The sequence below is a fragment of the Etheostoma cragini genome, chromosome 5 (genome assembly GCF_013103735.1).
Source record: "Etheostoma cragini isolate CJK2018 chromosome 5, CSU_Ecrag_1.0, whole genome shotgun sequence".
NCBI lineage: Eukaryota > Metazoa > Chordata > Actinopteri > Perciformes > Percidae > Etheostoma > Etheostoma cragini.
In genome coordinates, this window is record NC_048411.1 from 20,948,171 (window position 1) to 21,018,444 (window position 70,274).

The following is a 70,274-nucleotide window of genomic DNA, read 5'->3' on the forward strand; positions in this document are numbered from 1 at the left end:
TGCTCCTCCTCCTCTCACTGCTCCTGCTCTTGCTCCTCTCACTGCTCCTCCTCCTCTCACTGCTCCTGCTCTTCTCACTGCTCCTGCTCCTCTCACTGCTCCTCCTCCTCTCACTGCTCCTGCTCTTCTCACTGCTCCTGCTCTTGCTCCTCTCACTGCTCCTCTCACTGCTCCTCCTCCTCTCACTGCTCCTGCTCCTCTCACTGCTCCTCTCCCTGGGCCTGCTCTTCTCCCTGGGCCCCTTGCTCTTATTCTTTCATGTCCAGACATTATAGTGTTTGCCTTTTTCTGTTTCTGTTTCCAAAAACATAACTCCTCAAAGTCCTCCTTATGTATAAGTGTCAATGTAATAGAAAAAAATAACCCTTGCCACTTAGTCTAAGCCAGACTGGAATCAGCTGTGGTTTGCCCAATTTACCCAACATAAATCAGCTGTTTGTGAATTATTCAATTGTTTTTTTTCATTATCAGCTGATATGCATTTTTTTAAACTGTTATCATTGCAGAAGCAGAGGTTTTTATACTGTGTCTAAGGTTTGGATTATTGTTTTTGCTGTTGTGGGATGGTGTGTGTTAACATTTGTAAATACTAGAAAAACAATCCACAATTTTGTTGGGAGGTATAGCTTGTCTGTTAAGAAAATGTAAGCATTGTGGAAATGTGTTCAATAACTGCATATTGTGTGAAAATGACTTGAAATGTGTCAATGGTATGGCCACAAAAGACCGATGCTGTGATAATTGTGTTTAGAGTTTTGAAAATTTGACAACTGGTTCGACAAACGCTTGTTAGCGACTGAAAAAAACTGTAAGCAACAAACACCAGCTATTCTTTCCAAAATGCACTCATTGAAACTGAAATGTACTTCAACTCTTTTTCCATCCTTCCCATTTCCTTTACACTCTTTTTGAGCACATATGAAAGGTCTTACATCATTGTTTTCCAGTGAAGGAAAAAGGGTTTGGTCATTCCAGCATCTCTTATAATAGACTTTCTATTCTTTAAAGGTTCTTAATATTCAAATGTATCATTGTTCTTGTGTCAACCATAAGTCTCTGCTCTATAATGGGTTGTAAATACAGAACATAGTCTATAAGGTTCAGGATGATTACAGATGAGACATCTAGTCTCGAATTGTTGAGTGTTTCTTGAGGATGTGTATTTTTTAATTGCTATCTGTTGATTCAAGTGTTGTTTGTCCACTCCTGATGTGGCTTTGAAATGACGATTAAAATAGATTGAAATTCAATTCAATTAAGCCTGATGGGTGTGGACTTCCTATTTTTTGCTTAAATTTAAATTTAGAGTAGAGTCAAAGGATTTGGATTTTAAACTTTTTCAAACTTCTCCATCCATCCCAACTGGATTTCAAGCTACAGGATGTGTCCCAATTGCCTTTACCGCTAAGACTTTATTACAGACTTCATCTCACACCCTATGACAATACTTGGGTCAATATTGGATCGGCGTAAGAGGCAGAGCCAGTCCTCATTTAGAACGCGTGTCCGCTGCGTCACCGCTGAGTCTCCACGCTGCGCAGCCACATCTTTAACAAGTGCGGCGGCTTCATTTAACCACCTCATATAAATGGAATAAAGACAACGATGGAGTTCTTCTGGGTGCATTTCTTCTTCACTATAATAGTCATTAGTAAGTATTGAACACGTTATTTGGACTTTGAACTTGTTAGTTTGTTACCATTGTCTTACGCAGAGAGTAACGATATATCTTTTCGCTACAAACAGCGAGAGTTTTATATTGTTTTCATGAAAGTGCAGTCGGTAAGGTTTATAAGTCGTTCGTTATAGCTTTTATTGTTATTGTTAAATGTTTTCTTACACTTAAAACACGCCCGAAGAGCAGCAGAGAGAGTGTGCAGATTCATTAATTAAATGTAGCCTACTTAATGCCAGGAAGAGCTTTTGTTTTGAAATAGATGTCTCTTCACCTTGCAGCGTTTTTCCCCCCCGTCAACGATGCATGAGCCAAAGTCAGCTCACATGGATTAAATAGGATCAGCTTGTTTTACTGTGCATCACAGGTTTCTGTGGAAGTTTTTAAACAGCTACCAGCCAGACACTTTTTTAAGTATTCTCCTACAGCAGGACATGTATGCACATTGATCCCATTTTATTACATGACAGGAAATGTTAATATGGTCTGAGGTTTGCCAAGCCCAAGAGGAGGAAAAGTGGCACTTTCTACTGCAGGTAAACAGGCGTGGCAGCAGGAGGCTGGGCAAGGGGATGTCTGTCGAATCAAGTACCCATCCACATTCCTCTGCCGGCTGATAGAGGGGAAGGCAGGCTGATAACTGCATGAGTTTGACCTGTATGGGCTTGTGGCTCTGATTTCGCAGGAAGATGAGCAAATTCCATGTCCTGAGGGGATTCAAAAGGAGCGTTCGAGGGTGGATTGTGGATAAACACAGTGTTTTGAGATGAGCAATGACTATTAAAAACAACACTTTGTGAATAGAACGACCTTCATGTGTTGTATAGCTTTTTAGTGAGTTGCCTTGACTTCATGAGTCAGGCTGATGTGTTTGTAAAAACGTACATGATTCAGTAACAAAAAGCACCCACATGACTCAAAGTAGGAAGTCAGTATGGCTTAAAATTGTTGCTGGAGATAAGACATTGAACCTCTCTACCATGAACAAGCAGAGTCAGGATAATAATTTTAGATACACAAATGTTAAAAAAACAAAAAACAAAGATGATATAATTGGAAGTATTTACAGAAGGTATAGTAGGTACAACTGTTTCATTATTGATTGTTATCAGTGAAGAGATTTATAGGATGTTGATCATTGTCACTGCCATGCACCCTCATCTTTCTCCTTCGCCAGCTGACAGAATCTGGATCTCGCAGGCCTTCAACGTTGGCACTGCAGGCGCCAAGATTTTCAGCGGCCCAGCTGCGGAAGAGTTTGGCTACACAGTCCAACAAGCGACAAACCATGAAGGCAAATGGTATTGATTTAAGTCTTTCATTGTCTTAGAGTCCTAGACTACATTGTTTGTATCATGTTTCCGTCACAAACTGTGTCCTGTCCATTCAGGTGCTGTAGCATTCAAGTGGTGTCAGTTATTTAGTTGATATGTCTTTGCCACCGCTTTGAAATAGCAGTAAATGTGAGGAAGATATTGACATGACATCCCCAGGGTATATATATATATGATGTAGAGAGCAGTTTACTATAAAGGAAATAAGCTGCAGACTCACATTCAGTGGGCCACTTTTAAATACACTCCTTAGATGCTCTATCTTAGTCCATACTGACTGGGTTTCAAACAGTTGTGTGCATGACTTCTGAGAAGCTGTGTAGCCTTCACCAACTGTCATATTTCTAAATTTTTGAATTGATATGTCCATTTGTGTCACGTCAGGGAGGATTTTCTAGGTAGAGGTATCCATGTTGCAAATGAAGGCCTGTTACTGTAAAGAGATGAACCTGATTATCAGTAGTGTCTAGGTATTCTGTGACATGTAAACAACTGTCCTTACTGTTACACTACCACCACTAGCAGCCTGTGCTGTTTACAACATAGAGCTCAGGTTTCATTCTCTTTCCAAATTGTGACCTAGTCACTGCCACAGACACCATGATTAAACAAACCCATCGCACTTCCGTTCAGCCGTATCATTTTGTGTTTTTACTGAAGGGAATGAAAATTTCATGGGTTTTTGCTTGATGCATTGCAAGGTTCAAGAGGCTGTGTGTCTGCTAAACACTGTTGTAAACCACCTGTTTTAGCTCTGGGGATGGCAATGTTGATCTGTCAGTTGGCTGCTCAGTCCATGTTGGTCCAGACTGGAACAGATATATTATCCATTGACTTTTCCTCTAGTACCACCACAAGGTTTACATTTGTAGTTTTCACTGAATTGCGAACATGTTAGCATACTAGCGTTAGCATTTACTTTATGTCAAAGCACCAGTGTGCCTGAGTCCAGCCTCACAGGGCCACTAGCATGGCTGTGGACTCAGTCTTGTTCTTGAACAAGTTCTTCAACAAGTTCTTCAACCCCTGTTAATTACAAGACTGTCAGGAAACAGATTTAGTCTGTTAAATCAGTAAAGTTTAGCACAACCAATACTACATTTTTTCAGGCCCTGTTTAGGACTAGGGTTAGTTAAAAAAAAAAAATCCAATTTTAAGGGTCTACCTGTACTGACAAGTTGATAATGCAATACATTGTTAAATCTCTTAACACCATACTGGGTAAATTGTAGAAACTGTGGTCTTAAAAATCCCTTGGTGCTCATTTTGAGCTGCTACAATCTGTTAAGAGCCTCTTAGCTATTTGTAACATTTAGTTTAATAGTAACTAGGCTTCTCAGTGATGTCTGGATGTTGTGTACTCTGAGTCACAGTAGCATTGAGATTGAGTTACTCATAGAGTAAGATAGAGTTACTCATAGAGTAACATACTGTCATGTCTGGAGGAGTGTCCCTATTGCGTAACAGCAGGAGGCAGCAGTAAATGATAGGGGAATCTGACTGTTTATTCCACATTTCTAGAGGAAGCAACTGTGTTTCATCCTGTGTCCTCTGCCTTAACTAATGAAGAAGAATGGTGTGTCCCACTTCTCTTGTTTGTCACTGTGGGGGAAATTACACTGTCTTGGAGTTTATTTGAAGTCTTATAACTGTATTGGTATTTATGTATTTTTATTACTGCTGGGTCTGGATTTAACAGCAGAAAATGTGTTTGAAGTTTAATTTTCCGTGTGAACTTGTAGAATCTTGTTTGCTTTTTCTTAAAATGTTAGAAGAATGACTCGTCTGTCTTGTTGGCACTTGCTCAGACGAACAAGACCACACAAATGTATACTGTTACAGACTTTATGTATATTTTATGTAGCTTTTGTATTACAATTCACCCAGAGATTGCTGAAGTAAAGTTTGGTTCATATATTATTTATACATTTACATAAAGTTGTAGAATTATTTTTTCATTACAACAAGTTAACATATAGAGAGAGCATAAAAAAAAGCTGGTCCGGCACGTCTTAAAACTCATGCACAGATTACTCTTATTGCATGTTTATGAGAGTTGGGAAGAGATGGATATTGTTGTTTTTGTAGGCTCCTCGTTAGTGCTCCATGGAGTGGTTTCAGTCAAAACAGAAAGGGGGATGTTTACAAGTGTCCAGTCTCAGGGTCCAGAAACAACTGTGACAAGCTCAATCTTCAAGGTAAGATTTGGTGTTTTATTGTTTAACCTTTGACCTATCTGCCAAACATTGGCCATGTACTTAAAATTCCTAAACAGAACTGAAAAGACTTGTCGCCTTAAAACATCCCGTAGGTCTCCAGACATTTAGTTTTGAAAATTAAGTAGTACATACAAATGATCGCAGTGTACAGCGAGGCATTTATTTGTATTCATACATTGAGCTTAGGATAATTGTATAAGTTTCAGATTCAACTAACTAATATCTGAACTTTAATGCACAGTAAGCGCTCATTTGTTTTCTTTGCCACCATCCACAGATTCTGTTAGTATTCCAGATGTTAAAAACATCAATGACAACATGTGCCTGGGTTTGACTCTTACCAGGATGCCTGCGGGTTTGATGGTATGTGTGCTTGCGTGTTGCATGGGTTTTCATACTAAGGATAGAAAGGAAATCATTTTATTTCAGAGACATGGAGATTACATTATTTTATAACCTGAAAAACTCATCTTCATTTTGGGTGATTTTTTATGTTACTTGCAATTATAGAATATTCATAATGTTATGTAATCATATGCATAAAAGTGCATGTTTAGGAACACAGCCTTAAAGTCCTGTTCTAGATATTGTAATCACAAAATGAGCACACTTTGTAGTAACTGGTGAAGCCATATTTTCCTTTGAAATTTACATACAAATCTTATATATAGGTGGAAGGAAGTGGGTCAGTGGCTTAGCTCCGGTAAATGAACTACTGCACCAGGAAGTAGTGCTAATCCACTGCACAACTATTCGTGTTGTAGGTTTCACTTTTTTTTTTTTAACACTACAGACAGTAATAAGTTAAGTCGAGTTCATAATTAGTTATTTACAACAATTTCATTCACTATTGAACTCAGACATAAAACTTTATTGGGAGCTTTTAAAGGCAGTGACAAACTATCCATTAAGTCTCCTCTCATCGGATACAGATGTGCGGTCCTCTTTGGGGACAGCTCTGTGGCGATCAGGACTTCTACCCAGGAATATGTGCAAAAATGAGCCCCCTCTTTCAACCTCAACCTGCCTTCTCTCCTGCCGTCCAGTGTAAGATAGGTCTTCTTTTAAATACAGTATGGCTATGGATATGTTGAGCATAGCAAAATAGTATAAAACCATCACAGTGACTTACAGACTGTTGCAATGTTATGTCATTATGTGTTCCTACCATCATGCCCCCATCAGTAGAGTTGGCTTACACACAGCAACATTTCTAATGCAAGACCTGGCCAAGTTTGAATTATTCTTTCCAATTTGAGTTATTATATGTCTGCTGGGTGTAGATTATTTTTTAAAATATGGTTTATTAGTGCTTTGCCTTTGATGAGCTACTTTAAATTCCTAAATGTTTTCTCTGCTTGCAGCCATTTTACCACATGATAATCTTATTTAAACAAATGAAAAAGGCAGGTAAATGCAATATACATCCTATATTAGGCAAGTTTCAAGACTGAAAAATGGTGAAAATATATTTCTGTGCAAAAGAAAAGGGAGAAAATGAACTGACATTAATTCTATTCATAACTTCTGCTTAAATGTATAATTATGTTCACTCTCATGACATTTCTAGCATGTGGAGGGCCTATGGACATCGTGATTGTTTTGGACGGCTCTAACAGCATATATCCTTGGGAGCCAATGGTCACCTTCCTCCAGAAATTAATACCTGCACTTGACATCGGACCCAAAAACACACAGGTGACATCATATTTCAAGAGCCAAAAAAAGGAAATGAAAGCAGAAATGAAGCCAGGTATGATCTTGTGGTCATTACTGACAGCTTTCTGCTTTATCACACCATTTCTTATTTCAGGTCAGCGTCATTCAGTATGCTGTTGATCCCAAGTTTCAAATCAGACTAAATGAGTATAAAACCAAAGCTGAGTTGATTGATGCAACGTCCAGAATTGAGCAAATGTATGGTCAGTCTACCAATACCTTCCATGCAATCCAATATGCCAGGTTGGTGTTACAGTAAAACTGCCTTTTATGCTTATCTGTTTATTAATTTATTTAATTTTTACTTACTTTAAGTTTTCTTTTTCTTCTTCGCTATTTTATTCTCCTTCTAAAACTCCCGCGATAGCCTAAACTGTACATGGTGGGGGGGGCTGTTTTCAGGATTGTTCCAAAACCACGCAAGGACCTCAGGAGCAACTATTGAACAACTTCCACCATTAGGGGGCCCCATAGCAGAAAAAAACCTGTGTTGGTGCTAAAACTCCCAAATTGTACACCGGACATTCCAAAACCATATATCCACGCATTCCCTGGATCCAACTGAATCTCGTGATATAGGCCACGCCCATTTCCTCCCAAATCTCAGTCAAAAACCTCCTTTGTTAAACTCCTCCTAGATTGTGCAACCAATCTGAACAAAACTTTAAACGTAGTATCTCTAGACCGACTTGACAAAAACTTTTTTTTTATTGAAAAAATCTCTTCCAAATTGACAATTTGCTTTAAAGTTGAGCTTTGAAGAGGGGTGAGAAGAGCTGAAAAGCTCCAAGATGTTATGCGACAGCCAGCTAGCACCTGCTGGGCCCGTTAGCTTGTCGTTTGGACAGTCATGCTCGGAGACCCAGCTGTAAGCTGGACGTCTCTCAGACTGGTCTCTTTACTATTTGCATTTGCATTGGCCAAGTGGCCAGATGGTAAAACCGGTTTTGGGGGGAGAATAGATCTGTTTAAAAGTGGACTATTCCTATAACTAGGCTATGTTCCTGTAACTACCTTGTCGGAAAAGCAGCTAATGTTAATGGAATATTTGCAACGCCAGAGTACCGCAGACGTTGCGGCTCACACCTCTCGATATTTACCGATATTTGCCTCCCCACCGTTATGCTTTGGGTCCCACTTTTGCGCGCTCCCCAGGTCATCGGGGTGACTTGCGCAATGAGGCTTGGACCCCGTCATAACTATTTGCATTTGTAGTTATTATTGTTAAACCCAAATGAATGAATAAACCCATTTTTGAGGGGCTAAACATGCTCTTAAACAGTTTTGAGACTTTGCACTCTTATCAGAAGTGGAGGAAATTTACATATCATGGCAGGACAAATTGGCCTGATAGCACCCCCTACAAAATTAAAATGAAGTAGCCCCTGCTGTTAGTTCGACCTAGATGTAAGAGATTTGGTAGGCATACATTACAAAAAAGTCTTACCCTTCTTCCAATAGAAAGTTAGCCTTTTTTTTTTTTTTTTTTTTTAAGTTACGTTTTTCTTTCTTTAAACTGTCTGTTACTCCGTCTGTCTTTTTCATTAATACCTAAATGAAGTTATACTGATTTAGATTTTGGACTGTCTATTAAAAATCTTTAATGAAAAGAAGTTTTATTATAAAACCACAAACAGTAATGTGTCTGCTCGCTTCAGTCAGATAGGATTCCATCAAAGTAATGGAGGTCGAGCAGGCGCTGCCAAGGTGATGGTGGTCGTCACTGATGGGGAGTCTCACGACGAGGACATCCGAGATACAGTTATTGCGGACTGTGAGAGACAAGGCATCACCCGCTTCGGTATCGCTGTAAGTAATGATCTGCCACTTACTGCCAATTACTCATAATCGTTTGTTTTTATTGAGGATGTGAATGATGCCTGCTGATTGCATACAGTAGCATCGGATGGTCTTGTTCAATTCTCACATGCTCTCAAATGTAGAGATGTGGTGGACTATAAAACAGCACAATAAATGTATAAAGAAAAAAATAAGATGCTTCCAGTATTTAGTCAGATTATTTTCCAAATTAGAATGAGTCAGTATGAAATAGGAGGATTTTACATGTTTACATTAAAAAAATATTAAAACAGATGCAAAAATAGAACATTCAGTCAAAGAGGTATAGTTTTTAAAAAATAAAATAAAATGTGTAATACAAAAATATTCAACTGAGGTATGAACACTAGTGTATAAATTAATCTTTAATTGGGACTTTTGTGGTATGTAAAATATAATATACATGTATTTTTGTGGTTTCTTTTTTGTGTATAAATCTAAAGCGAGCTGTACAAACGTATTGTAATAAAAATATAATGTAAAAAGGGTAGGGATAATAAGCTAAAGGCTGATTTATGCTTGTGCGGAGGCTCCACATAGAGCTTTTTTGCTGATCTCTTTAAGAGAAAAGCAGGGCCAGCGTGTGTGTGTGCGTGGGGAGTGTGTGGTATGCTAGAGTGAGGTGATTTGCTTTGGAGTGAAGACTCTAGGGAGGCATAGTAAGAGATAGAAAGTGTCTCCCCTGTGCTTTCTGACCACGGTGGAAAATCTTAACAGTAAAAAGTTAACCCTCTCCATGATTTCATGTTGTTTAAGGAGAAGGAGAACCCGGAAATGAGTTGGGGGAGATGCAACGCTAACAAACCATGGCAGATGATGTGTGTCACCGTAAAGTGTCGTTACATTTTTTGAGTGGTGCATTGAGTGGTCAGGCTACTACCTAGGGTTCGGCGTAGGGTCAGTATTGCCACGTACCTACATATGTACCCACGGCATTGATTTAATCCAGAAGCCTAAATCAGCCTTTAGGCTTCAGCCAACACCTTTTCGGTCAGCAAAAATATGCTTTGGTTTATCACTACTTCCAAATAAATAGTGTAAAATGACAGAAATAAATAAATAAAACTAAAATCGCCATGCCTGAAGCTTATATTGCATACATTCCTGATTAAGTTGCAGTTTGATGTGCTACTGTAATTACCTAGACCTCTTTTTCCTCTTTGCAATCCGGAATTTGTGGTGGTTTCTAGGTCCTGGGTTATTACACCAGAAACAACATCAACACAGACAACCTGATAAAAGAAATCAAATCCATTGCCAGTACGCCCACAGAGAAGTACTTCTTCAATGTGTCGGAAGAGGCAGCTCTCTCCACCATTGCTGGAGCATTGGGGAGCCGCATCTTCAACATAGAAGGTGCATATTTCTCTTTTTCTCTGCTTGTTGTTACACAGGCTGTATGTGTAATGTACTTGACACTGCATGTTCATTCATACACATACATAGAAAATTATTCAAGCTTGTCACAACTTGTCTGTCATAGCTCAAGAGACATCAAAGACAAACGTTTTTTTAATACACATCTTGTGTTTTATCTGACTCTGATTCATTGTTTTTGATCCTTGTTTTAACATGATGCTCTGTTCTCACACAGGCACTGGAAAAGGGGGGGGCAATTTCGAGATGGAGATGTCCCAGGTCGGATTTAGTGCTCACTACTCTAGCAAACGGGTACAGAGCACTGTCTTGTACTGTCTTTTCTGTCAATTGTGACACAGCAAGTTGACATGGTTTTTACTCTCAAACTTGCAAACACACCGCGGCAGAAAATGTCATGGTTGTGTGTTGCTTGTGGCAGTGTGAAATAAGATAAAGGAAGTACAGTTTGAAGGCTCATCCGATGTCGAAGCCCTGCACAGGGGTTTGTACCTCTTTGAGCGAATTTTTACAAATCTGGAAACATATTACAGCAGCAATATTCTTCTCCTTAGTGTCAATACTTGCAAGGAAAATAAAAAAATTAGCATCATTCCACAAGATACATGCTAAATGGTATTTTACAATACAGTGCCTATGTTGTGCGCTCCCATGTATTTGGCAAAAGCAGTGTGTTGATGGATGGCCACCAGTTTTAACTATCAAAGCTGTGAAAATATTTATGATAATTCAGTAAACAGCTATCAAATACCATATGTGAACACTGAACTGACAATAAAGCATGTTGCAGAATCTGACTGGTGAATCATGGGAACCCACAACCCCTTCATAACACCCTTCCAGCTGTAACGCAACATTCTCACTAAAAAGAAAGAGGAAGCTGCATTTTTCTACAACAGTCTGACTTAGCGGTTTTCTTTTTGAATATTTATAATCTGTTCTCCTAATGTTTTCCATTTTTGGTTTTTACTGTAAATGTCAATTGAGCAACCAAGACAAAATATGAATGCTGTGATCTACAGTAGTATTTGGTTGGATCTGTTGACTGGTTTTTGACCTGCGCTTTTTAAGGATGTGATGATGCTGGGAGCAGTGGGAGCCTACGCTTGGAGCGGGACTGTCGTCCATCAAACAGGGTCAAAAGTAGACATTCTCCCTTTCTCAGTCTTTGAGGGAACCCTTCAAGACAAAAACCACAGTGCATTACTAGGTATGAGTTAACAGTTGTCCTCTGTATTTATCTGACCAAGTTTTGAGTCTGTTACTTTAAATCTTTGCATGAAATAATTCATGAATAGTCAAAGATGTTGATTCTATACTGAGTATTCATTTTACTATGTAGCAGATCCTACATAGTTGTCGACCTCATAAGATTCAGTTCAGATTTAGAGTACTTTTAACATCACACCATATCTTCCTCTCCTGGTGTTTTAGTAATTATACATTTCAGATAAATGTGTGGAGTAAAATGACAATATTTCCTTCTAAAATGTAGCAAAGTAAAAGTAGCAAAAAAATGAAATACTCAACAGCAGAGTACAGTTCTTGAGTAAGTCAAGTCAAAGCGCCAAATTCAAAGCGTTTATTGTCATTTTTATGGTTAAAAACCATGTACAATGAAATTAAATATACTTAGTTCATATATATCTATGTGTACTAAAATGCATTATTTGTTGTAATTTCCAGGTTACTCTGTCACCACACTGAGTGATAGGTCAACAGAATACTTTGTGGCTGGTGCACCTCGCTCCAACCACTCCGGACAAGTTATTGTGTACACCGTCGATGCCCAGAAGCAGTCTGCTATCATAGACTCAGAAAGAGGAAAACAGGTAGTGATATTAGATGATGTGGTATTTACATTTTCCCCAGAAACACATGTAGAAACAAATTTAACTCGGCATCAGTAAACAGCTTGCAATTGTTGTCCTAGATTGGGTCATACTTTGGAAGTGTCCTGTGCCCCCTGGACGTAGACAGAGACGGGGTGACGGACCTGCTTCTGGTTGGTGCGCCCATGTACATGAATGATCTAAAGAGAGAAGAAGGCAGGGTCTACCTCTTCTCTGTCACCAAGGTAAACATGAAGAACATTTTACACACTAACTATACTGTAAAAAAAGTTAAAGACATTTACATTCATAGTTTTCTTGAATTTAAAGGAAGTATAGCATGACGTGTAGCTTCGCTAGCCACATATGTTATCTGTTGTATGATCCAAAGGGTATACTAAATGAGCAGGGATTTCTCAACGGTCCGCCCCCAACTGAGAATGCACGATTTGGGATAGCCATCTCTGCCGTTCCTGACCTGGACCTCGACGGTTACAATGATGTTGCAGTAGGAGCCCCACTAGAAGACGCAGGAAAAGGTGTCATCTACATCTACAACGGGCATCTGAAGGCACTGAACAAACAGTTCTCACAGGTATAGAGAGAAATAAATAACTGTCTGTCTCTCAATAATAAATGTATATCAGTTAGTTCATTAAACTCTGTAATAATGAGAGCGATCATCATTGTTGTTCATCTGTTTCAGAGAATCTTTGGCTCCAAACTGGATCCTAAATTGCAGTATTTTGGAAGGTCCCTGGATAGCTACATAGATCTGAATGATGATACAATCCCTGATATTTCCATTGGTGCATATGGCAAAGTAGTGCAGCTCTGGTAAGTAAGGCAATGTGTAATTAACTGTGAATGATTAAAAATGATGTAATGATTTACCACATTATATTATTTTTATCAAGTTCAATAAATGAACCCATTATTTATAGAATCTGCGAGGCTGGTGATAATTTAAAGTTCCACTTGGTTTCCAGGTCCAGAGGTCTGGCTTCTGTCTCAGCTAAAGCTTCTTTCAACCCCGACAAAATCAACATTTTCAACAAACCCTGCGACATTAATGGACGCAAGCTTTCATGTTTCAGCACTAACCTCTGTTTCAGTGCTGCATTCAGGCCCAAGAATCCCATTGGACCCATTGGTAAATTTGATTGGCTGTTAGGCTTCTCAAGAATAAGTACATTCCTTTTACTTAAAGTAATAGTTTTGGGAATTGTGCTTTCTTGCAGTGAGTTGATGAGATGACTAATACCACTCTTATGTCTGTACAGTAAATATGAAGCTACAGCCACTGGTCAGTTAGCTTACCATAAAGAATGAAAACAGGTATAACAGAAAACAGCCTTTAAAGCTCAGTGCAAAAATGACAAGTTGCAATTTACTGGTTGGGGGATTTGTTACCTTCAAACAGAGCCAGGCTGGCTGGTTCCCCGTATTGTTAGTCTTTGTGCTATGCTAAGCTAACTGGCTGCTGGCTATAGCCTTATATTTAGTGTACAGACATGAGAAGGGGATCGATTTTCCCATCTGACTCATCGACAATAAATCCTACTCTTCTTCTTTTAGATATATCCTACAATTTGACCCTGGACGCTGACTTGCAGGCTTCACGAGTGACATCAAGAGGACTGTTCACTAAAAACAATGAACGCTTCCTCACAGAAAAGGCAAAAATATCATCTTTGTCCGTGTGTCAGAACTACCAGATTTATGTTCAGGTAATAGGTGAAAATCATTTGTTTTGCACTCTTCATTGATGAGGCTTGTAGAGAAATGACTTGGAATGAATTGTCCATGTGTTGGTTTTTCAACAGGAGGCACCAGACTTTGTAAATTCCCTCAGTATGAAAGTTGAAATCGAGCAGCAGAATGCAGATGTGAACCCTGTCCTCAATGTGTTTTCTGCAAGTGCCTGGGAATTCTTTGTAAGTGACCGATACAGTACATTGTATCTCCGAATGTGGGTTTATTAGTTTATAGTCTTTTACCTTCATAGGTCTGCAAGAAACAGATTCGGTCAGAGATTCACACACTGTGTTTTTCACCCACTGCAGTAAAATATAATACATTTCCTTTATGTTTAGAGATTCTAGAAAAATAGGCATCTGTTTAAAATACAGCTTTTGAAGAATATTATGGTTTTGTACAATGTTAACATAAATATAGTATATAGAAAGTATAGTATAGTAATATAATGTTATTGTTTCAGATCCCCTTCACAAAAGACTGCGGCTCTGATGATGTGTGTGTCAGTGATCTGGTGCTGAGTGTGAAGACAGACACAAAGGCGCCCAGGTGAGAATCACTGACTTTTTTGTGTGTAGTGCAAGGCGTGTCATGTCATACCTACTGTCCGTTACATGTACAACATACAGTTTATATGTATAAAATACTCTTTAGAAGATGTGCTCTGTTTTGTGGTTTCACGTATTGTGTGCTGGTATTCTCAGGATAACAAATTTTGTTGTCCATTCAGGGTTAATGTTGAGAGTAGAAAAAATGTGCGTGAGAGAACACGCTTTGGCAGGGCTACATCCTTCTGTACTATACGTCATTTGTAAAACGAGGATAACCATGTATCTTACAGACCCTGAGAACCTATTTTCTCTATCAGCTTCCTACTACAAGCAACAAGGGCTTAAAAACAATCTTTTGATTCTTTGACATTAGATTGTCATACTTTTTTAATCAGAAGCTGACGAAAGTTGGTTGGTGCAGCTCAGAAAAAGATGAATGAAGTAACTGAGGGTGTATGTGTTAAACTCTTAATGTATAAAACTAGAGATAAAAAAGTATCCAGAGGGCCAGACATATAAATCATTAAATTAAAATTAAATAGAACATAGAGAGGAAAGACTAACGGGAGGGAGACAAAAAAAACATACGCAGAAACGGACACACACACAGCCCAGATTTCACAGCCTCAGCAATATTCCCACAAGTGTCCAGAGTCTTTCCTGGTGCTCCCTTAATGCGCACCATGGAAAGCTCCATATACACTACATCCAAGTAGGAAATGGCCCATGTGTGGATAGACAGGTTGTGAGTCGGTTTCCAACCGTTTGCAGTCATTTAGCACAATTCTGAGTTCCAGAGAGTTCAAGACGGACAGATCATTTAAAATCAAGACATTGACAGCAGAGGTACAGTAACATTAAAACTAAAATTATGGTGTCGTCCCACAATATCCTTAGGTCCTCTACAGAGCCAACATTAATTTCTGCAAATACTGTATTTGAAATTCTGCAATAAACTGAGTAACATAGGATTCATTTTTCAGTAAAGAAGTATTGAGATGCTATCTGACCGCAAGTTGAGACAACTGGCCAAGGGTGGTGGTACAAATGACCCCTTATGGTCAGACAGAGTGTATTATAGAAATTGCCATCAAAAACATGCACAGAAGCTGACACAAGTGAAATGTTTCTAGAACCAAACTCTGTTGTGGAGATCACAATCCTGCCTGTATCATCTGACCAGCAGGACAAATGAGCTGATGAACGGGGATTTCCGCGCATCTTGTAGAACCATCTACCTGATTGTCTAACAAAGCATGTTGAAAATCAACATGCCAGGAGTATTGGTATTCATCTTTGCGCTATCACTGTAAATTTGGTGGGCTCTTATAATCTCTTTCTGAACATCTGTTTGATTCGGGAGCCACTCCCAAATAGGCTTCTGTCCTCCATGTCTGCTAGCTTCACCTACATCTCCCAAAAAGCATGGCCGTGGCTGTCCAGAATACTTGACTTGCTTTCCATACTTGTTTTTAGGTTGTTCACGTTTGATCTGAGAGAGCCAAGGCTTGCATTCAGAGATGCTAGTTGAGCATGGTTAGCAGTTAGTTTCTTATCATTGTCGACACCCACCTGTTGAATCTGAGACTGGATCTGAGAAAAGCGTGGCTCAGGGTAGCTTTTCTGTTTCTCCAGTACAGCCTCTGCAATAATGTCAGTATTGCTGCGTTGTCCTTTGCCTTTACTTGCCATTCCACATTAAGTAAGTATATCAGGCATACAGTGGTAGAATACTGGCGTAGGAACCATCTAAAACAACTATTTGGCAAAGTTGGGTCGGGAGCTTCGCCTCAAGCCGACATCTTCATCCAGCCGATCACATGACTCCTTCTGAATCCTCGTGAATCCTAAGGAAGGCCATTTGATCAATTCCTATATAAAGACTGTATTGTGCCGTTTAAGGTGGAGGAAGATTCAATAGTATTTATTTAGATAACTTAACTTTTAAGTAATGTATGTCTGTCTTTTTTGTGTAACATCTACAAATACATTATAAAGATCTTTAAAACAATATAAATTAATTCCTTTTTAATCCTGTCCCTCTATTCATTAAACAACTCTCCTACTGTGAGTATGCACCTTTGCTTTGGGAAACATGCAAATGAAATCAGGTGAATGCAAATAGTAATTAGAGCTCTTGTTTTGCAGCTCAGTTCCCGTTCTGGTCAGCGCAAATAACCGAGAATTGTCATTTGAAGTCGTCGTGAAGAACAAAAAGGAGAACGCGTACAACACTCAGGTCTTGGCCACTTACTCCGGCAACCTCTACTACTCATCCATCTTTCCTCCTGTGAGTAAAAGAGTCTTCAATGAAAGCTGTTTAAATTGACATAATGCTAATGATAATAGAGTTGATAGGAAGTTTGTAACATAACAGTCACCACATCACGCTTTCACTACATAAATTATTATCATTAATCAATTTTAATTAATCCAACCCGTTATTACTTTTCTGTTATTATTTGAAAACACTAAAAGATGTTCAGCCTTATGGTAATGTATTGTCAGTGTAATAAAGCCTTATAGCAGTTATGTAGCATTGTGAACTGTAAAATTTACAGACGGATGAAGTCAAATGCACTTCAACACAAACACAAGCCGTCACCTGCCAAGTAGGTTACCCAGTATTAAAACAAGACCAAGAGGTGAGTGCAAAAATTGATCAACTATTTTAGACTGATTTGCTTATACAAAATTCTTTGTTTGACTAATTATGGTAAATAATGCAAAACGTCCTATTATTTAATTCCAGGTGAAATTTCGGATTAATTTTGATTATAATCTTGATCAGTTGCAAAACCGAGCCGAGGTGAAGTTTGAGGCCAAGAGGTACACTCATTGAATTGAATTCAACAAAAAACGATGGATCTTAATTCAAATGATCGAGATGTAATAATGTTCTGTACCTTTTTTTTTTCTTCTTTACAGCGATGGTAAAGAGGAAATACCTGCAGACAACAAAGTGGACATATCCATTCCTGTTCAATATGACGCAGGGATTGTTTTATCTAGGTGCTTTTATTATTTTGTCACCTTAACATATTTTTTTAAATTTTAATCACACTCTAAAATTGACAATTGAAGATTGCAAATGCATTCAAGTGCTGACATTTATGGTGTCTTTGTCCTAGGCTGTCAAATATCGATTTCTATGTGGCAGATGCTGCACTTCCTGTGGTAACAACAGTGGCAAGTCTAGATGACATCGGCCCCGAGTTTAACTTTACAGTGAAGGTGCAATACAAAAGAGATAACTATAATAATTAAAAAGCACAAAACTAGAAAACATCTGTATGGTCACCCAACAAACATCTGATACACACACACACACACACACACACACACACACACTATTTATGGTTGTCCCACAATAATAACACAGACCACATGTTTAAATCTGTCTTAAAAAATCATAATCTAATTTTTCATTGCTTTTTAAATGTATTAAAACAAATTGTATTTAAAGGTTTCAACGAGTAACTTACCTGTCAGCCTCGTGTATCTGACCATTGCTCTGCCAGTGACCACTAAAGGTGGAAATCAGCTCCTCTATGTTACCAGTGTGGACACACAAACTGTGAGTACTAAATTGCTTTTTACTGTATGATTTGGAGTGTGCCTAATTACCGATAGAATAAATGACCAAAGGCTTCTCCACCTGCAGGGAGGTGCTGTCAGCTGTGATTCCAGCAACTTGGTTGATCCTCTGAAGATTGGAGAGAAGAGCCACAAAGTGTCCTTCTCTGAGGAGAGTCTCAGAGGCATGGAGAAACTGGTCAGTTTTCCAACGTCAATCTTTTGCATATTTTTCTCTTGATACACGTCAACTTTCCGAGATGTTTCTTTGGAGACAGCTTCTTGTGTACCATTTTAACATGCATCTTAGAGAAGCTAGTCATGCACACTGCCTTCATTGCATTGCCAGTCCTATCTCCGCAGCGCTTTGGAGTAAGGTCTGGCTCCTCCATACATACATACATTCTGTAGTAAGAGGAGAATAAATGCTCTGGGTTGTTAGCATTTCTTAAAACCAATCACAATCGTCTTGGTTGGCACTAAACTCAGGATGCAGCAGCGGTGGCTCTGCAGGGAACTTATTTTGGTGAAACATTTGCACCACTAAAGAAAACACCACATACAAAAAGAAGGGAAGTTAACTGTTCACACAATACCATAACATCTGCTGTTTAGATTAACTGGATACATGGTTAATCGTAATTTCCAGTCTAGTGACGTGCAGAATTGCAACACATCCCTTCCAACTCTCAGAATTATCCTTCCCGTCCAGTTCCAATGCTACCGCATCTTTAAATTACTAGTAGTATTAGTCCTTTTGGTGCAATATCCCTCCTTTTTTATTATTATTATTATTATTATTTACCTTGTCAGGTAAATTTAGCTAACTTACACTGAGGTGTAACGTTACAAATGGCCGCTGTTCTCACTCGGGTGCTTGGGTCTATTTCTATTTCTATTATTATCGTATGCGTCCTTAGCACCTGAGTTAGTTAGGTGCTGACCGGGCTGGCTGCTAGCTGGCTGGGGTCTGACTGTGGATGTGTCCTCAGGCCGGGGCTGTTGTCAGCTCTCATCCCGACTGAAGCATTGCAGCGCCGGGAGAGTGAGGCGGACAGGGGTGTGTTAGCTAGCTGGCTAAATTACCATTTGATTAGATCATGATTGATCTATGCCACTTGTGTCAAACTCAAGGCCCGTGGGCCAAACCTTGCCCCTTTTGAACTTTGATTTTATTTGGTATTCGGTATTTGAGAACAGCAACACACAGAAATGGTAAAAGTGAGGGACGTTCCTGTGCCTTAAACATGCATTGGATGTTAGGCAATTATCCTGGAAATGTACTTTTGTTGATCCTAAATTATTCAGCATGTAAGATAATAATAACGTTATAAATAGTTTCATTTTTTTATGTATTTGTGATTTGATGCATAATTCATGTAGCTTTAGATTTTTTGTAAAACTACATACTGCATGAACATGTTATTCATTTTTTGTTTTGTGTTAAATAGAACATAAGAACTTGAATGTATATTGTACTGTACAATATATGTACAATGTGCAATTTTTTGGTTTGCTTTCAAATATCCAAAATGCAGAAGAAATTTAAAATAATTCAAATATAAAATACATGCAGTACATTTATTTCCTTTTGTTTATGTTTTTTTTTTGACTGACAGGACTGCAAGAGTGCAAAATGCGAGTATATAAAATGCATCCTCAAGGACACTGAAGTCAAAAGCGACTACTTTGTGAAAGTTAAAACAAGGATCTGGAGTGGCACATTTATTTCGGTAAATATGTTCACTAATAATTCATTTTGTAATACTGGTCTGGTAGTTTTGTCTGCTTTTACAACCATTAATTCTCTTAAATGTTGATGATGAATAAATTCACGCCAATGCTATTCATTTGTATAAACCTCTCATGGTAGGCCACGTATCAGACCATCGAGCTGACCTCCACTGTTGATGTCGAGACCTCCAACCCCAACCTGCTCATTATCAGCCTCAAACACTTGCCAGTAAGATTTAAATTTAATTTCTTACATAAGTTTATTTGAAGAAGGAAGAGACTTGCAATATTGAACACATTGTATCTGTAACATACACTATTGTGATATTTCAGTTTTTTCTGAACGTTATTGTCACTGCAGCTAATGTATCCCTCCAAATTCATTTGGCTTAGTCTGATGTGTAAAGTGTCTGTTTATTTTTGTTAATCATGCCATATTTGAGTGGGACAGACCATGTAATGGCCTCTCCTGTCCTGCCGCTGCTATCCAGGTGGTGGTGACAGTCAGTAAACCTGGAGAGAAAGGTGACGTTCCAGTGGGAGTGGTTGTTGGCAGCGTCATTGCCGGACTGCTGCTGTTGGCTCTGGCTGTTGGACTGCTGTGGAAGGTAACTGTCTGTTTACTATAAAGTAATATCAACATAAAGAGGAACATCAGTAGATACTGGTTTATAGTTTAGGCATGAACAGTTTACCTCGGCCAATTTGAGAAAGGAGAATACACCTGATTTGTTATCATAGAAATGTGCATCTGGATAGATTGACAGGATAACTTCATTTGCTTATCACTTACTAAGTAACATAATGTACTGTACAGTATATGCAGTTTCCATTATGGATACAAGAAAAATAAGCTACTCAATGTGCATTATAGATATATTCTTGCAAAAAAAAGGCAATATACTGGAATCTGTTGTAAAATACTTGCACATGTTTTATTGATTTTGTTTTTTTTAATAAAACAACAATGCATGTGTCTAAACTGAATCTGTTTACTTTCTAGTTTGGGTTTTTCAAAAGAAAGTACCAGCAGCTTCAAAGGGAGGCCGATGAAGACGGGCAGAGCCACGCACATGTTAACGAAGTGCTGTGATCTGAAGAGAAAATCTGCTGACTTTTCTCTTCACTGGATTGTTTCCTGTGTGGATACTGGTACTTGTTACTGGTTCTTGTAAAGTACAAATGGACTACAGTTCAATCACTGGAAATTGGACATTTAAATAAAATGGAAGCTATTCAGTTTGAAGATAACTGGGATTTGGTACTCTGTCCATTTTTAGAGAGGACTATTGTTATCAGTTTTTATTTTTAAGCTTTGTGGCCTGTACATTGACTACTTGCTGTTATGCACTGACTTTGAATAATTGTAAGAACTGTATTTGTAACATGACAGAACCATATACAATACTTCTTCTGAAATTGATTTTGAGTTTTAAACTGTAGGCGGGCAAATTCAACCATTGGTTTTTGTTTTGACAACTTCTGGACAAAATGGTTGAACAATCTTATATTGAATATAGCTCACCTGTCAAACTTTGATCTTTTTATTAGACCATCTGTAGCATAAACTGCCTTGAATTTAACTTTCACTTCTGACACTTTCTTGCATTAAGACTATTGGCATCAGTATTTTAAATGCAAACAGGAAACAAAACCTATGCTGGTTTTAAGTCATTCCTCTGTTCCATTGTGTTTGTACTGTATATACTGTAAGATAAAATTCTTTTATATTGGGTTTAATACATGAAAGGATTAGAGGTTGTTGTTATTGATGATATTTTGTTTTTTACCCACTAGTGGAACAGTTTGTCAGGTATAACTATTTTAGTAGCCTATTGTGTTGTTATAATATGCTGGATAATTTTTTGCATCATTGATTAATGGTTGCCCATTCAATTTCAGAGCATAGTCTTAAAAAAATCTGTTTCCTGGTTCCAGGTGAATTTCTTCAACTTGGTTGTTGCTTGTTGTCCAGACCCTACATTACTGCCATATAACACAAAGGAAAGCAATTTGAACCAGCAAATGTTTGGGATTTTTTTGTTGTCTAACTATTAAATTGATATTCAGTATAGTTGCAGATACATTTTCTGTTGATCAACCACTGGATTCAACTCTAATAATGTTTATTTGTAGGTCAAAAGGACACAGGGTCCCATGTGCAAGTATTGTTCACTACAGAGAAAATTAATTTACTCCCTAAAAACACCTAATCTGTCCCTTTGTTTCTTTCTTACAGTATTAAGTTTGAGAGAGTGAAGTGAACCCTGCAGGATCTAAATTGTATTGGCACAGCTTTGCCACTAGATGGTAGCATGATCTAGAGGGCATGTTGGCACTGTTGAGTATTTTCTAACTGCTCTGTTAACAACTTGAACACTCTAAACGCCTATCACTTAATGCATCCAAATGTATGACCCATTTTGGACTGTGTTGCTCCTCTTCTCTACTCTCTGTTCCCCTCTCCTAACCTGACCCAGCAAGTAACTGTACTTGGACCGCTTCCTTCCAAACATCAGAACAATTCAAGATTTCACTCAAAATCGATTAACTTCCTCTGACATTTTTGACTGTGGTGTTCTCTCTCTCTCTCAAGCTTTTTTTGTTGGAGGGGATATAGAATTTTATGATTGAAATGGTCTGTTTCACAATTACTGATGCACTACGTTGTTGTGAAATAGCCTTTTGATTCTATCTATACAGTATGTGTGCAGGGAGCTTTGTTGAAATGGTCGATAAAAATGTGATACAATGGAACTGTTTGATGTCATTTGTAGATTCCTCCCTCATGGGTTTCCGGCAGATGATTGGCAGTTCCAGCCAAACATCTGACCCATGCCACAATGGGATGATTGCTCACAAATTGCTGCAATGTTATTGTGAATCAAAAATGATTTTATAGCAAATTATTTAATATCTGTTTGCCTCATTTTGCACTTTGAAAGAACTTTATCGGTTTAATTCCAAATACTTTTAACACTTTTAACTTTTCCTTCTATTGACATTAACTTCACAGGTCCTGAATTGTACATTTATTTGATTTGATAATAAAAACTTGGAACATTTTGTCAAGCATGTTCAGAGTAGATTAGAGTAGCCACAGCATAAACCTTCTTTTTTTAGACTTTTTTAATACAACAAATCTGTATCAAAGTAAAACAAAATAATAGCCATCAGGGGTGTGTGGAACCAATCAGTGCTGTATTATAATCTGTGACAGTGATTTTACATACAGTTGCGAACAGATCCTATCAAATTCAGCTCAGAGCCTGGGACAGAGAGCACTGGTTGTCCCCATGCTGATGCCATTAATGGCTTCAGGAGAGCAGCCAGCCCTTTAAAGTTGATACAGCAGGGCAGAAATGTTCTTGCATGTCAGGGAGTGTTTTGGAAGCTTTTGCTCTTCAAAGACTCTGATATCACAAATCACACACACCACACGATGAAGGATTTGCCAAACATAACTCAACATCAAGTAAATATTTTAAGATTTGTTGAAAGAAGTAATCGTCACAAAAACAAGGGACATGAAAACTTTAAGGTTAATGCAGCTTTTGGTCCGCTCAGAAATAGTCACGTTCACTAATTTGAGAGACCTTCAATTGCTGTGACTTGTAGTGCCTTGTTGTGATTCTTTAATTCCCTATAAGGGGTTAATGGCCAACATGGAAAAAAACTCAAGTGGTTTACTCTGGTTGATAAGATGAAAAAAATAACTTAATAAAGTAGTAGATATTCTCAAGTGTGGCATTTAAGTATGAGGCTGGTGAAGATGTGCCCCTCAGACAGCTACAGTTACAGACCAGCTTTCGCATCAAAACACTGTTAAGTCTAAATCCGGAAATGTGAAACTTCTTAAATTGTATAATGTCTCATTGATTTATAATCACCAAGAGCTGAAAAATAAAATAAAGTTAATAGGCATGTTCTGCTGTCGAAAGATCACTCCAGATGCGGTAAATGTACAGTATGGCTTCAATTTACTACTAAGAAAGGAGGGAAGAAGTAGCATAGATAATATCTGTTAATAGTTTCATATTCTGGGTATTTAAGACCTTTAAAAAAGTATTGCATCCTTGATTTGAGCCAACTGGGTGCTGTTTCAGGTTATATGTGATATGATAGCTGTCCTGTAATTTGAGGATTCTTTCTCTTCTGTTTCTTCTTCTTGCGCACAGCTGTCTGTCTGAATCACTGGATCACAAAAAAACGGACACGCCATAAATAATACTGCAAATCAAACAATCTCCCTTTGGTGGGTGGTCTGAATGAACAATATGTAACAAGAGAATTTGATGGCAACTTACATTAGACTGTCTGATTATCTTTATATCTGTGAATAGTGTTTTTTTGTAGAAATGACATTTTTGTTGTAAAACCACTTTGTTTCCTGTTTCAGTTATGGTGTCTACAGTAATCCTCTGTTTGTGTTAATGATTTTTTTGTAATAACATCAGTAGGCCTAATAAAACTAAAGGTATTACCTAGGGCTGTTTTCAATGAATAAATGCACTGACAAGAACAAAAATCTCCAAAAGTAGGTAAATAGTAATAGTTTGGGATAATATTGGTGGTTGAAAAACATAAATTGATAAACACTACTGTTTTCAGTAAAGCCCTACCTCTGTTCCTCTAGCACCTATTCCCAGACCCACAATAAACATTACAGCTCTGGATGGATGGGAATATTGTACAGTTTTTATTTCCTGTATTGTCATTTTGTGGATCAACGACACCTAAGTGGTATTGAATAAAAATAAAACAAAATAAGGATTACAGTGTCTTCTTCCTGGCCGACAGATCCGACAGATATTGAACTCTCTGGTGTCTGATTCCCACAGCAGACACTTTGCTCTGGAGAGCTGTAACCAGAGTTCTGCTGAAGAGGTCGCGCAAGGACTTCTGACGGAGTCCAGCCTGTGCGTCAGTGAGTAGAGAGCTGTGTGTGTGTGTGTGTGTGTGTTTCTGTGTGTGTGTGTGTGTGTGTGTGTGTGTGTGTGTGTGTTTCAATCAATGAAATGCAACACCCTGCTCCTCTGTCTGAAGCCTCTTCGGAAACAGGTTTGATTATATTTAAAAGCTTGACCCGGGAGAAACCCAAACAACTGTCTGTTCTAATATTAGCAGTGTGGCTGCGGACTACATATATGAATGCTATTATTGTCTGGGCTCGGATATATTCCAAAAGGCAACTCTCATCATACGATTAACACGTTTGTCTGCAGTTGGTGGAAAATATATCAGTTACCAACAAGTAGTACCCTTACTTTGAAAGACTGATGGTATGCCCTGATAGGCATTTTGGCCGTTGGCCTGTTTTATTACGTTCAATAATAAAGACCTTGATTAATGAGTAGCATGACCTTCATCATTATTATTATTGCATTGTTATTATTATTATTATTGTTATTATAATTATAATTATTGTCATTATGATTGATATTCTTTGTATAGCTCTAACTATGCATAGCTCTAGCCATGCGTAAAACAGAGCTGTCGGCATCATACTTATGTAATATGATGAAAAAACTAAAATCATTCAAATCAAACAATAATAATAATATTCTTTTTCCTCATCAATACAGAAAATCATATCAGCTGACATTTTTGCCTGATTTGCTGTGTTTTGCTTTTGTTTTACCGCAAAGCGTCATCATTTCGAACTGTGGTGTTTGCACAAATTCAGACATATCTTCATATTCTTGGATTATTGTGGCAAGAGAAAGTTGCTTGTAACCATGTCACCTGATTATGACTGAAAGAACTTTGGTAAGAAAAAAAAGTCTCCCCACCCCCACAGAAGAGGAGACCGCCCACCAGAGACAGTCAACCCGAGACCCCTTATAGATTTAAAAAGAGAGGCTGCATTCTCAGACTGACACTTATTCAACACTGCCACCTTAAGCAGATTACTTTGCGCTGCCTGTGTCAAATACGTAGCTCACTTTGCCTCTCCATCATGTTTAGGATGCTGAAACATCACCTTCACCCGGGCTTTTTTCTCTTGTTCATATGGCTTTGTCACCTCATGGAACATCAAAAAGTTCAAGGTAAGCTCCCTTCATCAGTTTTCTTTTATTCTTGCCGTTTTTGAGCAACTTCAGCATGCTGTCAGCCACAACACGCGCCCGACTGTCCGATACTTGCTGCAACAGAGAAACTTTTCAAAGTGAGTTTGCTTTTTTCCCCGCTGATAAAACTCCCTCTCCATCAGACAGTGCTTGCGTAAAACGTCTATAAAACAGGTGCCATATGGGACACTTCAAAGTGCGACTGTATGGCAAGTTGTGCAGCGCTCGCCTGGCGCAAAGCCGCGACGCCGTGCTGCTGGCAGCGCCAGCTTTCCATAATACCTGCATATTCTGATACTTTTGTATGAACGTTTAGTGTCTCACGATGGTGTCAAACCCGCAACAAACTTCCGAATATCATCAGTGAGTTTGTGAGTGTGTTATTTATCCTATAAGCTATATCTTTTCCGTACACATCCACTCAGCATTGTGTCCAGAAATTGATTAATTTGTCGCGATTTCACATCTTTAGTTATGACAGATAAATATAGCTGGAGACATCTGCATTAATTTCGTTCGGGAGCTTGTGGTTCAAATCAGTTTTCAATTTAAGAAAAAACACCAGTTCATGAACACTTCATGTCATGATTGTCTGTCTCGCTTTAAATGATATTTTTGTTCCATAATAACACGACAACTATTCTGCCTTTATGTCTGGATATGTTTGGGGGGGAAAAAACTTTACACTGGTTTGTTAATAAGCAAGGCACAGTCTGGTGGGTCTGGGATATTGTTCTGAGGCGTTGGTGTGACGGTGGTTTGTTTGGCTAATGACCGTGGTTTTCTGAAGGAGATTGGCTGCTATTTAACGCTGTCTAGACGCTTCACTTCATGTTCACTGATAACTAGAAGGCTATAGGAATAAAGGACAACCCCCCCCCCCTCCCCCCTCTCTCTCTCTCCAAAGATTGTTCTTACTTTTTTGGTTTGTGGCAGGATTGTAAGGGCTGTCAGTCACAGATGGGATACGCGATGGGAAGTCTCGCAATAAATAAATAAATAAATAAGTAAATAAACAGGTCAATAAAATAAATAAGTAAATAAAAAGGTCAAAAAGACAAAATACTGCCAGGAGATCGAAAGGGAGGGAGAGAGCGTCTCGGATTATACGGGCTGCGTGTGTGTCTAGTGCGTCTGTGTCAGCGGTTTTAGACATTAAACATGCGACGTTTGAGCTTTTTTTGTTCACCTGTTTACAGCTGGGAACTGCTGGTTGCAGCAGGGGAAGAACGGGAGGTGCCAGGTGCTCTACATGCCCGGGATGACCAGGGAGGAATGCTGTCGGAGTGGAAGACTGGGGACGTCCTGGACCGAGGAGGACGTCCCCAACAGCACGCTCTTCAGGTGGATGATCTTCAATGGCGGAGCTCCCAATTGCATACCTTGCAAAGGTGGAGGTGCACTCATTTCCCTTGGTTTTCTCATAATTCACATTATCAGCCATTTCGTTTTATAAATCCTCGTGATGATCTGATTTACGCCTACAAAAGTGCGTGAACTAGTGTGTACTTTAGTACATAGTAACTATATTGTCTACTATGTATCTGAGAAAGTTTACGCACAAGGCCAAAATCCTCATCAGTATCACCTAACGCGGACTTTTTATTTTAGAAACTTGCGATGATGTTGACTGTGGTCCTGGAAAGCGATGCAAGATGAACAGAAGAAGCAAGCCGCGCTGCGTGTGCGCACCAGACTGCTCCAACATCACCTGGAAAGGACCTGTGTGCGGCTCAGATGGGAAGACCTACAAAGACGAATGCGCATTGCTGAAGGCTAAATGTAAAGGCCACCCAGACCTGGACGTGCAATACCAGGGAAAGTGCAAGAGTAAGTAAATATTTGTTTTAATATTCCGCCCACTTGCGAGATTCTGCATTTCTTAAAGTGCATGTTCCAATAATCTAGCCGTGTGTTCTTATTGTTCTTACATTTCGTGTCGTGTCTCACGAAATCTTCCAATTTCTTTGTCTTGACAGAAACGTGCCGTGACGTCTTGTGCCCAGGCAGCTCCACTTGCGTCGTGGACCAGACAAACAACGCATATTGTGTGACGTGTAATCGGATTTGCCCGGAACTGACCTCCCCTGAGCAGTACCTGTGTGGAAACGACGGGATCATGTACGCCAGTGCGTGTCACCTGAGAAGAGCTACGTGTCTTCTTGGCAGATCTATTGGAGTGGCATATGAGGGAAAATGCATCAGTAAGTCTGCAACTAGACACGTGAGAGTGCGAGACCTTACTCCCTGAAAGCGCCTCCAGCCACTGACTTGAATATTGTTTGAGTGCGTTTTCATCCAGGCCAGCTCTGCAGTTATTCACTGTTCGTTTTGCCAACATTCCATTGAGGAGGGGGTCTTAGAGAGCGAGTGTGTTTGGTAGTTGCTTGTGTTTGCTCAAGAAATGATAGACATCTTATTATTTCCTGATGTTGGCAGCACTATCCCATATGGGAGAGAGGGAAATAGAGGGGGAGGGAGGAAGAGAGCCAAACAGGAGAGTGCTGGGGGCCGTGAAGAAATGCTTCTAGTTAATATTTGAGTCAGATAAATTCTTATCCAGAAAGCAGTCAATCGGAGTCTTGAATGCAAACTGAAACATGACTTTAGGTTCCCCACCCCAATCTTATAAAAACAGGGTTTAGTTTGTATTCCTAGCTTTTTTCTCCAAAAAACTCAGCAGTCATCTTATCCTGCTTGAAAGACATTCATGATAATCCAACTAATCAAAGATTTCCCCTGTGCTAACTTCTTCTTCTCTCCTATTAGAGGCCAAGTCATGTGAGGACATCGAGTGCAGCACAGGGAAAAAGTGTCTGTGGGATGCTCGGATGAGCCGGGGACGCTGCTCGCTGTGTGATGAGACCTGTCCGGTGAGCAGGACGGATGAAGCGGTGTGTGCCAGCGACAACACCACATATTCCAGTGAATGTGCCATGAAGCAAGCTGCTTGTTCTATGGGGGTGCTGCTGGAAGTCAAGCACTCGGGATCTTGCAACTGTAAGTAAATAATAAAAGCAAAATATGAAAAAAAAAACTCTCCAAGCAAAAGACAATATTCCATGTTGCTTTCCCAACAAGAACCTCCCCTGAAAGTGTCCCCCGTCCCAACTTTCCCCAAACTCCCACCCCAGCCACACCACCAAGCACAGCTTAAGCAAGCAGAAAGGACTTGGGAATAGAAGAACTTGCATGACGTCTTTGTCGCTGGCTTTTGTTCTTGTGTTCTTGTTGGGTTTTTTCAATTTTACTTATTTTCAATTTTTCTGCAAAACAAAATAACAGAGAGGTGACTGAAAAAACATAGCTATATATCAGCAGACTCCATGTAAGAGTCTTGAAAAAGCTAACTCCATTAAACTAACACAAATACTAAAGGAGACTAATTTTGTTTGCAGTGGAACAATCCTGATATTTAAAGTCTAAGTTTATGCAGGAGCAGGTTGCCTGGAATCTCATGCAGTTTTTTTCTAATCAGTAATGGTTTATTTTTATGATAGTGTTTATATATTTACAGCTTGTAAATTCCATGGTCACATTGCTAATTTCATGGTAATGGTGTGTCTGTTTTTTGTATTTTCTTTTACTTTTGTTTCTTTTGGCTGTAATCAATCAATTCAAAATGCACTGCCTCTTGTGACATACACCACACTGCCAACATGTCAGTAAGAACAGAATACTTATGAAAATAGTCATATGATGTGCATAAGGTGATTGTAATATTGGTACCATGTTAGTGATAACGACAATGGGTTCTAACGTTGACTAACTGTAGACCAGAGTGGGCCATTCATGCGCTCACAAATCTGGAGGTAAACTATCAAATTGAACAATAGCCTCAAGGGAGTATCAAATTTACATTCCAAGTTGCTCTGTTAAGGAGTGTCTCCTTGCTACTTTCTCTTACCTGACTGAGTACCCTAATGGGATGTGCCTGAGGTATGCAATGGAATCTGGGGACCACCTTTATGATCACCTCATGAGCTAAATATAAATGCGATACTTTACATTGTGCAGGTTAAGCACCAGAAGCTTGTAGAACCACGTTCTCTACTTCTCATCTCATCTCATCCTTAGAAAAAAGTTACCATTTACCAGCTCCATTTTATTGTACATACTGTTTCCAGTGAATGTGTTGTCTACCAAAATATGTATCAGAAATGACAAATCTATTTGGAATAATGAGGGACTGTCTGTTTTTGTGTGTTTTTTGTTGTATCATCACTCTTGCTCTTGCTTGTGTGATTTTTTTTTTTTTTACATGTCCGATGTAAATCTCTTCTGTAAAAAGAAAAGAAAATACCTCAGAACTGTGTTGTTGATCTCTGACCTGCTTGCTAAGGCCAGGCTGTGACATAGAGTCCTCCCTCCCTGTATGTTTGAGCCAGAAAATAATAATCAGAAAACTCACAAATCCGAGGAACACAAGAGCACTTTTCTGTGTTATGTGTGTCTGCTTTCAGGAATCTGACCAAAAGAGACCCAAGCCACTGGAACAATCATCCCTCAGCCCCAGTGCCCCAATGCCCGCCACCCAGCCCCCCAACCCACCGTGTGCCCCCCCCAACCTCAAATGCACCCTTCTTTTCCATCGTCCCACTTCATTCTCTTGTTGCAGCCCTGACTTGCTAGATCATGTAAATGGAAGTTGCATAATTGAGGAGGATGCCACAGTGATTATTTATGCCAAGTCTCACACACAAACACACACACACGCATACAGATGCACATACACAGATGCATACACACAAACATAAACATTTACACACACAAAATAAGAAACAAAAGGGAGGCTGTGTGCCAGTGGTTTTGCTGTGAGCTTATTTTAGTGATATTCTTCGCTGTTGTGGTCCATATTCATACAACAGCTACTATATATTCTCTCATATAGCCATTACAGAAGACCAGGAGGAGGATGAGGAAGATGAGGACTCAGACTACATGGCCTATGTCCATAATTCTTCTATACTGGATGGATAGGCCCCCATCACTAGGGGAACAGTCCTAGGGCATGGAATCATGTCCATACTGTACATTATGTGTATGCTTATTTATTTTTTAAAGAAAAAGGAAGTATACATATAGTTCAGTCTGCTAGATGTTTATTTATACTTTTTTTGTGTTTTATAATTTATACATTTACAATGTCAGGCTTACTATCTACCATGATATATTGTGTTACCACTCATTTCCCCCCTTTTTGTTGTTGTCCCTTTTACTTTTTTTATCATGAAGAACTATATTTGTCCAAAGAGAAGCAGTGTTATTTATTTGTCATGTTACCGTGTAAGTATAAGTCCTCTACAAGCTGTAAATTGCATTCCCTACGCTGTAAAAATCTGCTTGTTTCTGTCAAATCTCTATCACAGATGTTTATGTCACACATACGTAAATGCATGTTTAGGCTGTGTGTTTATTTATTGGGAATATATCAATCATTTTATGTACAGAAGTGTTTCTGGTTTGTTTACAACTCATAATAACTGACCAAAGGGATTATCTCAATGGTTTTTCAAAAGAGCATTGTAAAAGTTGCAACACAGCAGTGATGAAATTGAAGAGAAAAAAAGAGCCATTTGTTTTTCTTTTCTTACTTTTTGGTTAATCATTTTAGCCCTTTAGATTTGTTTCCACACAGAGACGACAACTTTAGACATCATTCTATAGCATTTATTTTGTCTCACCACATTAGAGCAGAGATAACTTTTGGACGATACTTGATTATTTTGGAAACAATGTGCCATTAACATTCATGTCCTGTCTTCTTGCCAATGTGCTTCAAATTGCTCTCGCAGAGCTAAAATAGGACTAATGTACTGCGTTTCTCGACAATATCAGACTTCATCACTTGTTCATTTTTTTTCTCTCAGAATGCATTTTTATTTTCAAACATCACAAGAGAAATACAAAATTCTGTTATGAATATATAGTTTTGTATTTTTTATGTAAATGTCATATGTACATACAAAGTTTGATGGTATTTGTACAGATATGAAGAGTGAAACAATAAAAGTTTTTTTTCCTTATACCTTTCATGATTCTGCTGCATTATTGATTTGTAAATAACAGTTAATCATGTCAAACTGCCAATGCATGTCTTTACTTCAAAGGGAAAGTTTAACCTAAATTACACTTTAAGACTACAGTACAAACAATGTTGGGTTGAGGGATGCTATCATACACTGTATACTGTGAGATAAGCTGCATGTATCTACAATTAGAGATTTTACAAATCTTATTTATACTGTGCAGTCAATCTTTTTATATATAGGTGCATTAAGGTATTGTGGGAATATATTTACATCTCATCAATGTCATAAGTATTTAATTATTTCATGGGATGAGCCACAAATAAACATTGCTAACAATTAGGTGGTTTTAAAATATTCTCAATTGATATCCCAGAAACTCTTCATCATGAAATATAGCAATATTGTCACAGAAAGTTACATGTGCACTAATAAATGATTTTTATTTGGATCCTCCAATGAAAACACTGATTGAACAGCCTACACAATTGACCTTGCATGTTGTATAACTGAATGTTTAGTGTATTCAATAATAGACAGTGAATCATATCATAAACTGTGAATATGCATTTAAAATTTCATAAGTTAGGCCTATAGTCACAAATGCAGATGGAAAAACCCTTTCATTTAATTAACCTGGATTAAAACCAATGAAACAGATATAAGAATATGGGAAGCTCCTATGTCTTTTGAAAATCAACCATGTTTCACAGTTTGGCTAATTAATAATCTTAACCAGGCAAAACGGATGAATATAATGAAAAGAAGGGAAACGACTTTGTTGAAGTATGAAGCAAATGTTATTCCTCTGGATGTGCTGAGTTTCTTTCCATTAACACCATCCCATCGTTATTTGCAATATGAAACAAACATCCGCGGCATAAATAGACGCTAGATACGCCTGGACATGTCTTGCTGTATGTAACGCATCCATGTAAAGTAATTTTAGCCGCTGGCATAAGTCCTCCATGTCTTTCACAGCAGTCTTTGTCACCCGCTCCTCGTACTGTTTGTTCCTTCGCGGACTCCGTACGTAATTGTTGACAACAATCATGGCGTCCTCAATGTCACTTGTCGGTTTGGGGCGTTTATCTGTGATCAATGCAGCTTATAAATTGGTCTTAAATCCTATCAGGTAATTTCATATACATTGTTCTTGCTTGCAGATTTATTCTTTGAAGTGATTAGGCTGTTAGCCGATGTCAATTATATCCCGTGTCCTTACAGCACTCGGCTGGCCAGCTAACTAGCTAGCTAATGTTAATGCTAGGTCTAGTTAGAAATCTGTTTAAGAGTTAGCTAACGCAATTAAACGTTGCTCAGTGTTCCACACATGTGCTGCATACCAGAACCAATATATTAAGCGAGACAGGGATTTGTTTAGAAAAAAACAGACCTCACTGGAAAGGTCAATGTCTCTGACTGTTTAACTACAGTTAACTTCAACTCAACAGCTAGCTAGCTAACATACAGTCAAATGAAGGGTGCTCAATGGTGGTTGCAAGGAAGCTAACAATTAGCATCAAATTAACACGAAACGGTCAACGCTTGCTATGTTTAGAAACAATGCGTGTTCTTATAATACATAATACATCCATGGTTTCTTGCAGTAACAGACACGCCCCTGCATTATTTGTCACAGTTAGTTTTATATAATATAATGTATAACATTACTGGGTATATTTTGTTCCTTTCTATGTTATTCATTGCGGGATGTGCACTTAAAATGACAGTAGGCTACTGCAGAAATAATAATGCTCCAGCAAAATGCGTCTTGAAATTACATATGTTCATAGTAATATTACTTGCCTTTGTTTCCTGTACAAATGTTTCCTGTGCTGCTAAAAAACATGTAACCACAGTAATCAAAAAGTCCTATTTTATCTAAAATAGACGTCATTTAATCAAAAGTTAGGCAAACCACCCTCAAGTCAGCTGCAGTAAATGAGTTGGTGACAAGGATAAAAACTTGTCTTTACATTTTCTTTTAGGTACAACATAGGAATCTACCCTATAACATTTAATACAACTAAATGACAGGAGATACTGTATGTGACTTGGGAAAAAATTGCTTGTATACAGCAATGCTGTGTTTTCCTGGCAGTAAGGACAGTTAAATAATGTTTTTTAATCTGATTTAACTTATTTTACAAGCTAAATGAGGTAAACAGTGATTGCTTGGCTCTCATATCAAAACAGATGTATTATTTGTTAGATTAGATTTATTACAGATTTATTGTAAATATTGGAGGAAAAAAGCACCAATAGCAAGAACACTAGCCACAATATTGCCAGATTATATTCAGGTACTGATTCAAGAATATTAACAATGTTTTATTTTGTCAGTACATCTCAGCTTTACGCATGTGGCCTGGAAGATCCTTTGCTGTCAGCTGACATATACGCTACGGGTCAAAAGTTTGGGGTCACTTAGGATTTTCCATTGCACTCTATTAGACAGAATACCAGCAGAGATCAGTTGCTTTTTTTTCAACCAGGGCAGCAGTTTTCAGATTACATTATGTGCTTAAATAATTGCAATTCCAATGTTTTCTTAGTTAGTTTTTAAAAATGATATCAGATTAGTAAACAGAATGAGCATTTGGAACATTGGAGGAATGGTTGCTGATAATAGGCAATGCAGATGTTGCATTAAAGATCAGCCACCCACTCAGATTCGCTGGTATTCTGTATATAATGGAATGGAATGGAAATTTGTAAGTGACTCCAAACTTTTGACAGCTAGTGTACCTTCATAGATTATAAGCCTGTCTGCCACTGTTTAATTATTATTACTAATTGTATTATATTATAAGAAGTTATAGATATTTTTTAAACATTTCATGTACAGAGGTTCCTTAAATAGTGAACTTTTAGGCAGGGCACTTTTTCATACTCAGTTTACCAAGGTGTGATGTAGTGCATGCTGCAGAAGGACATGTATTAAGACAGTTTTTGTTACTTTTAGGGTTTGTTTTGCCTCACAGAATAAAACCTTGTGAGGCTTTTGCATTACACGATACAAGTGATGGCCTCCCCAGCTTTTATAATTAAGCATTGACGTCTTCTTGCACAAAATGAGTTAGGCTAATTGAATAATCGATGCCAGGTTTAATCGCATTGCTTAACCAAAAGATAGGTGGTGTTGTCCAATGCTTGTCATGATCTTAATGTGAGTTCAAAGATACTGATGGTAAGAAATGGATGCGTTTATTTGATAAAACAGATTGTTGGCTGAGACAGTTGGCTTTTGAAACAAAATGTATTTAGTGAAATAAGGCAAAAGGCTGATCAATAGCAAATATTTTAACAAACTGTCGCATGTGGTCTCTATTTGAAGGTTAATACAACGAAAAACTATTTTTATTATTGATTGGTCACTGATCACTTCTTCTTTGACCTTTAAACAGTTGCTTTGTAAAATATTAAGTAACCTTGTAAAATGATACACTTCATCCTATAATCAGCCAAAAGCGCCAAGCATTTCATTGGTAAAACTAGGAAATGTAAGAAGTAGACAACAGCTCTAGATTTTTTCTTCATGTTTTAATTGAAATATGAGATTATGTAGCGGTAATTGTTAATGTTAAAATCGTAAAATTGTGATTATCAAGGCATTATCTGGAATGGGATTTTCTGGAATAGCCCTTCCCTAACTGAGCTTTGACCGCACATTGCCGTTTTGTGACAGGACACGACTGCATATTCACAAAGAGCTGCACAGTCCTCGCCTGACAGTTGACCACAGCCAACATTAAGCACGTCCTGTCATTAGGATGAGAGCAAGAGTCTGCCAGAGATTCACCAGACAGAACTAATAGGTGGCGGGGGGGGGGGGGATTCCCTCCTTGTCTTGTCTCTTCCTTTTCACTGTATTTCACTCACCCCACCGCTTTCTCTAAGATAGTCAATAATTGCAGAGTGCAACTTGTTTGTGTAATTTACTTCTTTGTTTCTTGTCTGCCTTTGGCGGTATGGGCTCTGCGTGTAATGTCTATCTAATGGTTTTCAGGTCTACAAGCACATCAACATCGAGGCTGGCAGGGAAACCAGGACAAGACACGCAACTTATTACCGTTGATGAGAAATTGGTAAGGATCCCTCTGTGGTCAACGTGACACAGAGATTGATGTTTGTCTGATCTACTGTCCTCCAATTACCTTCCTGGAAAAATTGTAACAAACCCTCCGCTCCTAATCTGCTGCCAAAATGAGTTTGTATTAGACAGTAGGCTTTTGTAACAATAAGATGGTAATGGCAAACGTTATCGTTTAGTTTTTTTGTTCTCGCAGCACCAATTTATCCTCTCCTCGCACTCCTCCCAACTTTTGATGTTGATTTTGTTATAAAAAAATTAAAGTTAAAAGTCAGTTTACTAAATGTAGTTCAGGTGAAGAACTAGTTTAAAATGACATTGTTGGATGCCCTGAAATTCAGTTAAGCTTTAATTTAAATTCAAAAAGCAACCTCATTTGTGGGATGGACCAAAAATAAGTACCAAAAATTACCAGTTACATACTAAAATACACTATCAGGTTACAGTGTACAGTTTTTATGTTTTTTTTTCTTATATATATTCCCCCCATCTATGGAAATGAGGCTAGACCTAATGTTATAAAACACCCATCTGTGTGATGCAGTACTTTTTAACAATACCCCAAGCTACAGCCTACAAAATGATCATGAAGTTGAACCATCCCCAAAAACATTTTCAGCAAAAACAAAAAAAAAGGAATCTTTTGTAACATTCAGCATTTGGTTTGGGTTTTTTAATTGCTGTATTGGTCCGAATATAAGATATATAAGAACATTAATAATTCTTATAAAACATCTTTTAAGTAAAATACTAATTTCTTTTTATCTTTTTAGATGAAAGTGTCACATTTAAATCAATGATAAATATTTAAATAAGGCCTTCAACTCTGGTAGTGGGCATCATTAATAGTTTTCTGGATTTGCTGCATGTTGTGTGTATCATCTCCATGACAATGCCTCATTGCACTTTTGTTCTAACTTCCAACTTTTAGGCTTTTTTGTAGCTGGATTTATCATTTGTTGCGTCCAAATATTAATGTTTATAATGTTAATAATAGTGAGATGCCTGCTACAGTTACACTTCTAGTGATGAATCAGCAAAACAAGTTTTGTTTCTCTGATTCACTGCTTTGTTCTAACTCCGTGGGCACATTCTCTCTCTCTGTCTCTCTCTCTGTCTCTCTCTCTGTCTCTCTCTCTCTCTCTCTCTCTCTCTCTCTCTCTCTCTCTCTCTCTCTCTCTCTCTGGCTTACTCATATAATAATATCTGGCTTTCGGGTGGTCGTTGAGGCTTTATCTAAAACTCTGCCATTTCAACCAGCTTTGTAAGTTTGTAACATTAAAATGAAAGGGATTATGGATCATTTCATTTCTATAGTTTATAGTTGACTTTACCAGCTGACGTCTCAATATGCTGTTGAAACAGGTGATGTCCCTTGCTCTGTGACTTGAACAGCTGAGTCGCTGCGCGACCATCAGCTGGTCTGAGTCCAGCTGAGACTTTGTTCGAGATTGCTGTCTCTCCATGTTTCATGCCCTGGCACTAGCTAGCTGCGAGGGACGGTGACTCACCTCAGTAAAGAGGGCAACACGTGTTTAACTCGTTTCGTGTTGGCTGCGACATCTGTTGTTGTGGGTGTATAAACATAAAAAGTCTAGACCCCAATGGTAAGACGACCTCCCTTCTTCAGACGTATTTCCAGGGAAAAAAAGTTTTATATTCGAACCAACACAGTATATATTTATTTTGAGCAACAGATAGAATTTGTGTTTCCCTGCACATGTCAACCAATTATATCTATTTACTCAAGAGACAGTGACCATTAGCAAAGAATAGAGGAAAATGGAGATGAGGCTGGGAATCTCTAGGTGCCAATTTTATTTTAATTACAGAATCCTTTTCAATGTATCCTGATGGATCTAAGTATTTGATTTCCATAATGTTTTCTTACGTTTACAGCCACACAACAATAACATAATAACTTATATGCACCTATACAATAGTGAGCGCGAGGGTGTTGCTGTTGTAGTCAAGTATCGCCATCACACAAGTGTCTGTTGTATTTTAGCTCTAATGTGTACAATACTGAGCCTAAACCCAGGTTATCAGTGGGAAGTCTCTGGAACGTAAATGATTGCTGTGGTTCCGACAGGCTCAGGGCTGTACTGTGAAGTTACTGGCTTCTCCTCAAAGTGGTATCGACAGTTTTCTTGGTTGGAATACTGCAAAAATAAGGACGCGCTTTTCTGCAGCATGTGCAGACATTTCCTCAGCGGAGCTGGCCACCAGAGAGAGAGGGTTTTGTTTGATGTGTTCTTTCTTAATCAGAATCAGAAGCACTTTATTGATCCCTAAAGGGAAATTCTGTTTTGCAGTTGCACAAATAGTATAAATATCAAGTAGAAATATAAATAAAGAAATATAAGGAGTGTGGATATGTACTGTATTTACATAGTTAAAGGAATGTTATGATACAGGATACATAATTAAGGAGTTGTAATGGTGAACAGTAATAATAGTAATAATGATATGGTAATAATAATAATGGTAGCAGTAGAGTATTGCGTACGTTTCAAGCCAGTGTTATTGCACTAAACAGAAATTATTGTCCAGTTTCAACCACACTGTCTAACACTGAGAGGGGGGAGTTATAAAGTTTGATGGCCACAGGCAAGAATGACTTCCTGTGGCGCTCTGTGGTGAATTTTGGGAGAATGAGTCTTTCACTGAAAGTGCTTAATTCAAAGGAAACAAAAACTCCAGCACTCACAGGTAAGTAAGTAATCTTTCCTGTTTAGTAAGTAATTGTAAACACTGATGACGGTTTCTAGCTGAAACACCACATTAAATAAGAAGCTAACTTATCTGTGAGTGACAGTTTTTGTTTTCTTTGATCATCGTCACTGCCGTGCAGCAAATACACTGTCTAAGATTTGGAGCTGTGCGGGCTACTTTTAATGATATCTTTCTTAATTCATACAATGCTCGACTGGAAGTCTTCATCTGATTTTCTTCCACTGCTGATTTGTGTAAACAGCTGGTAGTGCATTTTCTGCTTGTGAGCTGACCATAGTACTGAAGCAACAGTGTGATTTCTGTCTGATGTATGATATATTTGCAGTATGTTAACACCTCTGCTGTTTAGGTATATGTTTAGTTGCCACTTCGTGCAGTAAAATGGTTAATTATCAACCGCGCTGTGCACTGTAAAGAGGATGCTACTGGTTCTGCCAGTATTAACATAATTTAGCCTGAATTCTGTAAGATACATGGTTAAATATTATAAATATACAATATGTTTATTATTTATAATAGACAGGTTTTTTTTCTATGCTGTATGTATGCTGTAAACTGGATACAGTTTTTATAGACTGAGCATGTTGTATAGACAGTGTTTTGCTGTTATTGCCTTTTTAATGCAAGGTTTTGTTGGTAAGTACAGTAGCAATTGTTGCTGTTTTTTGTCTTTCTCTTCTTAATTTTCTATGTCTTTTTTTAAGAGTTAAGATGTATTTGTTTCATTAGGACAATGCAAAATAATCAACATTTCTGTAAGCCAGACGGCTAATTTTCAACTTTAGTCCTAGTTACCTAGCATGCTTGTCTTTATGGTGGGAGGAAACCAACAGAGGTGGAAAGTAACAAATTACATTTACTCACGTTACTGTATTAAGTAGTTTTGTTGTGTATTTTGTATTTTAACAAATCGGTAATTTAAAATGTTCTTGATCACGTTTTGAGTGAAGTATTGTATTTGCTACATTACAAATCACATCTGTTACTAAGTAAAAAAAAAAAGAAAAAGGTTTTGACTAACAAAAACCAAAAGGAAGAAAGAAAAAAAAAATCCCTCTGGAACCACTGCAGTGACAAATCAGCATCTAGGCTGCCTACCAGGCGCCAAGTCTTTCTGTAGGAGATTGAGAACAAGATGGAGGTAGATCAGGCGACGGTTCAGAGACTGTTTTAGTAGAAATGCTAGCTAAAACATTGAATTCAATTGTTATTACATGTTAACATTGGAATAGATGTTTATACCTTTGTATAGATTTTTCTTTAATTAAAAATAAAGTTTTGGATTAATGACCCCTAACGTCCTATTTCCACTACATAGAAGAGATCCCCCCCCCCTGTTTTACAGTTTTCTTTAATGTAACTAAGTAACTTTTACTTAAAGTACATTTTAAATGAAGTGCTTATTACCTGAGTCCTTTTTCAGATAGATAATTTCACTTGTACTTGAGTAATATTTCATCATAGCATTGGCACTTTTACTTACAGTACAGTACAATATATTAGTACTTTTTCCACCTCTGGAAACCGGAGCAACCAGAGGAAACCCTCGCAAATAGGGGAAGAACATGCCAACTCCAAACAGAAAGGCTCTGCCCGAACGCGGATTGAACTCTGCCCTGATCAGAGATCGAACTCTGCAGTGCCAACTTGCTGTGAGGCAGAAGTGCTAACCACTGAGCCACCATGCTGCTTTTCTGGGAAAAGATGGCCCACTTACTTTGTTCTGGCCTACCCAAATTACAATTTCTGCCTACATCATCAGTCTGATAGCCGGTTAATGTTACTAGATTGCTCCCAGCAGGTTTACGTTTGGTTGTTTTTCTCCAAATAGAAATCAAGACTCTACTTTCTACCGCTGGCATTCAAAACAACTGGAAGTACCTGCGTTCTTGACAGCCTGTCTGACAAGTGACGGCCGACGTAGTGTGTGTAAATGAATGCTCAGCCTGCCAGTGCCTGACTATTTTGGCATTATGCACGGCCGTACTATCTTTACCTTTTACTAAATCGCCTAAAAAAGACACCAGCCTGCTACAGTATAACCATACAGACCTCTACAAACAGACTACTCATTTGAAACTCAACATTCCTCCGTTCTTGGCTAAGACGGATGACATAGTGCTGCATAAATTAGCCAGCAGCTAGCAGGCATTTGAAGCAGCTTAATACCAACAAATCACCATAACTCCGCCTACATTTATGTTGATAAAAAATAAAAAAATAATTGAATCCCAAAATTTAAAATCGAAAACCTACACATCGAAGGACGAAGGAATATTTATATCCAGCCCTAGACATAGCTTGCATATTGTACAGGTCTTATCCAGCTGGTTTTTGTCCTCTTCAGAGCTATTTCACAGGTCAATGGGTGACCGAAGCCATTGTTCTGAAATACCTTTCAAATGAATTATGTGGCACAGCTCTATTTAGCTTTATTTTTCATTTCCTTGGTACCTCTTTTCATTAAAGAGGAAGTTCTCAAGCACAGCCTAAACAGCAATAAGCATGCATTTAAAGTGGCCGTGTTTAGCAATGTACAAACTGTACAAAACAAAGAAGGATCTTTGAAGTGAATGCTTTTGTCATTAAAAGAAGAAGGCGATAGGAGATAACAGAGAAAGAGGGAGTTTGGGGAGAATGTGGGAGTCTGTTGTGGACTTGTTTGGGGGGGTTTGCTGTGTGTGGGCAGCGTCAGTGCGCTTTTGTTCCAGAGCAAAGCTGACCATACTGGCAGACAAACCTTTGGCTGGGCGGAGTGTCTGTCTCTGTCCTCTCAGTAGGGGCCACTGAGAGGAACGGCAGAGGAGAGGAAAAAGGGCCTCTAAAAAACGGGGAGGGGGTGAAAGAAAAGAAGCTTGCATGGAAAAAAAAGAAGTTTGTGAGACACCCTGAGACTCACGTCAAAGACAGTGGCCACTTCAGTGTTGTCGGCCACAGAGGTTCCTTTGTGGCATGCTGTTGCTGGCGACGGCGGGAAGTACTCTAATTCTCACCCAGACAGACCAATAAGAGAGGCCCTCAGCTGTTTACAGTACAGTGGTCTCCGTCTCACATGGAAGAGGGCAATGAGAGCACTCTCCCTTTTGGGAAATCAGCGTATGTCGACACGATAGTCATTCATCAGGCTGTCAATGAGTGTGAATTGCTTTCTGGTTAGACCAATCAAAGGTCTCGATCCACTGAGATAAGTGATTCTGAGTTTGCATTCTGTCCGCCTTAAGCACCACGAGGAGAATGTGGTTTGCCGCGTGAGGTTGCATTTGGTCCTGGGTAAATTCTGTTTGAATTCCAAAAGAAACTCTGTCTGAATGTTTGTGTCACTAATAATGTTGTCCCTAGTTCTTGTTTGTCCCAAAACATGCAGACCTTGCAGGAACTTGCGTCTCTACAGTTTGTTTGGTCCTCTCTATTCAAGGCAAATTTAGGTTATGAAGGGTAAGAATCTCCTGCAGGTCAAAATATTTGAACAAATCCAGTGAGGAGGATTTTAATGGCATTTGTGAACAACATTTCAAGAGGCTACAGACACAATGGGCAACTGTTTTGATTAGTCCTTAAAGGGTTTTTACATGTTTTTATAATGGAAATGGAGGAAATTGTGGCTCGTAGTGATAGAACTACAGAGAAGGAGTACCTGATTCAAAAAAATGTCAAAGAATCCAATTTTTTGTGTGAAACAACATAGTTCATAGATCCTAGAACATAGTTCAGCTCCTGGTAAAAAACCTTCTGAACGATGTCTACTAAGGAATTATCCCCGGGAGAGAAACTGACTGCAGTGCTGGCATTGCTCTGTCTTTAGTTATTGTTTTGATTGAGAGACCCCTAGCAGCAGAAAATTATATGTTGTATTTTTAAGTATCTTTGATTATTAAGATCGCAGACAGCAGATAAAAATATTAATGGGACAGTCGGTCATAGCAGCCCTATTGTGGTTCTCAACTGTTTTTTCTTCCCTTTTTTTTTTTAAAGCTCACATGAATGACAAACCCACCTTAAGTTTGATATTTTCCTGAGCAAAACTTTAAAGGCATTGTCTGAATTTCAGATATAATCCTCAATGAAAAGACCTGCGTGATGGAGCTCCACTGCCTAAAGCCGTTCCCTACAGTGCCCACTGCTTTTGTTTGTAATTACTGTTTGATTAAGCATGCTGGGCAGCTCCCAGGGTCTGCTAGCTGGCCACTGATACACGGCTTTACACGGAATGTCTGCGGCCTCCTTCAATTAGAGCCAGGCCTTTGCCTAACTCTCTCGCCTTTTGCAGAAACAACTGCATTTAAAACCTTAGCAGCTGCTTCAATATGCAATAATAAAACATTTCCCACTTATGCCTGAACATCTACTCCTGCTTCAGCTGTGGCCAAATGCACTCCCTCTCTTGACATAAAGACAACACTATAATCTTAAAGGGCTTGTGAAGCCTTGTTATAGAGTTCTCTAAAGGCACTAGGGTTTTACGAGACAGAGGAGGACAGTTACTAGAGTGTGGGGAATCGAGGGGGGAAAAGCAAAGTAGACGGGGAGAAGAAGAGAGTATTACATTTGTAGGACCATTTGATCCTTGGCATGTTAAGTTTGCTAATCTGAAATCTTTGTTTTTGTGCGTATTTAGAGCACAGTGCTTGCTTGGTGAGTAACATCACATCTGGACAAAAGATGTCGGATTTGATTGTGGTAGCGTTGTGGAGTTTGAAGGCAGGTTGTTGTTGTTGGTTGTTTTTGAAGACCTAAATTGAAATCAGATTAAAAGAGCCTGACTTTGTCTGTCAAGATTTATCATGCAAAGTTGTCAGAAGCTTCCCTGATACAGAAGTCACTTAAAGGAAGCTGGTTAACATAAGATCATCTCAGTTAGAGCTATTCAGTTGGACTTACAGTTTGCTTATTGACACTCAGTTTTTAGAGTGTCACTGGGGAAAGCACCCTCATCCACTTTGGCAATTGCAATAAAATAAGCATGTAGTACAACGGAGATACTGAACAACAAAAAAATCCAGCTATCTCTACTCAGAGGATATATTTAGCACAGGCAGTTTAAGTCTGCAGTACAGGGGCATATATTCTCTAAGCCTGTCTAGCCTCAGACACAAAGTGACCTACGGTGGAGCAGACCACATTCACCACCCCACCCCCTTTCCCTCTCATCCTCCTCTCCCACCCTTTCTCCCTCCTTCGCACATAGACAACTTAAGTGTCTGTTTTGTCTGGTTGCCCTCTTATACGGCGCTTGTGCAAAAAATCTCTCGGCTCAAGTTTGGAGTAGTGGGTCAGAGGATGTTGGTCTTTGAAGAGTGCCAGACAAGAGGCTTTATTATGTATCATCCACTAAATAGTATTTCATTCATTAACACTCTCTTCCATAGAGATTAAGCCTCTTAAGAGGACTCTAGCCCTGTCAGCGCTGGGTAGTTTTAGGAAGTGTCTAGCTGCTAAGTGTTGTGTTTGCAGAGCAGATAAAGAAAGCCTTGCTCCTTCAGTTTGCCTACATTTCCATTTATTTATGCTAGTTGTAAGCTAGCAGCTCTTTTTCTAATTTTAAAAACTAGTATCGGAGTCTTACACCATCGTAAGTCTAGTTTCAAATGTTTCCAAAGTAACCTTTTTATTGTAGATTATAAAAACAAAAAGCTAATTTAATAATACCTTACATGATTTTACAGATGTTTTAACAAATGTACTAAAACTAGTTAGCCAATTCATTTTAAGATTTTTTTATCTTTGACATTACACTAAATACCTTTTAGGTTTTGTACTGTTGGTCAGCCAAAAAAAGACGTCATCATGGGCTCTTGGAACTTGTTGTTTTGACATTTTGCTATTTGCAGACATTCTAAACATGCAAACGCCCAAACAATTAATTGACAATTTGGTAGAATAATTTGGTAGATTACTGTAAAAATAGATTACTTGTTATTTGCCACCTTAATGTGCACTACTAAGTGAATATTTATTTATAAATTAATGATTTTTAATTAATTATTTAGAAAAATAAAGTAAAAATAAAGTCCCAAATCTGAATATTGCTGGCTTTGTCTGACTAACAGTCCAAAACTTAAAGATATTCAGCTTACAATCACAAAAAAAACACAAAAAAGAAAGCACATAGTCAATTTCGAAAAGCTGAACCCTAAGAATGTTTGGCATTTTTGTTTGATATATTATAATAGTTTGGTGTTAATTATAAAGCATTTTAATTAATAAAAAAAGACATTACAACTGGTCATTTTGCAAGAATGTACAACACTAAAACGAGCAAGTGTGTCTGAATCCAACATGTTCATAAATGACCTTTTTTTTTTTTCGTCCTCTCCAATCCTCCTGGTATGTGTAATGTGAGATTCAAGATGACCCTCATGCCAGCTGCTTCTCGTTCTCCAGTGTTCAACCACTCCCACAAATGAGGAAGCAACATAATATTTGTTTCTATCAGAGACGCCCCCTCTGTCCAATAAGTAATTGGCACGCTTTCTCCACTTCAAAGATGCCTGAAGGTGGGAGCTGGCCGAGGCTGATGAGTGAGGCTTTTGGTCTGGTTAATGCCTGGACAGTAGGGGGGTTAGGGGTGATGTGTTTGGGCTTTCACCACATGCTGACTCAACATGATTCAGCTCGGCTGACCTTATGACCCTTCCTGGCTGCCGAGCTGCAGTTTTGGCATACGGGTGTTTGTGCTAAGATAGGCTGCACTGTCCTTGTGTCGCAGTGGCCACCATTACCCATAACAATGTGGTAGTAGTTTTCTCTGAGCCAGTCATGCAGAGACATCCTTTGTTTGTTTATTTGTAGTACTGTTAGGTTACTGGACTAACAGGGAAGGAAACTCTGTACCTCCGTTTAGATTTGTGAACCCTAACAAAGCTTAAAAATAGGACCACCAGTACCAATGAGTAGACAATTTCACCCTGTATCTGGGCTATACTGTATCCATACTATAACTAAGGATTACTTTCATTATTATATCAATTAATCTGTTGGTTATGTTTTCAATTCATTGATTATTTGGTTTGTCAAAAAAAAGTTATAGTGAAAGAAAAAGAAGAAATTGTGATAAAACGTCGCCTTAACCCATGGGGATGTCTTTTAAGTATCTTGTTCTGCCCAAAACCCAAAGATATTTGTTTCCGACAATATAAAAGCAGCAAATCCTCACATCGGAGAAGCTGTAACCAGAGAACATTTTTAATTCATTAACTTACTTAAACAATGAGTTAATAAAAGTCTATAAAGTAACTTAATGTCTGCCTCACACAGTCTCACTTCTCTGGTTTATTGGAGAGTTAATCATAGTTGAGCCATCCAGGAACATTGCAGGAACAGATGTGAATTTCTTTTTTAATGGTTTATTTTAGGTTTGAAATGAGCCTCTTTTTCTAAATAGGTACAAAGGGAATATCAGGTGATTGAGTGAAAAACACAGAGCTATTCAATCACTAAGTGAACGAACAGTAATGCATTCAGAAGACCAGGTCCTTATATCTGCCTTTTTTCAAGTCCCCGTCTACATTTTGCCGAACCCCAGGACGCTCAAGTACCCCGGTATGAACTGTTATCCTCACCTTTCCATGCAATCAATATTTTCATCAAAATTGTCTGGTTTAAGCAAATGAAAATATTCATCTGCAAGTCATCTGAATTTGACCAGATGTTTTAAAGAATATGGGTACAGTAGTGGCAAGAAGACCAGTGAAGAACACATACAGTTATAGAGGAAGAGCATTTCTATTTGCTTGGTTTTAGCCCAATTTGGTCATGTTTTGTTCTCATTGACAACTGTTTCTCTGGTTTGACAAACAAGAGAGAATGAGGTTTGTAGGCGGGGTTAAGAATAGAGATGTCACCCTCCTGTGGGCCCTATTTTTGCCCAGCATGGATGAGATTGACGCTGCTATAGAGGTGGTTGGTTAACTTACGAAAGCAACAGTGGGTTGCTTGGCAACCTCACCATGACAAACAGACTCCTTGAAGTTACTGCTCCTGCCCGAGAAATAGCCCAACACACAACTCCATGTGTAAACACGACCTGTTGATTTTATGCAAGCCGTCGTTTAGTTTTAAAGGAGAATTCCGGCCAATTTTTACGTTAATCTTGATCGCTATAAATATGCGTGCACTTTTGATTGAAAAATTAAAACCCAACCCAAATCGGCGCAGACAACAGGGAGTAGCTGCAGCTACATGTACGAGCTTCCACTGAGCTAAAACGGCAGAGGACGGGGTAAGTTTTAGAATGACTTTCTGCCTCCTAACAGACACAAAATGCAATTAAAATGTTGGTGCAAAATGAACAGGGCACATATTATTATTTTATATATATATCAAGTAAGGACCCTGTTCATGCCGCACAGAAATTGTAATTGCATTTAATTAGGATTAAAATAAAAATTGGAATTCTCCTTTAATAACTAAGATGTAACATGTTCATTTTTTAGCTTTAGAGATGTATTTTTGTAAACTTTTTAATAGAGCTGTCCATAAGATGGAAAAGTTGAAAAAGTTCTGTTTCATTCACATTATTCCAAATACAGTTCCGTCCACAAATGTTTTTATAAAGAGGCAACTCTGCACCAAGAGAAACTATTCCTTACACTTTTTTTGCTTTATGATATTTTGTTATTTCCTTCAGTTTTCACCACTTAAGCATATCAAGCTCTTTGAATCTTGTTTAAACACCGAAATCTTTGGTCCCATGTCTCTTTTGGACCATTGAGGGTACCAGCTTTCAGCATTCTGGTGGGCCCGGCGGCCCCGCAGCGACAAGCCCCTATGCTCTTTATTTGGCATGTAGCCTAGAGGTGTCAGAAATACCGACACGCTTTCACGTGACGGAGACGTTGCCAGCCTTTTCCCCCCCTTTCTTAAGCCCAGCATTCTGCCTGCCCAGCCAGGTATTGTAGGGTCCCGTGAAGGCCCTGTGAATAGTGTCAAACTTGATAGTTCTCATTTTGCTTCCTGTACATGGCAGAAGAAAAAAGTGCCCACCGAGTGGGTTTTCCTTTTGTGATGGCCCTCTCTAGTCTTCCTGGGAACACACCACATTCCAGCCCAATCATTCCCTTTGTGAATCCGGGTATTGTGGGTGAGTCTGTTATGCCGATAACCCTCCTAGCTTTCAGTGTAATGCATGCAAGTATCATAGAAGTCTAGACTCTTATTTTTGCAAACAATGCCAGATAATGAGTGGAGTGTTTTCAGTGATTTGGCAGAGCTTTTGTTTTGACACATCCTCCCTCATTCATGAAGAACCTTTTGTGCTCATCCTAAAATGTGATTTAAGGTCCGCTACATCTGGACAAATTATTGCGGCAGTTTACCATACATGGGCCTCATGTGTCAGTTATGGTTTATGTAACGTACATGCGCGTAACCATAGTCTGGCCTGCTAATCCCGAGGGTATAATTTCTAATGCGTCTCGGAGAGGGATTTTCATGCACATATCTCCCAGAACACACCAGACTGTTGAATGTTTCTGACTGCAAATTTGATTTACCTCAACTCAAACGGTCCATTTTGTACATGATCTTTTCCCCCTCCAAAAGTGTTATGGTTCACTCTGCACAAAGTCTTTTAATTCTTTAGTTCAGACTCTCAAGGGAATTTTTCTTTCCGCTCAAGTACAGATGATTTAACATTATCCATTAAAAATAAAAACTTAGATCCTGCAGAAAGCAATGTTTCAAAACATTTTTGATCACCTGCTCCAGCTCCAAGATGAGCACCCCTTTCATTTGGTTGCTCTCTCACACTGTCCTGTGTGTTATTGTGTCATGAACTGTCCAGTATTACCCCCTTTGGGTGAAGAGAACATGTTTTCCTCCTCTCTGTGACAAGAAGGAATTGTTAAGGTTAAGTAGATAGGGCAGCCGGAAATAATTACCAAGCACTTGTGAAGTCCCCCCCCCCCCCCTTTGTTCGTCTTTTCCCTTTCATTTTAACAATCTTTTCAATGTGCAGATCTTGTTTATGATTAAATTCAGTCTGGTCTTGCCTCTGAGCATGGCAAAAGAGCTTTCAGTGAAACAAGCAGTAGTTTAGCAGTTGGACCTGCAATTTACTGAGCTTAAATAGCAGTGGAAGCTCCTTTGCCAAAGGAAAGGCGGGCTTTTGTGTAGAGTTCATGCAAAACGACCCCCTTTCTACAAATCAACTGGCAGATGACAGACAATGATGAAAATTTGATTCTTTGAAGTTGTAATGGCCATTGAAATGTGTAAAATTCTTGTATTGAAAGGAGAGCGCCCTGGAAAGCCCTCAGTCTTGGGTGGCTGGTGCCTGCGTGCTGGGAGGTTGGTCTGTGTTTTGTCGCAGACTTCCCATTGCTTGTTTGCTAATTCCCTGAAGAATTGGACCAGATCCTTGATAGGAGCTTGAAGGGGCTCCGGTTGCTCAGGAATATGCATTTTGTACGCCCAAAGGCCCCTCCTCCTTCTCTTGTTGCATTGGCCTACTTTCTGTTGGTCTGGAATAAATCATCTCAAGTATTAGGCATTAATTTCATCCACCTTGATGCAAGACAGTATGAATAACAGCATAAAGATGGCTATTATGTCATATTGGTTCTCTGAGTCCAGTATCAAGCTTTTCACATATGTAATCTATGTTTCTTATCTTGGGTTTCAGTTATACTGAAATTGTAAACACATTTAAAGCCTAAAAAACAAAAAATGTGACTTATTGAACAAGCACTCAGCTCATTGAACACTGAATCACTAGCAACATTCTGACAGGTTAATAAAAGCACAGGAAAGTATTTGTACTATACTAGTATATGTATTTCTCAAAAACAATCTCAAAAAGATCTCAAAAACAAGATCTCAAAAACAATGAAAAACACATACCAAGCTCTTAGTGTATTTTAAAGTACCTATAAAAAGTGTTCACTCCTTGGAAGGTGTATTAGAACTGTTTTTACCCCGAGATTTATACTCACTTTAAAAGTGAATATAAATCTCTACAGAGTGATGAGAAGTACAAAAAATATAAAGTACTTTTTTTTTTATAGCCACTAAACATTTTCCTACCTCCATTTGTCTACACTGAGAACCCGTTGCCAGAGCTTCACGTTGTGTTTTGTAACACCTGCAAGCTAACTGTCAGATGACCTTTCTCAACAAACACACACATAGATCTTTGCGTGAACTCTTTGCAGAGGAAGAAAAAGACATCAGTCACAAAGTCAAATGAAAGTCTGAACGGTTCTGAAAGAGCGGCGGCTGCTCTGCAACCAAAAACATGTCAATTTTTTATTTTCATACACATAGTAGCAAAAACTGGATGCTTTGACTGCTTTTGGTTTTTGTTTTGACTGCGTGAGTTAGAGTTCCAATTGTATTGCTTACCAAGGCGTTAAATCAATTCCTAATGTACCTTTTTATAATAATTCATTATTCTCTGTAGTGTTAATGATCTTTGCTGGACAATAATAAACTTTATTTGCATACTACCTTCAAAAACTTTTACAAAGTGCTTTGTTAGAAAAAACAAAATCACATCACACAAATCATTACACAAATACACACATCATTACAATAGTGAAATAGAGGATGGGGTAGCTTTAAAGGACAAAAACGATAAAAGAGGAAGTTGACAGGGTAAATGAACGAATTATTAGTATTACTTAGTTTTTATTCAGTCCTTTGCCTGCATGTTTGCCAATCTGTAGCTGGCCTCCCATGGCCTCAGCATGAACGTGTTGGTAGGATTAAGTGCAGTCAGATGAGGTCACACTTGGTTCTCTGTCCTTTCTATTCCCATCAGCTCTGTTACTGACAGTCGGGTGTTCTTTGTTCCGGTCTGTCCCTCAGGACATCACCAGTCTGACAGGAGTCCCAGAGGAGCACATCAAAACACGCAAGGTTCAGATCTTTGTTCCCACCAAAACGGCCATGCAGTCAGGAGTCAACGCCACCAAGAAGTGGAAGATGGACTTTGACACCAGGGAGCGCTGGGAGAACCCGCTGATGGGCTGGGCCTCAACGTAAGAACTACCTGCACCGGCCAACTTCTACTGCACATACCAAACTCTCAAATTAACCTCAACACATTTTACAATCTGCAACATACCACAGCCTCTATCCTTAGACACTCTGTAGAAAGTTTGTGCATTTGCCTCCAAACATGTCCTCTGTGTGGTTACCAGCTCTTTCTGCCTTTCAGGGCGGATCCCTTATCCAACATGGTGCTCTCCTTCTCCTCCAAAGAAGATGCCATTGCTTTCGCTGAGAAAAATGGTGACATTTATTTAAAAATCTTCCGATATTTTAGATGGAAAAGCATGCTTTTTGTATAAAACCAAAATATAACGGGGAATGCAGTGTCTTCACTTATAATTGCTAATCGATTCAGTTTTAAAAACCACACACACACACACACACACACACACACACCCACACCCACACCCACCCTTGGAGTTCTAACACAATCAATCAGTGAAAAGATGGGACTGTTAGCCAGACTGTAAGTAAATGTTTAAATTGAAGGATATTTAAGTTTTTTTTAATTAAAATGAGTTGTACTGGTAGTACTGTAAGAAGTAGTCGTAGGAGGTACCGTTGTTAGGAGGAGGATTGGAATGCTGATAACAAGTTTTTTTTGCATTGACTGCATCAGAGAGGGATTTGGTTGGTGCAGGAGAATACATCGTACATCATTTATCATCTTTCATCCATTTTATAATTTATTTACAGTGTGTATGTATGTGTGTGTATATATATATATATATACAGTATATACGCATATACACACACATACACACTGTATATATTTCGCAGACAAGCTTACATTATTGGTTATAAAAATGATATGCATAATACAATATAGGAATGTTTACAATGTATTTGTGTATACCAATGCATACATGTACAATTAGAAATTAGAAGAAATTCGGTTTTGGAAACCAGGTATGTGATTCTGGAAATCAGTTTATCTTTTAACCCTCTAAATGCTGAAGTTCATTCTCAGGGAAGATACATCCATTATCAGATTATTGAAGAAACTCAACTCTTTTTGCCAGAGACTTGCAGAGACCATCATACTCTTAAGATATTGACAATAATATTTTTTCACAGCTTATTAAATCTTTCAAACCAGCATTGACATCAGGTGATGGCGATAAAATACCTTTATTGCAACGAAGATGTCTGAAGACAGCGTGTGGGCCTCACAAGGAATTAAGTAACAAAACATTACGAGAATAATTTGGATTATAACCAGATCATATGACCATTCCAAACAGTCTTGTGTTAGGAAAAGTTTGATCAGTTGAGGTAGTCGCAGAGAACTAAAACCATCTGGGAAAGTTTGTTGAAACTAAGCAAAGGAAACTGGCTTACTCTGTTTATTGCACCATTAAAGTGATTAGTGCAGTTCTGACTACACACAGCCTGTTGATGTCTACAAAACACCTCATTGTGTTTGGAACTGTTCCAAAGTGAACATACGTGACGTTCTCGACCCCATCACTTACTGTGATGTTTTTTTTTCAGGTTGGAGCTACGATATCACAGAGAAGAGGAGCTCAAAGCCCCGGGTGAAATCCTACGGAGCGAACTTCTCCTGGGACAAGAGGACCAGGCGGTCTGCTAAGTAAACTGAAGACACCCATCTGTTAGTTGGCTTGACCTCAGTTTGTCCCACAACAGATCTGTATCATTATTGTCAATAAATTCATAATTATATACGTGTAAACCAAACTTTTCGGTCATTATTGCTTTATTCGTCAAACATTCACCTCATTACTGACTAACGTAGTCTACCAAATTAATGAAGTGTTTGTTCCCTGAGTCGAGCAACAGCAAAACAAAGGGGAACATATTACAATTAGAACGTGTTTAAGCAGGGTTAAATATATCTGGAGGACAACACCAGGAAGTGCTTGTTTCCATCCTGTTACCTGACATTTTTGAGTGGCATAACTGGAATTTTAAATTGGAACTTGCAACATATTTTTTTCATTTGTTGTTGTTAACCTAAAATGTTATCCGTCACTACTTTTTTTTTTTTAACTGGTGACATTAACATTTTGACTTCTTTGGTATTGCTAGAACTATAATGCCTGTGACTAACAATTACTTTCACTATTGATTAATATAAAAATGTAAATAAATAGGAAAAAAGGTTTGTTCAGTTTTAATGTCACGTATGACAAAGTAAAGGAGCGATTCCTCACAAGCAAGAAGCTAAAACTAAGGAATGTTTGGCATTTTGCTTAAAAAATCTAATCGTTGCCAATTAATTTTCCGCCATTAAACTGATAGTAAAACATCTTTTCTGGATTTCTACATTGTACCATCAAATAAAATAAAAAAACAAAAAACGTTAATATGCAAAAAGTTAATGTAAGCTCTATTGGTCGGATCAGGTTCAAAGTGACTCCAACCAATCTTATCCACATACAGTATTTCAGGTTTATTGCCAAATTCCTAATGGTGAAGAAAATAGTAAGATTTGTAATGCAGGATAATGCATCTGTTTTATATATGAAGCACATACTGATTTTCATTCTCTGTTTGAAACAAAAGACACCATTCAATTTAACCTAAAAACTAAAATTTGTCACTAAAAGAATAAACGTTAACTACGGTATGTTCCCTATTGACATAAAGTCGAGATCTTTGGGAAAGCCATAAATTCTTTGAAATACCCAGCTATTCACACATGGCAGTGTACTTGCTGCCAGCGCTTGTTTATGGTCTTTGTGTTCAGTAAACATGGGTGTTACTCTGCGCCGAGTCCCAAACTGCGTGACTGAACTGATATTCACACACCAATCATGGCCGCCTAATTGGTATAGTCCTTTGTTAATTAACGCACTGCATTGCAAGGCTTTCACAGACTTGCGCTCGCTATTTATTTTGTTCTGTCACTCAGCACATCAAAAGCTCCGATTTGATATTAGTGTAATGGTCCTTTTGAATGGCAAGACATGAATGACAGCATGTGTTGCTTTTCCCTTTGAAACCCCTTCGGAGAGAAGCAGCGGGGAAAAAAACGCTCTTGGCACAACTTTGTATCATAAAAGTTGAAAGCATTCCGCTCGTCTTGGCCTATAAGCACAATCGTGTATGTGGAATGAGGATGGCGGCACAGTGGCACGCAAACATCAGAGATACAACTGCTGTGATCAGTCAGGACATAAACATTGGCTTAAAGTGTTAAGCACTACACACAGTCCTAATGGTTTTATAGCCGTAGAACACTGATCCAGTATTGGCCGGGAATTACAAAAGATTTCATGTCTAATTTATTTGTAATAAATTAAGTGTCACATACGTAAAGGGGTTGCTTCATTTGAATCGAAAATGTGAAAATTGTGCTATCACACCATCATTTCATTTGTCTAGAGTTTTAGATCTGTCTCTGAGTGTCTGCTGCCACCCCAATACAATGAAGGTGGGTGTCATCGTGGTGGTCACACTTATTTAAACACATAAACAGCATAATCTCTTTCTAGAATCAGTGTCAATGTTACTTTGGATAATCAACAGACCTCGCTGTGAGAAGTTTTCTGTTGTCTACCAAAACAAAGTCCCAACAAAAGCAGGTGTTCTGTGGACCAACCAGAGAAAGGTTTCAGACCACATGTGTAAGAGCTAATAGTTTGTGAAGGTAGAGTGCAACATGAAGAACAGCACATAATCCCACTAAGTAGAAGGAATTCAGAGTTCTGGACAGTTTAATCGTGAGTGTAACTACAGCCTACTGTCACTCACGGAATTTCATCCCAAAAGATGTCGCTGCTGCATTTCTTTATATTTTAAATGTAATTTTTCAACGCTGTGAGCACCAACAATATCTTGTAAACTTACAATAAATTGATAACGTAAAAAGTGGATTGTACGTAACCTGCCAGCTAATCAACACATATGAACAAAATTAAAGAAGACAGTTAATTCATGTTTGACATATTTGCAATTGACACATAGATTTTAAATACATGAGTGCAACTTACACTGTAGCATGCACTGTAGTGACACCTGCTCGTTATAACAGGGTTTTCAGTCACTAACTGCGCCATAAGTGCTTTATTGTTTTTTGGGTTAAGTAATAATTGGCCCCACCAGCTGGAAGATACAATAAAATAAAACTGTGCAGCGGGTGATGCTGGAGAAAACCACAATCTGTGTCACTTCATTCACTCATGCGTTCAGATTTTATAGTCCTGGCAGTGAAATGTGGCTCACAGACGCTAAATGTTTCTGCCAAAAGTCACTTAAAAACAAAAAAGTAAACACCACATTGTAAGAAAAAAGGGATTCAAGCATAACAATGGTATTTTCTATTAGGGACAAAATCCTTATCAGTCATGAATTGTTTTTATTTTCTGTCCATAAGAGAGTTCAGCCTACTGTCATTAAAAAAATACAAGCCAAAAGCATGCTGGACAGAAGACCTGATGTGAAAGTTTGAACCTGTGCCAAGAAGTTATTTGTTAATAGAGCTTCTCTAAATAACACACACACACACACACCTTCACTCACGCATACCGCTCACTGGCCCACAATGACCCAATGATCACTGCTGTCTGTGGTCGCTCACTACTGTGAACTCCCCAACCCTGACAATGAGGCACGCAACCCTCGTCTGCAGCCAAAAACCTGCTTCTGTGTGTGTGTGTGTGTGTGTGTGTGTTTGATTACAGCTCGCTGTGTGGATCGCTTGTTTTGAAGGGCACAGATCACAGATTAATGACTTCTAGTTATCTAAACAAAAGCTTGTAGAAAGCAATGCTGAAAAGAACGTGTTTACCCAAAGTGTACTGTTTACTATTGTTGCATCATTTATTATCCTCGTACAGTCAGACAACAAAAACAGCAAAGCCATTTAAACCTTTCAGATTTTAATGTAAGTTTTTTTATTTTATTTTTATTTCATAGACTGAGCTTTCTCCAAAACTAATCACAGTGAGCTTTCCGACTTTGTTGAAGGGTCAATATGATGATTTCTAATATTTGTATATTTTGAACCAGAACAGATTTTACCATAGTGTTTACTAGTACCATTTACTTTAATATCTTTGGGTGCACAAAGGACTGCTTTATGGTTCTTTTGGATGAATTTTGTCTAAGTTGATTGGTATTTAATTCAATTAGATCAAAAGAAACAGAAACTCCTTGCTGGTTATTTTATCAAACATTTTCTCAATAGATTTTCCAGAAACTTGTCATTGGATGTATTAATATAATAGTCAGTATAACCATGATATTCCCCACCCCTAAGTGGTGTCAATCCATGAGGATTTCATTCACTACATTCACTTCTTAGATTTTTCCTGACATTAAAGGTCATTAAAAAAAGTAATAAACAACTTTTATTGGACAATGTAAGCAGTTTTTTTAACCCTTATGTTGTTCTTGGGTCAAATTGACCCGTTTTCAGTTAATGTTGTTTTTGTGTCACAAATAAATGGGGCCGTCAAAATAAGCGCTGAAAATGTCAACATTAAAAATAGGAAAAAACCTTGGAAAAAAACACCCAAAACATTTTTTTTAAAAGCACCCACAACATTGATAAAGTACCAAAAAGGTGGTTAGTGGTTGATGGGAAGACAACACAAGGGTTAAGAACAGTTTCTACAGTTGGCAGTGGTCTGGATTATCCTGAAAAATTGGGATATTGTTTATGAAAGAGATTAAAGAGATATTCATGAAGAAGTTTTGTTGGTTTTGATGGTGTGGGGACAATAAAACAAAATTCCTTTCACCTCCACTATATTGGAGAAACCTCAGAGACAGATCCCTCAAATCCTGGGCTAACGAAAAAATAAAACAACATAATCTGCATGGCTAGATATGAAAGAAAGTCCGAAAATAAATAAATAACATTATCGATATTTGTTCCAAAAAAAGACCAAAGCCAACATGTTAGTTCATCTCTTAAATGAAGAAACATGTCACCTTGTGCCACAGTGTGCTCATTGACGTGTTTTTAATAGTGTTTACAGCACTGAGGGTTAAGATATGTTCGGCTACTTAAAACAGAACCAGACTTATCCTTAAAAGTGGATATAATCCAATAGATTTGGTTTCCAGCCATGTGCAAAGAGTCTCACCGTAAACTAGCAGAAAGTATTTGAGGCATGCTGCTGGATTTCAGCACTGCTCTTTTCAAAGGAACACTGTTCGATGGCGCGACTTCCCCCTTCGCTCCTCAGGTCTCGGGCAGAAGGAAGGTTGGGGTTAGGAAGGCCCTCTCCTGGGACTGAAGGCATCCACAGCATAACACACCCGTGTTCCGCTATTTATCCACTGCTGTATTCATCTTTTCTGTTTTCCCATTCACACCGCTATCAGGTTGGAAGTGACACCATACCCATCAGAAGGTCAGGATGACCCCCACCAAACACAAACACACCGTAGAGTTGTCTTCCTGAAAGAGATCAAAGATGCTTGGTCAGCAAAGAAGACAAAAGGATTAGCTGAGATGGTTGGTGTGCTGACCCCTCACTGTCTGTTTCAGCAGTCCTCTGACTTCAAGAAAAATTCCATTGCTGAATGTTGTTGAACATCTTGGTAATGGGTGAAACAGACCAAAAGTTGACAGACAAGTTAAATTTAGTATTCTCAGGCATAAATCACTTTAAAGCAGAATTTTCAGTGCGATTTCTGCCCCATATGTCTTTTTGGAGGACTTTGGGTCGATTATAAATTGAATTTATGTCGACACTAATCTCCTTGTTGCCAAATTAAAGACAAGACATTTTTTTTTTTTTTTTTTTTTTTAAATGTCTGGAAAAGTAATTCATTTTGCAAGTGTTTAAAGTTGTCTGGCACATGGCGGGTGACGATGAATTGTCCCTCAAAGAGTTAATTGATGGAGAGGAGAAATCCTTCAGGGAGGGAAAAGTTCAGTTTTGTACCGCCCTGTCCTGTTTGAAGGAGATGTGAGTTGGCAGTGCAGGAGAGGCTTGAAGATTAATGTTGCAAAAGGGGGCTCTGACAGCCTCTCCGCTGGTTGCGGTTCTCTTGGGTGGCCCGATTGGTCTTGGATGTCACTTTTGCTACTTAATCTTGTGTATGTGAACCAGGCAGATTCAGAGGGTCTGGGGGTGGGGGGGGGGCGAAGGGGAATGCAAAAATATCACTCCTTTACCTTTCAGCAGCTCATCTCTGTTTATTATGTCCAGGTTAAAGAAATAATGCCCTATACGTATTAAATTCAATTTCCAAATTTTGACTCTTCATTATGCTAGCTTCATTTATAACTAATTTTACAGTTGTGGTTTATTCATTTTTGTTAAGGACGTTGTTAATGACTGTTTCAAGTATAATTCAATTATATAAGTTTTAAAGATTTATGAAACTAAATTGCTTGTTTGCTAATTTGTGGTGGAAAAAATATTCAGATCCTCTTCATAACTAAAGGAAGCGATAACATTCTGTGACTAGAAAGTGGCTTAAAAAAAGACTCCAGTATAGTACAAATACCTCAAAATTTTACTTGAGTATAGTACTGAGTAAATATACTTAGTTGCATTCCACCACTGGTAGCGATAGTGAAGCCCTGTGTGAGTGTTTTACAGTGGCGCTACGTGTTATATTATTGTATCATTATTAGTGATGTTGGTTGAGGTTTACATTTACATTTGGTATTGTTTTTCCCCTTAAATCCCAGTATAGGTCTGAATGTAGGGGAATTGATGTATGTATCTATATATCTATATCTTATGTATCTATAAATTGATGTATAAAACATAAAGAATAGTATTTGGAATGATGCAGCCAATTGGGTTTTAATATTTCAATAAGTGAGGAATAATTTGATTTCTTTCAACCTTAAAGCTACCAGAAGGGGAAATTATAGGCCTTGAAAACTTGTTTTTGACAATTGTTTTCACATCAACGACCCCTAAACTGACCGAAATTAGACCGCCGCCCGCCATTTACAAGATGTTTGCGTTTCAGGGTATTAAAGAACATGACCAACCTATGAAACCTATGACCAAAATAGCTTGATTCTGTTATTGTTGTACATATGGATGGATATATAGTAAAAAAAAAAGTATTCCCTTTTTGCTGATGACGCCCTGGAACCCCCTGAAGGACCGCTGTACCAGAGGATGTTTAGTCTCAATCCTCATAACAACAGTAAACTGAAAGGAAGCAGTGCCAAAAACATTGAAGAACTGATGTCATGTGGAGACTTAACTATACATTTGCTTTTAGGGCGGGGGGTTATTTTGTCCTACTTCTTCTGTTATGTTAAAATAACGACTATGTTTAATAAAAATCTGTGGGCTTTATTGCTGTGGATTTTTCTTTACATTAGGTCAACATGAAATGTTTTTTGTTCAATTAATGAATTGTCCCTTAATTTTCACAACCGTTTACAAAAGGCTACACTGAGTTTTCTTCGGGAATGAATTTGTTTAAAAAAATAAAGGAGGCAGGGATTAGGTTAGTCAACATTATATGGTGAACACTCTGCATACCATGGTTACTGTGTAGGTACTTGCTATAGAAAGACACTCGAACGGCCTGTTGACCAATTGTTCAGCAATCTCCTTCCAGCTCTCTAAGCCAATCTAAACTGGTCTTACTTGACCTTTTTGACATTTAACCCCAATCCTCAACACCTTAAACCCTATTTCTGGCTTTAGCTCTCAGCTTATTCCCACTATCTAACCCGTGCTTGTGTCTTCAGCCCGCAGAGCTGAATCATCTCAGCCCCATGCTGTGCACCTTCTCCTGTTTCTGTTTTTCACTCAAATCTTATTTGTGAATGACTTTGCAGTTTCCTGCCTGAGTCAGGATGCGTTCTGTCATCGCTGTAAGGGCGACATTAAATTTGCACTCAACCAAATATGGCTCCCGGCAGTGATCAAACTGCTCCGTGCCAAAACTTTGGTAAAACACAGGTGTTCTCTCTCTGCGCAGCAACCGTGTTTACTAGATTGTTCCTGTGAAAGACTCACTTTTTCTCCTTTTTTGCTTTCACACGGAACATTTGTTTTTTGAGAGCTGCAAGCTGCCCACATAGTGTCGTCACTGGAACTGCTTTCCCCGTAAACTGTTTGGATTCAATGAGCTAATCCACCTACGGTGTTTGGCTGGTGCCATGCAGCACACCAAACAGACATTAATGTATAAAAAGCCAAATTTATAGGCAACAATTAAATATTTACTGAGTAATAGCAATTGATTAATCACCTGTGGCTTCTTATGAAACATTCCCGATGTCAGCTCGTTATGGAAGTTATCAGAGGCCAAGGCCCAAAAGAACTATGATTAAAGACAGCGAATAAAGTAAATACTACTTGTGTTCATGTAAAAATAATGTCATCCAGGGCAAAACTCTTACTTAGCATCAGCTGGTCTCATGTCAACATTTCCTTTTCAGCCAGATCATCCCTTCCTCCTGCTGGTACTTCATGTTGATATTCATTTTAAGCTAGCATCTGCATCAGTAGAGCCTCACCACCTTGTCAGAGTGCAACCAAACCACAGTTGTACTCTGCACATGTTCACCTGACTCTCCTGCTGAGAGAGGCAGTGCAGGTCAGAATCCTCCTCTTGGTTATTCTGTTTTTCAGAGCTGTGACAGTGAATTCGACAAAGACCGCAAAAAGGATGGTCAAAGCGTCATGCCTCTCCTTCTTCAAAGAGTTATGAAAAGAGAGAATCACTAGTAAAAAGTGAAAAGTCTGATAGCCATCAGTGGGACGGGGACTCTAGTAAACAGAGCGCTGAGTCTAGACCACTCGAGACGGCCATGTTAAGGTCACACTCATAAAAAATCCCCTTAGACGTGGGCTCCTTATAGGCCTGGAGGGGACGAGCCGGAGCAGGAATCACCTGCACAGATGGGTCAGGAGCTGCTCCGCTGCGAGCTGCTACTGGGACCCCATCACATGGCCTGAGGCAGCAGTAGGTTTCATATGTGCTAACTAACTAACTAACAGTAGACTAAACTAGGCTGTGTGAGGTAGGTATACAGAGGCCAGGGCAGTTATCTTCAAAACGTGGACTGCAACGTGAAAGAGATCTCATCATCAGCGGGATTTAAAACGGAGAAGAAGAATTACCCCGAGGAGGAAGAACATAAATCTGTAACTGGATTGGACAGTCTTGAAAAGAAGATTTTTTAAATAATCTTCTTCTTAAAAAAGCACCAGATCCTTTAGTGGCCACCACTAATTGACCTCTTGAAGGAATGCAACGCCTTCTCCTTGACTGACATTTGCTTTTAGCGGCTCCTGTGGGATGGGGCGGTGAGCCGGTGGAAGGCGATAGCGGGGGAGATCCTCTGGAGATAAACCGCCATGCCCCCTGTCCCTCAGACAACAAAGAAAGTGAGTGATGTTTGTCTGAAAACCAAGAGCCGTGATCCCTCTTGTTTTGATGTGCGGGCCACCTGGGATGCGGGTCTCCATCAGCACTCGGGCCAAGGAGAGAGGAAGAGAAACAGGACTCACACAGATCTCGTCCCCAGGACAAACAATCTGAGTGACAAGCCTGCTGGAATCTCAGGGAAGTCACCCAACAGATGAGGCATCCAAACAGAAAAAACAAGAGGTGTTTATGTGGCCACAAAGGGCCGGAGTAGAATTGCACAGCGTGATCTCCTCAATTTTTCAAAGACAAAAGTTTAAGTCCTTTAGTATCCAAACATAGGCAAGAAACCTATGAGGATATTATTAATTTCATCTGCAACGTACTAGTGTGTTGCCTTTTTATGCCATTATATGCCAGTTCATACTGTAATAAATCAGAAGCAATTGTTTTACCAACTAGTCCATTTATTTGAGAACTATACAAGTTAGATAAAAGTCAATTTTTTAAAAACAAAATCTATGACACCCCATAAAATATGATGCATTGTTATCGATTAAACTACCCACCAGAATATTGCGCAGTTTCAATTAACTGACTAAACCAGCTACAACATAAAATACTGCATACACAATAATAACCAATAATATAACTCTTTGGCACTATAGCGTAAGTAAGACTTTGAAAGCAAGATGTTTACTTTGTTAGAGTAATTGTGCCTTGAGGTATTGTTACTTCTACTGAAGTACAAACTGTATATTTCTTCCACCACTGTTCAAAGGTAGAAATCGTCAGTGAGTTTATTTGTTGCGAGATCAACAAGTCAATCGAAGCCCAGCTGATTTTGTTTACCGCAGTGATCATCCAGATGTGGTAAACTATATGTTATCGTTTAATTAATACGCTTTCTTTACTCAAATGGAGGACCAGAAGTAGAAAACAAATGTTCTACAGCACATAAAAAGACTTCGATCATTGTCATCTGTGAAACTTCACATCATTTAAGATTTATCTGTTGTGCATGAGTTGCAGTGGGAGGGTTTCAGACTTTGTGAATCCTTGATGATCCTGATTCACAAATCTGAGGCAGTGAATGAAGGTAGAAGTTTCAGCAGGCCAAATCTGTTCCAGAAATAGACACATTTGTGACGGTTTATGCATTCTCACATTAAGAAAAATCTAATGTAAATTGATGATGAGTAGGACGAAGCCACGTCCCATCCTAGACTAGTGGTCATAAGGCCCTCCTTGTCCAAATAAGATTGACAGGGCAAAATGACAGTGGCACCTGTCCACATCCTCAATTTCCACTTCTTCTATTTTTTAGATATATTTAAACTAAAATACTCATAATACATAAATACATACATGTATATATGTATCATGTACACACACACACACACATATATACATATACGTCAGATGTAATGAAAGGAAAGAAGTCTGCAGGGACAAGTATAGTGACTCATAAAGCACCATGAAGTAAAAATCCAATTGAATATTAATTAGTGGTAATAATGGTTGTGGCATGTTGCTGCAAAGTGCGCTCACTCCCTGCTTGGCAGGGGTGTAACTCGTTAAGATTCTATCAGGTTTGAGCTGTTCATTAGTTTTAAAGCTCAACCACAAACCTGCAGGATCACATGCAAGACTGGAAGGATTCCTGCGCCTTAACATTCAGCGCCAGGGACGTCAGCTCTGAGGAATCTCCTGCTGCACATCTGAAAACACAAAGCTGGTTAAAATAAAAATCAAACGCCTGTGGGTTACTTGCAAATCACTGAATATTCTTGTTTTGCCAAAGTAAAACAAAAAGTGCAGCAGTTTTTTTCGCTTTGGTAAAGAAGAAAAAGTCCATTACAGGCAAGTTTTTAAAACATTTCACCAATTTATATCCTGGATTTTGCTCAGTTACTGAAAGCATTATACATGTTTTGAGTTTCTGTGAATGTTTTTTAACAATTGGCATTATTGTCTAATAACCTTTAGATTCTACAAAAGTAGATTCAAATAAATTTTTAATAATCAAAATCCCTCATCTTGGCTCAAGAGCTATGTCCTAACCATGTGGTGCTCCTTTACTGTTTCACACCAATTTGGTTTGGCCATTTATCCGGTCTATGAATTCATCAAATTAAAATAAAATTGACATGCGACGTTGACACAAACTGCACAACTTGGCTCTCACACCTTTGCATTTACTGTCAATTTAAATATTTAAAAATATGTAGAGTGATGCGAGTCAGAATGTCAAAGTGCTGCACATTTTGGGACTCTTTAAAAAAACATAATCTCACGTATCTGGAAATAATTATTTGGTCCAGGGAACATATCCTCACTAGCTTACATCATGTTGATGCATTTCCGTCATTTGTGTTTGTTTTTCAAAGGGGTGTGTGTGTGTGTGTGTGTGTGTGTGTGTGTGTGTGTGTGTGTGTGTGTGTGTGTGTGTGTATGAGTGAGTGAGTGAGTGTGTGAGAGAGTCGTGAAGACAGGAGAGTGTTGAAACAAAGAGGAAACACCTCTAATGAACCTAGAGGTCCTGTCTGATAAAACACACACACACACACACACAAACACACACACACACACACACACACACACACACCTTGAATGACTGTAGCTTTAATCTCTGTGCTGTGTCACTGCTCGAGGATCCCGAGGAGGGGAGCAGCCCTCTCACTGTGAAGGGGCCGGGAAAGTGGGGTGTCCTGAGTAGAGCATCGGCTGTTGGAGGAAGAGCAGGGGTACGAGGCCCAGATGGATGTCAGGGCAACATCTGTTCCACCTCCTAGCAGGGTCTTATCAGCAGAAATGCTGCCACACACACTGGACACGAGAAGGGAGCAGACAGAGAGAAAAGAGCATTCTTTGCAGAGTTTAAGAAAACATGCATTTTGTTTGTCTTGTAAACGAAAGTTAGGTTCCCTGTCAGGTCGCGGATTTGCATTTCACTAAGCTCACAGGGTTAATTTTGTTGTGTGTGACTGCATGTGTTTATACTTCTGGTAATGTATGTGGCACATTTCTGCCCTAATATACCATACCAAAGGTCAACATATATACAAATACAATGAATTGATTTTACATGAATGCTTCCCAACCAAAGGGGCCAATGCAATTTTAAGCTCTGTCACTTAAATAAAATGCTTTGCTTCATATCATCACTGCATTCTGTTACAAGGTTGGATTAAACATTTTTGTCAAATAAAAAGAATAAAAAGAATCCCAGTATTGGTACATGTGATTTCACTCATTTGTAGTAGGCACAGCTAAAACTGCAGCGGTTTGGATGCACACATATATACTTACATCTGTTTCCTAAAATTGGTCATATAATATTTTTAATTACATTATTGCAGATTGTTTTGTTTTGTTGATATTTGACTTCTGTGCAACATCTATTGATATTGGCAATCACGGCTGTTCTTTTTCTTTTTACGTTTTTTTTCAGATGGTACTTGGAATACAGATAGCAGGTAATACATGATGCTTACTTTATCCTTTGAGGGAGGAAAAGTGAACAGTAGTAAAAACACTCAGGCAGCTACTTCCCTGTTCACAAAGTTGTGCTGAAAAAGATATTTAAGGATATTTACAACTTAAAATTTAATATAAAACCTACATGGCATCATTCAATCTGTGAAAGTCTACTTCCTACACTGTAAGAGCATAAGGGTTCATTTTCAGCCCGTGTTAAAATCCAATCCCCACTCGATTGAAGATTTCCTGTGATCTTCCTGACTGTAATGTGTTCGGTTCACACTGTAACCAAGCTGTTAATGCAAAGAAGACTAGTAACGGCATGAAAGCAGCAGAGCTCTTTGTGTCAGAAAATCGAAACCTAAATGACAAATGATAAATAAACTATGCTGGAAGCTGCAGCTTTGCACGTTGAGAGAAATGTCTCTGGTAAGTGCTTTTGTGTGGTGTCTTGCTCAGTCATTCTTTACATGCAACCTCTTAAAAGCATTATCTGGCATGTCTGCATGTTTCACCCTTTTGTTACACATCGCACCTTCACTTTATATGACTGCCAACAATTAAGCTTGCCATAGTTTGTTTTTCCTCCCTTCCAGGCACCCATTAATTACCATTAATTTGAGTGAATTATGAAAATCGACTTGCAGAGGCTTGAGATACTGTATCCATCACAGTAAACACCACGTCTCTGTTACTGTTGCTTGGTAATGTACAGTCCGATTATAAAGGCTGGACAGCAACTTTGCTGCTTCTTATCTGTAAGCCACACTGAAGGTCGGCTGCCAACAAGGACGAGGCAAAACTTAACAGGAGAGCCAGACACCGGCAATTAAACAGGTAGAGCAGGTAAGGATTTGGTGTGGGAGGAGAACTGCGTCTTTTCTTAGCAGAATAAAATCAACTGTGCAGACAGAAAGAGATTGAGGAGGAGTGGAAAAGAGAGAGGTCTCACGGTCTTTCTTTTTTTTTCTCCCGGGAGGGCTGCTTCGCTGAGGTCCTGGCCTCTTCCCTTCTCCTGGGCATCCTGGATGCCCATGCTGAGGGAGGGCTGCTTTGGCGTGACCAAAGGGAAGCAGAGCGAGTAAGAGAAAGACAAGAGAGATGGAGAGAACCTGAGAGAGAGAAAAAAAAACGGTAAGGAGAGAGAGATAGTGAGGACTCAAAAAACAGAAAGTGAAAGCGACGGGGGGAGAAACGGGGGGAGCGAGACGAGCGCAGCAGCCCATGGTTTGTCTCAGGGCTGCAGCAGCTTCCAGAGCTGGTGTGCAGCAGACTGAAGAGAAGCACGTCTGCCCCAGAGGCAGAGACTGGAAAACAGGATCAAAGAGTCGCCAGGGCAACCTGCATGACACACATTGTATTAAAGCCACACGGTTAATTTGAAAGAGAGGGAAGAAGGGCAAAAGGAGAAGAAAAGGGGAGGCAGAGGTAGCAGAGTAGAGTATATTTATTAGGAGCTCCTGTCTCACTCGGTTAACTTTCCACTCAAAACTTTCTTCTGCTGCACCACTTTTGACTTTTTCATTTTTTATTTTTAAACTTTGGCTCGACCTCAACTGGCTCGTCTGCGTTCTCCCAATTATCTTCCAGTGTCTCAGATTTCCACAGGTCACCTTAAATCACAAATCAAAGACATTGTGAAAAAAATGATTTCAGATACGTATGCAAACACTCAGCTCATTACACTTTTCATCCTGATGCATGAAGTATGAATGTTACATTTTACGAACAGACCTAAGGATCTAGTCTCCAAATTCATACTTGGTCTTTCACAAACAGATAAAACATTACAATCATGTGCCACACAGTTCAGTTAGTATTCTGTGAAAGCAGAATGCAGAACATATGTATACTTCTTAACAAGCCTAGAAGCCTCTATCATGTCCATACTCCCGTTATAAGGCTACACATTAAAAATAAAAAGACATTATTGTGACACTCAGGTGTAAAATATCAAATATTTGACTTCAACATTTTAACAAGTAGAAGTAATCAAAAAGTAAATAACAACTAAGACATATTATTTAATTTTTAAAACTTTAATTGCCATTTTAGACAAAACCCATGATTGTGAAAAGAAATTAAAGACTGCAGTGAAGATTTTGAAAACTAGGTGTGAGCAGATGGTATGCAAAGCCCAATTATTTTGAATTCAAGAGATCCAATGCACCGATCCGTCCAGAAACTACCTGGCAGATCTCACAAAGTCAGGTACAAAAAGTGATTCAGTCTCCTAAAACCTGACAAAATACTAAAAGAACAGCAATGGTAATACAAAGCATGCAAGGAGGAGGTGTGAACATTACTGAAGCACATCTTGGGGAAAAGCAACCACCTGTGGCACAATGGATCCGACTCGTTCTAGAGGTGTGGAGTCCAAACAGGGGCAGCCGGGCTGAACGATGGCATCTGGGATAAAAAAAAAAACAAAAAAAAAACAGAGAGCAGTAATGGGCACAGGGAGCAGAGCTAGAGTGGAGGGGTAGTAGGACGGGTTGGGATGAGGTGGGGCGGGGGTCCACGATGAACAGCAGACAGGGAGGGGTCTTCACAGACAGTTGGAAGGCATTAGGGTGTCAGACAGGGACTTGTCAGATGCAGCTGTTGCTGTGGCTGATTGATAGAGTTTGTATTCCACCCTGATGGGAGACTGGAGTCGCTAGCCAGTGTTGAGAGGGATTATGTCAAATTCAAAAAGAAAAAGAAAAAACGAAAAAATGTAGAAAAACAAACATGACATTTGCTCAACACTGAAATGAAACTAAATCCGTCACATTTCTCTCCCAGCTCTGTCAATCATAGTTGTTGTTTTTTTGTCTTTGATTTGAAAGAATTCATAAGTGTGGTAGGATAAATAAAAAAAATCAGATTCTGATTTATAAAAGCATTCAGACTTGTTCCCGCATCCTCCAAATGGCCTATATAAGGTCACCTAGCACGTAGTACATAATTAGTAGTATCTGTGTATGGCTGCACAGGAGGGTACACAGCTATATGTCTGTTGCATGTAAATAATACTCAGACTACACTATTCGGATTAGATATTCAGACGCGTTGTGACACACTGATATGTAACTACCATACATAAAAGGCTTTGGGCTCCAATCACACAACGGCATTTGTTGTTACTGAGTCAAACAGAAAAGCACACTTGACAGCCATACAGTACTTCTCAGTGGAAAGAGCATCAACCCAGGCCACCCAAACATCCTGTAAAGTAATTACTGGAGATGTTAAACATATCTAAAGACAACCTGGGCTCCACTTTGTGTGACAGCATGTGTGTTTGTGTAAGAGTGAGAATGTGTGTGTTCATGTCCAATGATGATTGAAGGAATGCCATATGTCCCACATGCCATTGGTCTAATCACGATGGCACAGACAGTAGTAAACAAGATTTCCATTTCTGGCAAAGTTCAATGAGTTTTCTTGACAAACTGCTTTACATTTGGTGGGTTTAATGGCAGCTTTCCTCTGTCAGGTTGTAGTGGCTGACTCGTGCACAAACTCTTCCAATTTGAAAAATGAGAGCACAGTGAAGGGAGGATAACATACAATCCACTTCTCAAAGAGAGAGGCCAACAGCTGCTGCATTTTCTTGTGTGTGGATGTTTGTGTCTGTGCATGAGTGTATGTACATGGGCACCAGCGGGATGCCGTGTTTCCTTGTCGTTAGCCGCTAATGTCTCTTAGCATTAGCAGTATTAGCATCATATCCTTGCAGGCTCTGTGTCTTTGTCCTCCAACAGGCTAATCAACTGGCCAAAGCTCTCCTTCACTGCCTCCAGGTTGTCGGTGGTGCTGCCCTCCAGGATCCAACGCTTCCCTCTGGCCAGTGGCTCCAGCTCAAAGTACTTCTTGACCTGCCGGCAGAAACAGAATGTGGTTAGCCAAAACATTCAGTATTAATTTCAACAACTAAAACACCTCAGCACGTTGGGGAAAGTAGCCAATATTATTGTGTGCTTTAGTAAGGAGTGGGACTGAAAAGCTGCAGATTTGTTGCCTTCCATTGTAAAGCTTTGGAAGGCTTTTAGTCCAGTGTATGGTCAGTTCATGGTATGTAAAGTCAGTTCATGGTATGTAAAGTCAGTTCATGGTATGTAAAGTCAGTTCATGGTATGAATGGTCAGTTCATGAGCTAGAAGTAAGGACTAATGATAAAGTAGGACAAAGTATGGATTATCATTTAATATCCACAGTGCAAGAAAGATCTGAGTTAACAGTTTTCAGAGGCCACACACCTTGTTTTCTGAAGCTAAGGACATTATTAGGGAAAAACAAGAGCCCAGAATATCATTTCTAGCCACACATCACACAATTCACACAATTGGTTTCCTAGCAAGTGCATTTTCTTCACAAAGTCACTCACAAATACACGAAGACACAGCCCTGAAACTTCCCAAACACAGCTATCCATCCATTATGAAACCAAAGTTAATAATAGGATAAAGTATAATAAAATGAAACTACATAAAATTAAAACATGTGCTAGGAAAATTCTCTTTGTAATAGTTGATTATAAAGTTCATATGTTGGCTTTTGGCTGCTCATGACAGTGGGGGGTTGGGAGGAGAACCACAACCAGCTGTTACGTAAAAACAAATCTCAACAGAGGGAAACAATGTCTTAGACCTCCACTTGAGGTACTGCAAGTTGTTAGGGTTTCTGACATTTTCAAGCTCAAAGTAATGGAAGCAATTTTGTTAGCCCGATGAGAAAAGGTTCAGCCATCTCCTCTTGTTTGTTTAATAGCCAGTGAAGAACATTCAAAGACAAATGTGTATTTTCAGCAGCTCTGAGATTTCTTTCAAATGTTAATGTCTCTGATGCAATTAAACTACATTTCTCCACCATGTTAACTTATTTGGTCAGTTGTATTTTTAGACTGACACTTTTACGTATGTTGGTAAAGGTTTGAAGAAATGTGTCTCTTACATTTATCAAGTTACATGTATCATCACCTGTAGTATTCATAACCCCTTTAAAAATGTGATAGAAAAACGAATCTAAAACGCCGTTTCAAGACCGTTGTTTCTTGTACAAATTGTTGTAATCTGGTTTTCAGAACATTACAGATCTAGATATTAGGATTTTAACCACAATCTGTTATGTTAATATGAAAACACGATTGATGATTGAATACATTTTTAAAATTAAAATAGCAGATAACCTCAGTATTTTGAATTGGTATTTTCCAATATAAAAAGAGAAATACATATGTTCACCTTGTAAACTGCACCAAATCCATACAGGTACCCATCACACAGTCAAATTACTTTTCAACTTCAAGTGAAATTGCTTTTGTCTAGCCTGTGCTGGGCTCTCTAGCTGTGCCATGGTGTGTGGCATAAAGAGGATAGGGAGGGGGGTACTCTTTGTGTCTGTTCAAATCCAGCCAGCCATGCCAGTGAGTAGCAGAGTGAACGCTGTCTCTGCCCCTGAGCTGAGTCTCTGTCCGGGTGTAATGTGAGTTTAATGACAGATTAAGTCACCTCAGCCGCGTTTGGCTCAGAGGCCTGGCTAGAAAGCCGAGCGGACCCAAACAGTGTTAACAAATCTGTCTGGGTAACTTGAGCTGCCCTAGTCCCAGGCTCTAGCGCCAGACCTAGACTGCAGATGATGCGGCTGGCTGCCTGTCTGGCTGGCTGGCTCACTTGTCTGCCAGTGGCCAAGGCCCTCTTCTGGAAGACTCTGGCCCCGTCACTGGCAGACAGTAAAAAGGCCAGCAGTGACCTGTGTGCAAGTGCAGACAGGCTCAAGCTTCTCTCACTTCTCACAGAACACGCCCAGGGGCATCTCACAGTGTGGCAAATGCCTCAGCGGTAGCTCGGTCCATAGGGAGTTGGGTTGGGAACAAGAGGGTCGCTGATTCAAGTCCCCGTATGGACCAAATTATGGAGTGTGGACTAGTAGCTGGAGAGATGCTAGTTCACCTCATAGGCATGGCCAAGTTGCCCCTGAGCAAGACAGTGG

At 39.0% G+C, this 70,274-nt stretch overlaps 4 protein-coding genes across 8 annotated transcripts in view; 3 read left to right on the plus strand and 1 right to left on the minus strand.

Moving 5' to 3' along the window:
- Positions 1–1,521: 1,521 nt before the first annotated feature.
- Positions 1,522–21,203, plus strand: itga2.2 (integrin, alpha 2 (CD49B, alpha 2 subunit of VLA-2 receptor), tandem duplicate 2). The gene is made up of 30 exons (XM_034871573.1): positions 1,522–1,651; positions 2,853–2,976; positions 5,098–5,207; positions 5,506–5,591; positions 6,161–6,275; positions 6,799–6,926; positions 7,042–7,190; positions 8,606–8,756; positions 9,977–10,142; positions 10,381–10,457; positions 11,235–11,373; positions 11,850–11,995; positions 12,097–12,240; positions 12,387–12,590; positions 12,702–12,832; positions 12,985–13,148; positions 13,574–13,725; positions 13,822–13,932; positions 14,217–14,302; positions 16,453–16,594; positions 16,866–16,949; positions 17,057–17,133; positions 17,233–17,316; positions 17,436–17,538; positions 17,771–17,881; positions 17,969–18,079; positions 19,500–19,613; positions 19,754–19,843; positions 20,106–20,222; positions 20,618–21,203. The coding sequence occupies exons 1-30, from the start codon at positions 1,606–1,608 to the stop codon at positions 20,705–20,707; spliced, it is 3,552 nt and encodes a 1,183-aa protein (XP_034727464.1). The 5' UTR covers positions 1,522–1,605; the 3' UTR covers positions 20,708–21,203.
- Positions 21,204–25,448: 4,245 nt separating this feature from the next.
- fsta (follistatin a) lies at positions 25,449–31,571 on the plus strand. Of its 3 annotated transcripts, none has more exons than XM_034871575.1 (6): positions 25,449–25,664; positions 26,885–27,174; positions 27,297–27,515; positions 27,665–27,889; positions 28,455–28,685; positions 30,577–31,571. In XM_034871575.1, the coding sequence occupies exons 1-6, from the start codon at positions 25,627–25,629 to the stop codon at positions 30,663–30,665; spliced, it is 1,092 nt and encodes a 363-aa protein (XP_034727466.1). In that variant the 5' UTR covers positions 25,449–25,626; the 3' UTR covers positions 30,666–31,571. The 3 variants fall into 3 exon arrangements, with proteins under 3 accessions (XP_034727466.1, XP_034727468.1, XP_034727467.1); XM_034871577.1 differs by having other exon boundaries at positions 26,885–27,082; XM_034871576.1 differs by having other exon boundaries at positions 25,451–25,664; positions 26,885–27,076.
- Positions 31,572–32,616: 1,045 nt separating this feature from the next.
- On the plus strand, positions 32,617–52,238 carry ndufs4 (NADH:ubiquinone oxidoreductase subunit S4). The gene is made up of 5 exons (XM_034871578.1): positions 32,617–32,849; positions 35,727–35,805; positions 50,352–50,524; positions 50,704–50,777; positions 52,032–52,238. Exons 1-5 carry the CDS (start codon positions 32,767–32,769, stop codon positions 52,133–52,135), a joined length of 513 nt encoding a protein of 170 aa, XP_034727469.1. The 5' UTR covers positions 32,617–32,766; the 3' UTR covers positions 52,136–52,238.
- Positions 52,239–64,302: 12,064 nt separating this feature from the next.
- arl15a (ADP-ribosylation factor-like 15a) overlaps positions 64,303–70,274 on the minus strand; it is a 108,495-nt gene continuing 102,523 nt past the window's right edge. For 2 of the 3 annotated variants that reach the window (XM_034870996.1, XM_034870995.1), the window contains exons 5-6: positions 68,062–68,161; positions 64,303–65,410 (exon numbers count right to left, since the gene is read on the minus strand). In XM_034870996.1, coding sequence (XP_034726887.1) covers positions 65,247–65,410; positions 68,062–68,161 — 264 coding nt within the window. In that variant the 3' untranslated portion in view covers positions 64,303–65,246. Of the gene's footprint in view, positions 65,411–67,103; positions 68,162–70,274 lie in introns of those variants that run through there. The other variant, XM_034870997.1, reaches the window with a different exon arrangement.

Coding starts and splice junctions, on each gene's coding strand:
- itga2.2 (XM_034871573.1), top strand. CDS start 1,606: ATGGAGTTCTTCTGGGTGCATTTCTTCTTCACTATAATAGTCATTA. Junction 5,592..6,160: donor GGATGCCTGCGGGTTTGATG/GTATGTGTGCTT, acceptor CATCGGATACAG/ATGTGCGGTCCTCTTTGGGG. Junction 7,191..8,605: donor CATGCAATCCAATATGCCAG/GTTGGTGTTACA, acceptor TGCTCGCTTCAG/TCAGATAGGATTCCATCAAA.
- fsta (XM_034871575.1), top strand. CDS start 25,627: ATGGCTTTGTCACCTCATGGAACATCAAAAAGTTCAAG. Junction 27,175..27,296: donor TCTGATTTACGCCTACAAAA/GTGCGTGAACTA, acceptor TTTTTATTTTAG/AAACTTGCGATGATGTTGAC. Junction 27,890..28,454: donor ATATGAGGGAAAATGCATCA/GTAAGTCTGCAA, acceptor CTCTCCTATTAG/AGGCCAAGTCATGTGAGGAC.
- ndufs4 (XM_034871578.1), top strand. CDS start 32,767: ATGGCGTCCTCAATGTCACTTGTCGGTTTGGGGCGTTTATCTGTGATC. Junction 35,806..50,351: donor TTACCGTTGATGAGAAATTG/GTAAGGATCCCT, acceptor TCTGTCCCTCAG/GACATCACCAGTCTGACAGG. Junction 50,525..50,703: donor CTGATGGGCTGGGCCTCAAC/GTAAGAACTACC, acceptor TCTGCCTTTCAG/GGCGGATCCCTTATCCAACA.